The sequence below is a fragment of the Saccostrea cucullata genome, unplaced genomic scaffold (genome assembly GCF_032062105.1).
Source record: "Saccostrea cucullata isolate Sc308-1 unplaced genomic scaffold, CSIRO_AGI_Scuc_v1 ctg17, whole genome shotgun sequence".
NCBI lineage: Eukaryota > Metazoa > Mollusca > Bivalvia > Ostreida > Ostreidae > Saccostrea > Saccostrea cuccullata.
The window spans coordinates 48,460-109,407 of record NW_026932411.1 but is presented as its reverse complement, the minus strand read 5'-3'; the positions used below and the strand labels follow the sequence as shown (position 1 = coordinate 109,407).

Here is a 60,948-nt window from a genome sequence, read left to right as displayed (position 1 = left end):
TAGATAGGGTAACTCAAACTATACCAGGTACTCAAGGGAAAATGTTGAGAAAATGAAAGCTCAATCACATATTTTTTTTTATAATGCTTGTGACGTCGAAGATTGCTGCGCCGTGACTTAATGGTATGTCCTGAAAAATCACTCAAAATTAATACCAATTTACAACATTTTGATATGAAATTTTGAAGACCATATAAGTAAAGATTCTTTTATATTATTTGTGAAATTTTGCCCGATTATGTCGTCAAATATTCTTCTGTGCAACAAGTCCGCGTAATTATGTGTCAGATTAAAAAGTAAAATAGGAGGTGCACAATGGCAATATGTAATAAAGATTCTGTGAAAGTTTCATTCAGTTACACTCGGTGGTATACGAGGAGTTTGCGCATAAGAGATGTGTACTCCAAAGCGTAACAGACAGACGGACGTCAGACAGCTGGACTTACAGACGGACGGACATACCGATTACTATATACCCTCCCGCTTTTCAAGCGGGGGGTATAAAAACCAATAATAATTTCAGTACAGACTATTACAATTCCAATGGGTACCAGTTGCGCCCCGTTATAAGTAGACGTATTTTTGCATTCATATAAATTAGAATTTGTCCAAAATCTTATATATGAAAAACACTTGCTATGGCCTTCAACTGGACATTTAGATATGTCGACAACGTAATATCATTTAATAATGGTTATGTCAATTCTTATGTCGACACGATATATTCCGAAGGGCTTGAGATACACAGAGTCGGACATATCTGTTTCATATTTGGATATTTTACTTAAATGACTTTAATGGTAATCTAACAACCAAGCTTTATGATTAACGAGATAACTTTTACTTTTCAATCGTCAACTACACTTACCTATGCAGCAAGTACATGTAACCTGCATACGGAGGATATTCAAGTATTTCATAGAAGAATTATAAATGTTACAATGATATCAAGTACATGTCATTTAACGTATCGCATGTGAGTGCAAGCTAGATCATGCATATGCAAGATGATAATGTTATGTTGTCTAATTGATGAGAATGAAATAAAAAAGATATCATTGTTACTGTATTTCAAATTTGTTGGTTATTTTACGCATTGCGCGCGAATGTGCATGCATGTACTTGCATTTTATTACAGTGTATGATAGCTGCATTATGTAGAAATTCATTATACCTATTCATATTCTAAAATTCATCCTGTTTTATTCAGAACCAAGAAAGTTATAGGCATTTAAAGTTTAAGTCAATCAGATTGCAGCTCACGTACATGCGCGTGCTTTCATGTTAATTCTTATATATTATGCTTTAGAACATTGTATTGTATGTCTCTGTTTAAATTTTCAAAGTATTTTGTTAGAATAGAATAAAAGAATTTTGTTTCAGTCAATTAGAGTGAAACATATATTGAGATAACGAAAATTATGCAAGATCAAACGTCCATAAAACAATACAAAGTAGGAACAGAGCAAACACGGCAAAGCGAACATGCATCCGCAGGGGTTCATGATATTTTGAACATGTCTCATGTCTACACTACTAATATATCGCTCTTCAATGAGTCTCATAGCATTTCATAAAATAAAATGACGGCTAAATCATTTTTATTGGCCATTTTATGTGCACAAAATGACCTAGATTCCACAAATCAACATAACATGCCTACTGACGATAAGATGATTTCGCCTTAATCGGATAAGTAGTTTACGAGTTCACTCGCGTACAAAATGTACTTAGGAAGAAGAAGGTTGATTGATTGATTGTAGATTGTTTCATCTCCCAGTCGAGAATTTTAACCCATTTAGAGACATCCTCATATATCGGTGATGATGTCAATTTTTTATCTTTACTCAGCACTCAGGTCAGTGAAACACGGAACCACTGTTTTTAAGGCCTCATCAGAAGGACCTGCAACATTAACTTCAAAGTGAAATCACTTCAATATGCCGAGCGCATGGCGTATTTACTTTTAGTGACCTTAAGATCCGAGACACAGTGCCGAAGTAGGTGTTGAGATGATGCAGATCACTCAATGCTTAATGACCCAGAGGATGAAATTAAGTTCTATGGTCGATACATGACCTTCTCAGCAAATAAAATTTATCATTGAGTCAAATGCTGACTGACGTTTTTCATACTAATTGTTAGTCCATTATTTATACTCTGAATTGATGTGAAATTTTCAGCAACCAATGTCTGTTTTAGAGACACGTGAGCAGGTGGATTTCAATGAAAAAAAAATGATATAATGGACATAAAAAATGGGTACCGTCCTTGGCGACAGAGACTTGCAACAACCAATGTACTGTTTGCCAAAATTCAACAAATTATCACTGATGATATTTGATTAATTTAAAGACACATAGTAAAGTGGATAGGCATCATTTTGTGGGTAGTTTACACTCTTTTAAAGAAAAAATTGACAGTAAAAATGCTTTGTGCTCAATGGTCACCCTATGTTTTGAAAATTGAGTGAAAACGACAGCGTGTGAGAATATCGAGACAATTATTTTAAAAAATCAAAAATTGTAGTTATTCAGGTATGTCTGAAATTCAAACAGATAGTGAAACTTGAATCCATTGCTTTAAACCCTCAAACCAATTTACAATAAGATGCACTTATCAAAAATAGCCGAGATATGAGAAGAGCAAAGAATTGCAAAAGTATAAAAACAGTTCTATATGGCATTTTCTTAAATATTAGTGCATGGACTTTTTCTTCGAATTCTTATTCGAGGAAGCAGTTCAATATCTGGAGAATTCTAGAAAGCAAATTTTTGCCAAAAAAAAAAAAAGAAGAAAAAAAAAGAAAATCGAAAGGTTTCTGAATGGAAGGAACCAGAATCAGGAATCCACAACATTAAATTTCTTCATGATCCCACACTCTATGAAGAGTAAAGGGATTTTTGGGGAGAAACAGAAAATTAATGTTTTGTCACACCACGATAATTGCAAGATCTTTCAACTTTGATTGTTTCATTTTCCAAACTTGAAAAAAAACACCTTTCAAAAAGAAAAATCAAGTCCAGGAAATCATAAGATCTGCCATATTCTATTATACAAAGGGCCATACTAAAAAATGTGCTCTAAAACAATCAGAAATTGGACAAAAATGTCACAGACATGTGTTTTTAAAAATAAATTTCAAACAGTCTTAGCTTAGTGTAGTGATCTTGCATACTTTTAAAGTTAATTTCTTTGCAAGGACAATAGGAAAAATCATAGGATTTTTGTAATTAAGATCTTCTCCTCAGAACTTTTCGATTGTGAAAAAAATCAAATACTTAGACATTTATTATTATTCGTAGGGTTGTCCGATAAAATCGTGGACAAGTTGTCTCGCGTGAATAATAATCATCACTGCGTTCCGAAATTCACTAATACCTAATTTCTGAGTAAACATAGCAAATTTGAGATAGATATATGCATAAATAAACAAATTATGAGATTTTATATTATTTATTGTATCGCCTTACGGCGCACGGATGATTACGTCAAAGTGTCTAAAAGTGTCACGTTTTTTCTTTCCGCTAAAAATAAAGTTGGATAAGTCCCACTTAAATTAAGTATTTCATTGATGAACATACTTTAGTCTCCACACACAGTTTGAGGAACCTATCTGGCACAAACGTGCGATCTTCTGACGATTTATTGGTAAGTTACGGACATTATTCCCACCATCGCTCAACTAATAGAAAATCAGTGACAGCATCATTTATAGCCGTTTGTCCGTATGTTTTGTACTACCTGAGGACTCCATCCAGACAGTTTTCATTAAGAAAACTCCCATTTCATTTCTATACTTAAGATCTGGTGATTTTTTGGGGATTCTTTTCTTCAATATCCATTTGAAGTTTCTTACGGCGTTATCATACCATCTAAATCAATGCTAACTGCTCTCCATTGCGCCGTAGCGTCATCAAACGTCATCATTTTTCGTGTGTTGTGTTCGCCACTTCTCATTTCAAACGTCCATGAAACTGCCAAAAATTAATCAAATGCCTTATAATATTTAATTAAACGGCAAAATAAATTGTGGAAACGAATAAGTATAAATTTTACCCAAATCTTATCTATTTAAATGTTTTATTTCAGATCAATACTCATGTACTCTCTAATAAAATCTTCGTTTTGTGACCGTGCTCCATAGGACCGTACCCTGGGCAAATTCAAGCATAATAAAATCTTTATTTTTGTCTATATTTTATCCGAAAAGAAACATTCACTGAAAATTTCAGCTTACTGCGTCCATTATTTTTCGAGAGAAACGCTTTGTCCACGATTTTTACCGGACAACCCTCGTATACCGTATGCTGCATTATGTATTGAACGGCACTCATATAGTCTTTAGTTAAGGTGATATACCCAATGCTTTTAACTTGATTTTCTATTAGGACATGACACATTTAAATCAAATATTTTTATTCAGAACAATTTACAGCACAATGATTATAAGACTACAGTGCATTAAATAGAAAAATGTTAATCAGATTCCTTATATTTTGGACAACCATTCGTACTCCCAATTACGCAAGATGTGCTTTGCATGGTTACGTGCCGCACTCCTAAAGACGCTTCTCTTGTGGCGATGATTTGGAATAATCTGTATGCTGTATGGAGCTACTGCAAATCTCGACCAAGTATTGCACGTGGTACCAGACCAGGTTTCAATTTTTCTTTGAAGCGAGGCTTTTATAGTTTCTTTCTTGAGATTTTCTGTTATATGAAACTGTACCTCTTGCACGTTAGTGTTGTGAACCAAAAGGACCTGCAAATATAACCAAATGAATGACTTATTAACCTTCAAAAAAAAGAAAAGGCACTTGTATAAATGTACTAATTTTGATTAGGCCGAGATAAAAAGTAATTCTAACCTTAAGGACATGTCGAAGATTTGACAAATCTTTCGAAGAATCTAGGAATACACGAACAACCCCACTAGCCCTGATTGCCATTTCCTGTGATATGATTTCCAACAGGGGAGATGGATTATCTTCAGGAGTAAAAAGTCTTTCCTCTACACTACGTGAAGGGTCGGGTCGAAATGTTGCAGTTAAAAGCGGCACTTTTAAATGTTGAAAAATAAAAAAAAAATAGGCATGTTAATATAAATGTATCAATTTCATTATAACATCTTTCATTTTAAAGTATAAGGTTATTCAATTTAAAAAAAACTAAGACATAACCAGTCTTACTCAAAAGGGAATAAATCTGTATATTTTCAACACATATAAATCCAAAATGACAGGCTAGTGAATGAACTGTTGATTCGTGGTTTCCAGTATTAAAAAATGTCGCTCTGTTGTACAGACTTTGGAATGGTCTGGAGGCTCTTTTAATATATTTATTAACCATGACAGAACATCTTCGAACTTTTTTGTCCCAGGTAGACCCTAAAAATTTTAAAGAAACATATAAATGCGTGGTTCAATTATAAATACTAGTACCTATATATTTTAAAAAATTATATTGGCTGTCAATTAAGTTTTTAAAAAAATGCTTGTTATAATAAATTTCATCTGTAAATACTTGTACCAGAATCCAAACATCCACCACAGGTGTCAACAATGCATGCATTTATTTCTGAAATTATCTCAGATCTAGGCAGGTTTTGAGACCCTGCTGCAGATGACAACCGTTCTTGGAGTAAATCAGCTTGTTCTTTCCTGTACTGAAGAGTCTTTGAACAGAATTCCAGATCTGTGGTGCTTTTGCATTGTCTATAATGATATTTTTGGAAGCAAGTGATAGTATTTCTATATATTTTTAAAAACAAAAATAAACGTTTATTTAATGAGGATTTTAGGTAAACAAAATATTGACTCACTCTTTTTGGCCTAGCTGGAAAACTAGGTAGGAAAGTCCTTGGTCAATTCGAGTTTGACAAGCTCTACTTTTATTCAGAGGAACTATGACAGGACCTCCTAAAATTATATTACCCCTGGTTATTCTTTGTAATACGTCCATAGTCAAAGTACATATCTATAATAAAGAATTAAATGCAGAGGACATACATGTACATACCTTTCAATGCTGTTCTCACACGTGGTAGCAAATTCAAATAGATTGACTTCCCGCCGTTATTCCACAAATCGATGTAGAGTTCTTCATTTCCATATTTCATTGGATGAAAGTCTAAATAAAGCCTGTCTTTATGACACCCTAAACCTATTGTTCTTTGCTGGGGTCTTGAAATAGGGGGACACATTCTCATTATAGCAATTCCTATTTTTATGAGATCTATCTCTGCCCCTCTCTTAGACGCAATTTCTACACTTTGCCCAACATGGAAACGAAACCTTTCATGAATGGGCCTCATATCGATATTTTCTAAATTGACTGATCTTGCTCGATAACCTGATAGAACTTCTATTTTTTCACCGAATTCATCTGAAGCTAGTTCTAAGCACTCTACAATTGAGGGATCAATTCGTAAAAACCTGTACCCGGGGCATCTGAAATCAGATATTGCATATCGCAAAGAGAGCTTTGAATTTTCATTTTGCCCATCAATTAAAAGGGGTATTCTTGATTCATTAGCAAAAAGAGAGGGAAGTATGTATTCCCGTTCAAAGTCTGTATTTCGATTGTTTACACCAGTAAAAATTAAACCGCTCGGATACATTATAATTTGAGAAATAAATTGTTCTTGAGGTTTCACAAAAACTTCCAAAAAGGTATCATTCATGTGTGTGACGAAATCAAAACCAGCGCATATTGCTAAACCGGCCAACTTGGCGTATGATATTGAAGACGGTTCTTCCATTTGAATCATTAAAGCCCTGTAAGAAAAGCACACTTTATCAATTCAAATTAAATCTTTACTGAAACATTTTTTTCTTGAAAATTATGCAAGCTGTACTTTTCAAATTTGTTATTTCTAACCTCCCCTCTCTATATAAGGACGATTCTTCAATCGAATTTCTGTTCTTCTCATTTTCCTCTTCAAAGGCTTTAAGAACTCTGATGTCTGTAAAATACAAATTATATTTGAAATAAATTTGTTTCTTTTGCCCGGAAAACATTTTTCGGAAAACGTTTCCATTTGAAAACCTATATGCAATGTTTACTTGATGAATGATGCCGAACCAAAACTGTAAGTTTTCGAAGCCTTAAAGCAGCTCTAGGTGTCATGAGTCTATTTGAACATATGTTCCACGAGTTCCTTGTTGATATTGAACTGCAGTTTGAACAAGGTCTAAGAGGGCTTCCACACCACATAGAGGCAGGATCCTCTGGGGCAAACTTAATATCGTCAAATGTGTACTGATAAAGCCTGCATAATGAAGAATTTTAATGATCAAAATCGCAACATATCTTTCAGAGTAACAATCACAAAATTTAAAAAATGATTATTAAACATAATTTACTAATATATACCTATCATAAATAGTATTATAAAATCTGGAAACCCTTGAAAATGAATTGCCACAAACTATTCTTTCCGATGTCTGTGATGGGTATGTCTGTCCAATGCCAAGAGTTGATGGACGAATTGTGGCGCAGGACGATGGGCTTATTTGTAAAGCTGAAAAACATTAGACACACGATATTAAATTTGGTTAAATCTTGTTTTACTTTCATTACTGAGGTATAGTTTTATATTTTCCAAAAAGGAAAGAAAATGAACAGACCTTTTACACTAATGATTTCATCAAATGATTCTTTTCCATCTTCTTGGTTTTCATTTCGATGATAATCACCATGTGTAACGGCAACTTCTACTTCATTTGTGCTATTTATAAAGTTAACATATTCAAAGCCAGAACATACGGCTAACTGGGACAACTTTTGGAGAATGTTTACATCGGACTCTTTCAGAACATCTGTTTTGATCGGCTGTGAAATAGAAAGCACAGCGCCTCTCCCTTCGTAGAATAGAGAACTTTCCCCATGTTTACCTAATGGATACCTTGAGCTTATCTCCTGGAAACCTTCTTCTACGATCAACTTTCCTGACAGAAAAAAAAAATTCTAAGATCAATATTTCGTCGAAAGATAACATCAATAAATGTGAAGAATCTTAATAAATAGGACTCATTGTGCAAATAAACGTTAAAAGCGATACATTTTTGTCTTTTACTCCTTCCTTTATTTACACTCAATAGTATTTTTAACTCAGCTTAAAATGCCATTTTGCATTGAAAATTATCAAAAATTTAATCAGGATTAAATATGACAAACAAAACCCTAGCGTTTTATATAGAACATTAAAATTCCTTATGAATCTGCATATATTTGTAACATACGTGTGGGAAACTCAACACGGATCAATTCCACAAGGGTCGCAAGTGCTGTGGCCATTTTAGCAGAAGCGTATCTTTTTGAGCAAAAAACATTTTGATGTTCATCATTACAGTTAGTGCAAGATGTCTTTGTTTCTCCACACCAATCTTCCCTAGTAAAATTGTCTGGGGCAAAATAAATACTGTCTCCCAGCAGGACGTTAAGCCTAATGACAAAAAAGTTATATATTGAACGCCATTATTCATCATTGATTGAAATATTATTTGAAAAGTTGAGTTTTTGCACTTGTATGTATTATCTATCACCACACGTTTTTCTACATATTTCGTTTAACAAAAGATCATTCAAGAGATGATCTTGCCTAATTGTCATTCATCTTCTTTTTTAAACTAGTAAAATACATGCGTTAACCAAACGACTTTCTCTTTTTTATCAAGTATCATTAAGTAGACATATTTTAAAAATTTTTTGACAAAAAGAATTTATATTACTTTTTAAAAGACGATTGCTGGGCTGAGATCTTGTGAACCATTTTCCCGCATACTTCCTCTGCTGATTTAGGCGGACCAAGATTGAAAGGGGAACCACACTTTGCTGCACACCGTTCACTTATGACTTTTTGTAACATTACCATGTGTCGATGGAATTTGCTTGCTATCAAGACGTCCCTAAATTAATCACGAAATGGCATGTTTGAAACTCTTATTGAATGAAACATTATTGATTAGATTGTATATGAAAAAAGAACTTGAACTATTTACCATATATTAAGTCCGAATGCATGAACATTAAACATTGCTCTTGCTATTTGAAATTCTCCATCAACAATAATTCTACTTCTGTAACAACGTGAAAATGTCGAAGAATTTGATTCTATTTTCACGGTCGGTTTTATTCTGAAAAGAAAATGGATTGGAAGAAAATGTCTACAATTGAATTTTTGCCTTATGAATGGATCTTATTACAGACAAAAATATGAAAACAAGTACGTTATTATAGCAGGAGGCGATAAGATGGCAGATACGTCTTTTCCTGACCATAAAACTGAAGCGTTAAAAACAACCTACAAAATGAATATTTACAAAATTATTATAAAAGGGAAATGCAATGAATTCCCTTAAGCTGGCATCAAAGAAATTCAACATTTTAATCCAATTGGTAGACATACTGTTTGAAATATAGATGCCGTGATATTTGCGTTCCCATTGGTCTCAACATTTAGAGTTCCAGAGTCAATATTCCAGTTATACGTGGTGGCATCGCCTTGTGATGGCTTTCCTTCAGATAGACTATTAGCTGTATCAAAAATTCAAAAATCTTTTACAAAAGTAGAACTGTTATAAAAGTATATCAAACTCTAAGGTCAAGATCAAAAAAATAAAAGAATGTTGGCAGCCAAGGAAATTCATACGAAAGCAGAAAGCTCTAGTGCAAATCACTCAATGATAAGATTTTGTGGACAAATAGATAGTTACAGAAATTCAGAGAGATAAACCATACCCCATCAAATCTCCAATTACACGAACATAAAACATATAGCACATCATACAAGGTATTATAAATCAAACCTGTCGTTTATATTTTGATTAACGCATATGGGAATTTCAAAATTTGAAACAAAGACAACAAATTGTTTTGGATAGAAGAAAAATAAGCATTATTTATCGCAATGATAAATTCATTTGATGATTAAAAATCTTTCCATAAAATATTGAGAAAAAAATCGCTACTTACACAGTGTATATTGTCCATGTGCTTGAAAGCTCGTGTTAACAACGGAATACTGAGATACGGCACCATGGATTTTGGCGAAGACAACATTGTTAGAGGTGACTACCAGCTGGACTGGAGGTAATTTTGGCGCCTTTGCCAAAGTGATATTAATGAGTTCATGTTTGGGTGTATTCCACAACACACGAGAACCGCTTATGGTGGCTTCTTTGAAAAATCGCATTCGGAAGTCTGCGTTCAATTTTAGAACCGAGTCTAACTAAAAACAACATATTTTTATTTCAATTTCACGACAATATTTATATATAAGGGAAGGCATTGAAATAAATACTAGGACATCTTTATGAGTATAGTAATTATATATATTATATATTTAATTTCTACAAACAGTGTCACTTGTAATTATATATATGTCATTCTTTTAATCATATCATATTTTGCATTATCGTAGAAATAACTTACCTGGGAGACGTAATGCTTAAGCACTGGTTTATTATCGACTTTGTATATGAGCAGGTCACTAAAAATACACAGTAAAAGGGGAGCTCTTTAAGAGAGGCTAGAGAACCATGCTTACATTATCTGAGGTAAAATGTAATTCAAAATGAAGTATTTACATGTAATAGAGTAGTGTACTTACAACACATAATTAATTTGGGTAACACTGTAGCATGATAGACAGTCCCAAGTAAAAGTCTTATCCAGAGTGTCTGTTAGGTTTGTATAATTATTATTATCTGTCATGTCCCACTTGATTAAATTCTTCAGACCTGTGTATCGATGCAAAGTAATATTTGACTTTTCGCTGTCCGTCTCATTGTCAAGATTGTAGTGGACTTTCAGGGAAACATTTGCGTGCCAGTCGACGTTGTTTAGGAGATCTGTTAACATATTGGAAAGGTATCTCTTCTGGCGTTTTTTGTTATCCACGTGTGTTGTGTATTGAAGATGTATTTTGGCTTCTTCCAGTATGTCCAGTGGACTACAAAATAAGCAGATTAGAGAAAATCAAAGTGGAAGAGTCAAGGATTTTTTTTCCCCATATTATGAATTTTCTGATTTTTTTTTTAAATTATTTCAAAATGAATAAATTTGCTTATTTCTCACCTCACTGTTTTAGTTAAAATGTCCATACGCGTGTTTGTGGGATGAAATATCTTCCTAACTTTTGCATAAATTCCATTTTCAGATGGTCTTTCCTGTCCTAATGAACAGTTCCATTTGCTGCCTCCTAGTAGAATCTGTCTTTCTTTCCACTGAGGTTTATTATGATTTTCTTTAAAAGCAATCATTATCAATCCATGCCGACACAGAATTCTCTGTTTAAAGAAAAATCTAATGGAAAAGTGGCAAATTTTTAATGATTAATAGAGGCATGAAGCATAAAAAACAAAATCCAATCACAACTGCAATATAACAAACGCCAATGTTTATCGTCAAAAAAAATAGTGTTATTAATTGTTGAGTTAATTCAGAGAATAACTGCCTTCTCATTTATTATAGCAATAACAGAACAGTTTCATTAGAATAGATGTGTAATCATAATAAAATTAACATCGGGATCGATGTCACATATTCTTTTAATGGTGGATGATCCGTCTTGAAATGTCACTGTTTTAAAAGAATTATATAACATTTCTCAAGGGAAACAAATATGAAAATGAGCACTATATCCTCAAAAGTTCCAAGAAGAATTAAGCGTCAAAGGATGGTGTACAAAACATGTAATTTTTTTTCTGTTCTCTTATATACGTCCTTGGGAGGCTTTTTGTTACTAAAAACCTTGATATTTATATCACTGCTTGAAACGTGGGAGGGTATATAGTGATTGGGATGTAATCACCTTTTATACCACTGACTGAATTTGATAAATATTTCATAGAATCTTGGGTACATATTGCCATTGTGCACTGTTATTTTACTTTTTTAATTTGACACATATTTCGAGTTTCCCATAGCAAACTATTAACATTGCCATTCTTTCTATAATATTGAAGGGTACCCATCTCCGTAACTCTCCCCTTTTGATGATACTTTCACAGATTATTATATAATGTCATTATGTACTTCCTCTTTTCCTTCTTGATTTGATATGCCACTTATTTCGGGTCTCCCAGAGCATGGATTTTGCCACTATAATCATATGGGAGGCGGGGTAACATTTTTTAAATCAGTGCCCACAGTACCTCATGTTATACTTATTGTAAATTACGCGTATACTAGTAATTCATACAAGTTATTATATATGCGGTTATTGTTTCTATGATATTAGAAATAGTTCATGCTTTAAACTAAATGGCTTTTACGACATTTGTATCCGTGTCATATTTCTTATTTCACATCCACTTGCTACTGTTCTTCATTCACGAAAACTCGTGTTTACATCGAGTTATGAACCAATCACACTTTAAATAAATAAATAGGGAATAAAATATATTCTTATGAAACTTTCTTAAAGCTTACCTTGATAGAATTTGTTTCGTCTACGTCGATTATTTCTGCAAATCGACCACGGCTGTTAAGTATCAGTAATTCTCCATTTTCATGTTCGTATTTCACTTCGTGGTTAAAAGATCTGCAATGATAATTATCAATGCAAAGAACAATTACGAAAAAAAATAACGGAAACATAGCCTTTTCACTTTTGTTTAGGGAAATGTAAGATATTTTCAACACGTTTCTTGTCTATAAAATTTCAACATTTAGGGGCGGAGCGAATGAATTGCCCACCTTCTAAAATTGACATTACTTGTAAACCTTATCAATATCGATTTTCTCATGTTCGTATATTTTTAAGCTATACCGGTATACCTTTTAGAAAGATAGTTTAAAAGAATATTGCATTCAATTTTGTTGTCTTCACAATTTTTCAATAATATAATTTCTTTAAAAATCTTTCATATTCCAGAAATTGTATATGTGTTAGAATAATTTTTAAAATACATATCAGAATTCAATTTTATCAGCATTAAAATTTATCATTCGTGTTCATATTTGTTTCAATTGTATTTTCTTTCGTATTAAAATAAGAAATATATTATTAAATGAAAACTTTTAGGGGAAAATAAGGTTTATCTGTTCTTTACAGTCTCAGGATAACCTCGTCTTTTGAGGTCATTATAGAAAGACATTTTTCCAAGAAGGTAATTACATTAACAATCTAAAGATTGTTTGAAGAATTAAAATAACGTACTAAAATTAAACCTATGTATATAATCAAATCCATAAAATTTAGATAAAGATGATTTATTTCATTGACAATGGTTTTTATACATTTTTTTTTTGGAAAATGTATATTTTAAAAGTAAAACCTTTTTGTTCATTACAGGTAAATGTTCCTTTTTAAAAATCAACCTTATCAGTTAAATCTTGGCATTGGAAGGGTATATAAAATCTATTCTCACCTGATTTAATCAGTTTCTCGTTAAATGGCCCACGATGTGGCTCGTTCTCGTCGTGTGGGCGTGCAGCTCTACAGCAGCTTTGTCGGTTGTCTGCAATGATAAACCCATCTGTAGCCCGCTACCTTGGTCCCCTTGGGGTGCTTGTAGTCGAACCTGTGGTGTGGGATCACAAATAAGACGGCGCGAAGTATGCGACAAACTAAATTGGACTAATAAAGAGAGAGAAACCAAATGTGGAAAACTGGTGATGAAACAATATAAAAGATGCACCGGAAAATGTAATAACAAAGCAGACTTTCTTCATGGTAAATGCGTTTGTGAAAATGGAAAACCTTCAGCTTGCTGTGAAATTGGTAAATAATTCGAAATTATATTAATTGTATGTGTTTATGTATTTTGATATATCATAAGAAAACAATAGTTTTTTTTTTTCAAAATTATCATTAATTGTAAGGACCCGTGTGTGCGTTATAAGTAAGATGCAGAGAATTGAGAATGTAATTTAAATTAAAAAATAATTTTAAAATTATAATTTAAGCTGATTGCAATTATTCAAGCAATGATTCATTATTTTTTAAAAGATATTTAAATAATAGAATGCTTACTTTGGTTGTTAGTGTGGGAATTAATGCGTATAAGCGGGTTATGTTATTTTTTCTGCAACAGCATTTGAAGTAAAATTGAATATGTTAAATATTGTATTATAGATGAATATGCCATTGTATGTATAACTGATGGAGCAGACATTTCTCAAGAAATCTATGCATTTGACTTGCTTACTGTATTCATGCACTGAATAATGGCAATGGTTTTCCTAAAAAATGAAAGAAAATATTATCAGTGGATGAAAAAAATATTCAGTGGATGTGAATTATATATAGTTTTAAAACTGCAACAGTTTGAAAACAAATTGAGTAACGCACGTCAACGCATTATGAAAATTTTGCACAAAGTTGCAGTTATGAGACTATATCTTTCAAAAATAATTATTCATTGCTTATATTTGCATTTTTAAACTCTCTTCCTTTACTGCAAATGTGATTTATATTTCAAAATCCATGTATTCTCCCTTCGTGTATGGTATTGCTATTGGAAGAGCTCATAAAACAGTAGCTTATAGTCAATGAGAGCATGATTTTTCTTATTCCGTCAAAATAAAACGCATGTTTTAACTTTTTGATCCCTTTCCATGTTATATTGTTTTGAATGTCATAGATTTCTGGATACTACACACAAAATATATGTGAAATGGAAATATGTATACTTCAGCATTGAATCATTATTTATCGAAAGATAGTCCTATAACTGCGACGGCGTGTGCAAATAAATTGCATAAGGTGCGTTAGTGCTTTATGAAAATTTGTTTGCACTCATCGCTAACACTGCAGTTATGACAGTATATCTTTCAATAAGAAAAATTATTCAATTTTCATATCTATTTTTTTTTAATTCTTTGTTATGATACGATTCAATTTTTAAAAACCCTGTTTTATCCTTCTGTGAAGTAACAATAAATGTAAATTCGGAAATCGTATAGTTAAATGCGGATAAGGTCACTTCAGGACATGAGATATTGACGTTTGAAATATTTTAGGTTTTGATAAATGTTATAAATGAGAAATGGGTCTTTTAGAAAAAAATGGAGATATAATTGTTTAATATCAGGATTTCGATACTTTTCTTTTTAAAAATTAGAGATTTTAGGGGGAAGGGGGGGGGGGGTAAAAAGTGAACGACTTAAAGCATCGCTTTTTTCTTAAGAAAAGGGGGGGCAATTTGATTTTTCAAAACAATGAAAGTTCTTCCTCTCTCATACGTTTTACTGTACTCAAAAATTTGTAGTTTTGATCTCTTTAAAGTTAACTCATTCTTTGAAATTTTCAACGCCATACCAGTTATGTAAATACATATACATGCATATTAATGGAAAAGCATATAGCCATCGAAACCGGGCGAAGGCAATAGTAAATCAATTCATAAGTTTTTCTATAGATAGATAAATAAAAAACTAATGCTTTCGATTACTAAGATTTGAATTCAGAATTTATGGGTTTTTTTTTTTTTTTTTACATATTTTTTGAAAAGTGCCTTAAGTGGCTCCATGGTAAAATATATTGATGTAAACTATTAATGCACTTTTTTTTCAAAGTGCATTGATATTGTCCCAATTTTAACGCACTTTGAAATATTTTTTTTAAAGTTCGTTGCCACAAAGCAGCCATTTGATATTATGAAACTGAGGACAAATACGACTGAAAATAAAGGGAAATCTCACTAAAATAGTGATATTCCATTATTATAGAGAAATTAACATTTCTATCCAACCTGTTAGCTGTTGACTTACGGAATCTGTCCCCTAGCAGTACAGGAAAAGCTTGCTAGTCCGCTCCTTTCAAGGCAAGTTTAGAAAAAAAAAACTTGCTTTCAAACTGGAATTCACGCGACGCCGCCCTTCACTAAAGGGAAGTGAGAAAATTATTTATCTGTATTTGTAAGACTCATTATTAAACAAAAAGAAGGGATATACATGTATTAACGAAGAAGAAGAAAAGTTTCCATAGAGTCTGGCATATCTTTTCCGTACGAATGTAAGCTCTTTCACGATAAAAATATTTAGCTCAACGTTCAAATTAAACGAAATATTGAGTTACATCAAAGGACAAATAAGTTGCCCTTGAAGAAAATGACAACCACTCCACCCTCAACTCCTGGCTTTCACAAGTTAGTGCCCCTACCATCATACCTATGACCACTAGAAAGGGTTTCTTATATTATCAATTCAGGTTTAAATGTCAAAGTAAACCGTAAACTGCACAACTCAATACTTCTCGTTAAAGGGACATGGACACAGCATATGCTGAAAATTTTCATTTTTTGTGATTACTGATCTAATGTTTTTCAAATGATCATCAACAATTTGTACTTCATTTGTCCAGACACAAGACAGATTTCGAACTCTAAACCTTTGTTATGTAAAAAGACCCATGTCATGTTTTTGTTGATATAGGTTAAATATTCTAAAATGCAGATTTTTTTCAGTAAAGATATTATATATATATATATATATATATATATATATATATATATATATATATATATATATATATATATATATATATATAAAGCACTAAAAATGACCAACGACACGAACAATAGAAATTGTCAAATTTTCGGGACGCCCTGTCCCTTCCTCAGGACAAAGAAAAAAGTTAAAAAGTCATAAGAACAAAGGAAAAAGAGAAACAAAAACAACTAGCACTACTACTAAACTACTAAACACTAGATATTTACATACTTAATTACATGATGAATTGGAAATTTTTAAGAACACTAATAAAGAAAGAAATCCGGACCGCTATGAAATGCGTCCGGTCTATCGAGTATACTCGGGTGAAGTGCGATTTACATAATTGAACGAATTAATTATGCTAATTAATAACGACAATCAGTAAATCGTACATTGTTTCATTCTCTCAAAATGGCGTAACTTTACTTAATAAAGAATAATCGAAGAAAAATAATATAGCAGGGATATTTAAACATATGAATTATGATCAATTATAAATTTTGAAATATTTAAGGACTTATATTCCGGGAAAAAATAATTAACAAAGGTGTAAGCAATACATAGTTATGAGAGTTGCTCGAGAGTTGGTGACGCAAATTAACTGTAGAGTTTACACTAAATTGAGAGAATAATCTTGTTTAGTATCATCAGGAATTGGGTCTAGTTTACGTTCATTCTGGTGAAGTCATTCAGTTTGTTAATACCATTAGGGCGGAATGACTTCAATCTGTGCATCCAGAACTTTTCTTTGCTTTTTTTCTGAGCATCTGTCCATCTTGGGTTATGGTCAATCACCACTACTGTCATGTCCTCCCATTTGTGACCCTCAAGGTTGAAATGTTCCCCAACGGGTTCATTGAGTTTTTTGGTCCTAATGGTCGAACGGTGGTTATTGACTCTCCTGCGGAGATCTCCTGTTTCACCAATATACTGTTTGGAGCAAACTTTGCAACTGATGAGATAAATGCAGTTGTCAGTATGACAGGACAAATTCCCTAGTATTTTGTAGCTGCGGCCTGTAACAGGGCTGTTAAAACTGTCTGTGTCAGTGCTGTGCTTACAAAGAAGACATCTTCTGTCAGAGCAAGTTTTAAAGCCCCCGTTAGGTAATGGGTTGTCCAGTCTGGTTCTTACTACCATGTCCTTTAGGTTCCTTGGGCGTCTGTATGCAGCCAATGGGGGTTCCTTAAAGACCTCTGTCATTCGTTTGTTTGAATGGAGAATTGGTAGGTTCTTTTGAAGGATACCGCTAAGGTTCTTAAGGACGGGATGGTATGTGGTTACCAAACGTATTCCTAGATACTACATCTACCCTGATTGATGGTGAAATCGAATTCAGTCTCCACACCAAACCCACAGACTCCCACCTATATCTTATGCCCTCTAGCTGTCATCCCCCACACACTTTTAAGGGAGTGCCTAAGGGTCTAGCCACCAGAATTCGGCGCATCTGTTCGTCCCCTGCCTTATATCAGGAGCAAAGTGGTCTTCTTAAGTCCCACTTATGCAAAAGAGGCTACAATGCCCGCACCGTACAAACAGCTATTGATGAGATGGCGGGACATGACAGGCAAAACCTATTACGCTACAAGGAGAAAGACAATAGCGGCAGGGTCCCTCTGGTAACCACATACCATCCCGTCCTTAAGAACCTTAGCGGTATCCTTCAAAAGAACCTACCAATTCTCCATTCAAACAAACGAATGGCAGAGGTCTTTAAGGAACCCCCATTGGCTGCATACAGACGCCCAAGGAACCTAAAGGACATGGTAGTAAGAACCAGACTGGACAACCCATTACCTAACGGGGGCTTTAAAACTTGCTCTGACAGAAGATGTCTTCTTTGTAAGCACAGCACTGACACAGACAGTTTTAACAGCCCTGTTACAGGCCGCAGCTACAAAATACTAGGGAATTTGTCCTGTCATACTGACAACTGCATTTATCTCATCAGTTGCAAAGTTTGCTCCAAACAGTATATTGGTGAAACAGGAGATCTCCGCAGGAGAGTCAATAACCACCGTTCGACCATTAGGACCAAAAAACTCAATGAACCCGTTGGGGAACATTTCAACCTTGAGGGTCACAAATGGGAGGACATGACAGTAGTGGTGATTGACCATAACCCAAGATGGACAGATGCTCAGAGAAAAAGCAAAGAAAAGTTCTGGATGCACAGATTGAAGTCATTCCGCCCTAATGGTATTAACAAACTGAATGACTTCACCAGAATGAACGTAAACTAGACCCAATTCCTGATGATACTAAACAAGATTATTCTCTCAATTTAGTGTAGACTCTACAGTTAATTTGCGTCACCAACTCTCGAGCAACTCTCATAACTATGTATTGCTTACACCTTTGTTAATTATTTTTTCCCGGTAATATAAGTCCTTAAATATTTCAAAATTTTTAATTGATCATAATTCATATGTTTAAATATCCCTGCTATATTATTTTTCTTCGATTATTCTTTATTAAGTAAAGTTACGCCATTTTGAGAGAATGAAACAATGTACGATTTACTGATTGTCGTTATTAATTAGCATAATTAATTCGTTCAATTATGTAAATCGCACTTCACCCGAGTATACCCGATAGACTGGACGCATTTCATAGCGGTCCGGATTTCTTTCTTTATTAGTGTTCTTAAAAATTTCCAATTCATCATGTAATTAAGTATGTAAATATCTAGTGTTTAGTAGTTTAGTAGTAGTGCTAGTTGCTTTTGTTTCTCTTTTTCCTTTGTTCTTATGACTTTTTAACTTTTTTCTTTGTCCTGAGGAAGGGACAGGGCGTCCCGAAAATTTGACAATTTCTATTGTTCGTGTCGTTGGTCATTTTTAGTGCTTTATATAAATTTCCATCCGTGACCTTGTATCTACTTGGTAGATCCGACATTTAAGATATACAGTGTTGTTGGTTTTTTTGTGCTTTATATATATATATATATATATATATATATATATATATATATATATATATATATATATATATATATATATATATAAAAAATTTCAAAACAAAATGAAGAATCGGTACAGTTTTTGGTATATTTAAAAGTAAAAATCCAAAAATATCACAAAACATTTACTGCAAGCGCTTTCGCCATGTTCGGCTCTTCAGGCAGTTATACAAATGTCAGGTAGGTTACCTGGTAACGTCAAAAGCATAAAGTTCATTGTGACGTCATAATAGATGTAGGTAGCGTTAAGTTGGCGTAATTGTTAATGTACTAACTTTCACACATTATACAAATGAAATTTCAAAATATAAAATATACAGTTACTGTATCATTTGCGATTAAGTTTGGGTTTAAAGAGGTTGATAAAATAGTTTGGGTTTAAAGAGGTTGATAAAATAGTTTGGGTTTAAAGAGGTTGATAAAATAGTTTGGGTTTAAAGAGGTTGATAAAATAGTGTTCTGAACATTTCGCAAAATGTGGCAAAGGAATATTTAAGATTTTCCCTTTTTATAAACTTCCAAATGAAAACGAAAATTTACGTTTGGCAAAAGAAGACTATTTTATCAACCTCTTTAAACCCAAACTTAATCGCAAATGATACTGTATATTTTATATTTTGAAATTTCATTTGTATAATGTGTGAAAGTTAGTACATTAACAATTACGCCAACTTAACGCTACCTACATCTATTATGACGTCACAATGAACTTTATGCTTTTGACGTTACCAGGTACCCTACCTGACATTTGTATAACTGCCTGAAGAGCCGAACATGGCGAAAGCGCTTGCAGTAAGTGTTTTGTGATATTTTTGGATTTTTACTTTTAAATATATATATATATATATATATATATATATATATATATATATATATATATATATATATATATATAGGATCTCACATGATTTGTAGTTGGATATTATTTTTATCTTTATCCAACTCGTTGTGTGTTTTTTTCCCTTGCCTGCGAGGGGATAAAAACACACAACGAGTTGGATAAAAATCATATCCAACTACAAATCATGTGAGATTCTTTTTATCCCATGTTTTTACACCACAAATTATGTTTAACACTGTTTTTAAATAGGACTCCACTTCATTTTACTTCATCACTCTAACGCAATACCCATTGTGACGTCACAACTGTGTGATACGAAAACGATATCACATGAGCTATATCAACGGGATAAAGGGTAAAACATGGGATAAATATATATATATATATATATATATATATATATAATGATAAAAACGTGATTACTGTAATTTTGCAATCGTCAACTTACAACCTGCATACCTGCATAATCTCTTTTGATTCAATACGAAAGAGCGAAAGGGTCTACTGAACGTATGATCAATTTCCAAAACGAGCTTAGTTACTGACAAATAAATATATTGCGATAGCGAGCAGTATTCAAGCTCAAAAGTGCATTAAACATTATAAAATCGAAGCAGAGCAAAGACGGACCTACAAAACATCACCTGCCGACCTGTCACACCCACCGTGTGCTCCTCGTCATATTTAAATCGGGAAATAACGGAAAATTCCGTCGACAATTCAGTGTATATGATAATGTCCTTACAATAATATTAGGATGAAAACCTCAGCAAGCATTTGACTTACTGAATAATTGCTTTCTCTGACAAGGTCATGGTATCGACCAAAGAACTTTGGAAATGATTATTTTAAACAAGATTGCTGATATTTTTGTTTTCGCAAGTTGTTCGTCAATAATTTACCCCGTTTTTAGAAATTGTACATAAGTAAAGCATTCTCTCGCCACTCGAATCCACTGTGACATATGAACCCCGTAAGCAGGTGATGAAGGTTTATTGCCTTGAATAATGGAAATTGTCGATTGGAAAATTAAAATCATTTTTATCATAAAGCTTGGTAGTTATATTACTATTAACACAATTTTAAAGTAAAATATTTAAATATCAAATAGATGCATCAGACTATGTGATATCTTTAATTTCAAGCTCCCCGGGATATATCGTATCGACATAAGAAAGCAAATAACCATTGTTAGTTGTCCATAGACATCGTCGATATACTGTATACAGGGAAATTTTCGCCCCCGTTTTATTTTCGCCCCTTTCGCCTTTCCCTCATTTGGGCTAATTTAAAACGGGACAAATTCAAAGAATACAATATAATTTCTTAAACAAAACTATGACTGGGCGAATTTAAAACGGGGCAAAAATGTTTGCAAGTGTGAAAGGGCGAAAATAAGATGGGGCAAAAATATCCCTGTATACAGTATCGAATTGTCAAGTTGAGGGCCACTGCAACTGTTCTTTCCACGTATAAAACGTTGTACATATTATGCTACGTATGAATAGTTTTACAAAAAGGTCTGCTAATGACGGGGTGCTATTGGTTCCCATGGACATTTCAACAAACAAGTTAATGAGAAAAGAATATCCACAATCTTGTTTAATGATACTCTAGTGTCGCGTAGTACCTTTAAGTTTGGGAATAAAGATTTTATCCTCAAAACAGACATGAAATGTGAATCTAAAAACGTAATTTATGACATACACGATAGCAATCATATGACATTACACTTGACTTTCTCTTATGGTTGAATCTTTTATGAATTAAAAACAGTCTATGTGACCATTTTTCATCGCAAAGTTTCATTGTGAGAATCTGGAAAACAAGGGCTATTCAAGACACTAAACTAGAGTGAGATAAAACGTAAAGAATCCCAAAGAAATATTCATTGAAATAAGTGAAATTAACAGCATCCAAAGACTGTTTTATAAACACATGAGAAGGCTGATTTCAGTGAACAGAAATTATATAATGGGCATCAGAAATGGGTACCGTTCTTGGCGACAAGGATTTACAACAACCAAAGTACTGTTTGCCAAAAGTCAACAAATTATCACCGTTGATGTTAAGTTGACCTTAAGACGAAAGGCAAATTTGATAGGCATCATTTTGGGGGTAGTTAACACTGTTTTAAAGAAACATTTGACAGTAAACTAGCTTAGTACTCAATTAGCACCTTTTGATTTGAAAAATGAGTGAAAACGACAGCGTGTAAGAATATCTAAACAATTATTTTAAAAAACAGGAATTATTGTTTTCCACCTTTGTCTGAAATTTAAAAAGATAATGAAACTTGAATCAATTCCTTTAGACCCTCAAAACAAATTTAAAGTAAGATGCACAAGACAAAATTAGCAATGGTCTGAGAAGAGCAAAGAATTGGAAGAACACAAAGACAATTTCATACTCCATTTTCTTAAATATTAGTGGTTTTGTTTTTTCAATTTTTTATTAGGGGAAGTTCAATTTTAGGAGGAGTCTAGAAAGCAATTTTTTTTACTCTTTGACTTGTTTCATTTTCCAAACTTGAATAAACACCTCTCAGAAAGAAAAAAAAACAAGTCCACGAAATCATAAAATCTGCCATTTTCCAGTATACGAAGAGCCATACTCAAAAATATTTTCCAAACAAAAACCAATCAAAAATTGGATAGAAATGATACGGACATGTGTTTTAATTGAAATGCGTATATTAAAGTAAAATCATAACCACTTAATCATTGAAAAGCTTTTTTTGTTTCTTCCCGAGCAACGAGGACATTATTTATTGAACAGCCCTCGAATTACATGTAGAGGATGTGGACATTTCCGTATTGGGGAAACTGGAATCACAATATGCGCACTTGTCCGCAAACACTCAAAACACATTAACCAGCCTGAATACAAAAAAAAAATAAATTGTAAGCGGACATCTTAATATTTGTGGTCCATGGCCAAGTTTCTGTTTTTCCATTTACCATCTTTATACAGACAATCTAAACAGTACAAAAACGAGAAAAGGAGAAATACTTTATAAAACTATTAAGAACGTCACTAAATACAGTTTACTTTAGACACTATCATATTTATTGAATAAGGTAGACGTCATTATATTTTTTTATGCCCCCGTAAACGAAGTTTCGTGGGTATATAGCTTTTGTCGTGTCCGTCTGTCTGTCTGTCTCTCTGTCTCTCTCTCTGTCTCTCTGTTTGTCTGTTTGTCCGCGAAAACTTTTACCTTGCCCATAACTTTTGATTTAGTGGAGCTATGACTTTCATATTTCATATGTTTATTCCTTGTGACAAGACCTTTCTTTGGGTGCCACCAAATTTGACCTTTTGACCTTGGAGTTTGACCCACTTTTACATGAAAATTTTAAAAATTTTACTTTGGCCATATCTTTTGAATAGTAGTAGACACCAGGACATTTATTCATCACATATGTAATGTTTGTTAAAAGACCTTTCACTGGATACCAACAACCTTGACCCTTTGACCTTGTAGATTTCCGTACTTGTGAAAAAACTTTAACCTTGGCCATAACTTTTGAACGGTAAGGGATGGGGCTTTTATACTTCATATATGTAATCCTTGTGAGAAGACCCTTCATTAGATACCAAGAACCTTGACCCTTTGAGCTTGACCTTTGTTATTGACATACTTTAAAAAAACGAACCCTGACCATAACTTTTTAAGAGTTAGGGCTAGTGCTTTCATACTTTACATATTTGATCCTTATGACAAGACCTTTCATTTGATAACAATAACTTTGACCCTTTGACCTTGACCTTGGAGTTTGACCTACTTTGTAAGAAATTTAACGTTGACCATAACTTCTGAACGGTTAGAGCTAGGGCTTTCATACTCTACATAAGTATTTTATGTGGCAAGACCTTTCATTTAATACTAATTACATTGACCTTTTGACCTTGACCTTGGAGATTTTTGTACTTATTAAAATACTTTACATGTAACATTACCTTACTTTCAAATTTCACAATTGCTTTCCAGTGAGAATACCCTACTTTTGGTACCAATTAATTAAATTTGCATTTAAGAAAAACTTAATCTTTGCTATGTTGCCGTACGGGGGCATCAGTGTTTTACAAACACATCTTGTTGACCTTACCTTCAGGTACAGTTATTATGTCACAAGTTTAAATTGTTTGAAACGTCTGGAGAAAACAATAGTCTGGTCCTGATTTTTAAAAAGAAGGCTAGAAATAACTTCTAACGGCAAATAATTATTATTTGGTCCAGCATAGTTTTTTAACCTATTTCGAGTATGCTGAATCCGAAAAAATATGCTGGCCTTCATGAAAATGGCGTTAAAAAGGTCAAAATGGCGATTCAAAATGGCGGACATAAAAATTTTCTAATTTTCTCTTAATGTCGTTCAAAATGGAGAAGTAATGAGTGAATATCTAACTGAGTGTAATAAAACTATAAAAGATATAAGAGGATGCTAACATTTTTAGTTTAACTCAAAAAATTTAGTCCTTTCTACGCTTAATTCGAATTTTCTCTGAATTTTTGTCTATTGTTTCTATATTCTTCTTTGTTCAGGATTTTACATTTGCAAATATCCATGCACTGCAGATTTGTATTTTTTCTCTCTACATCTCACTATTCTACAATTGAATGATAGTGCAGCTGTAAGTTAAAAGTCAAAATGGCGATTCAAAATGGCGGATATTCATCTTTTTCTTCAAATTATTTATTTCTTAATGTCGTTTACATAGGAGAATGATTTGTGAAAATCTTACTGGGCATAGTTCAACTATATAAAATGAAAATAGAACACTAATTTGATCATTTTTAATCGGAAAATTTAGTCGTTTAAATTTGAAATGTGTTAATTAGCTCAAAATGGCAATTCAGATGACGTCTTATACACTCGAATTTCGTGAAATACCCAAAGTGCCTAATTCTGGTTCGTTTTGCAGAAAATAAATTACAGTTTGTTTTTTTTTTTTAGTCATTAATAATGTTCAAATATGCAATGAAAGTTGGATGATATTTTTGTTAATGACTTAGGATTTTTATAACACGGATTTTTGTTTAATTCTATTGTTTAGATAAATTTTTGACGACAATTCCAAAGAAATTTTACCTATTGCCTGTCTCACCATGATTCTTTATATAAAAAGTTAATAATATCATACAATAATTGCCGTTTTGAGGACAATATGAAAATTAAGCTACCCCAAGAGCAGTATTCCCCGAGCATTAAGGCGAGTGAACATTCAGTTGTTGGAAATTCTTGATCTATTTTTAGTCCAGTGTAGAAAAAAATAAATGTTTATGTTTATGTGGAAGGTCTGGTGCAACATAACTTAGTATGATTTTTAAAATGATTGACCACGACCAATTAGAGGGCTAGTAATTGTTACATCATGTAAATCTGAATATATTATAAAATCCATAAAAAAACATATTTATTAAGAATTATCAGTATAAACCATAAATTTTCTTGATTTTCCAGCTCTGATTCTGTGTCCCTACATTTGCATTTTGTTATTCTCATTCAAAAATTCAACTGCATTCTCAAATATTTCATGCTGTGAACGGATAATTTTGTATTGAACTGTGTATATGAATTTAAAAATTTTGAAATTTACAAAATCTGAAAGTAGAAAATGTTTGTGTTCAATCCCTCTCAATTCTTGAAGTGTTCAACAAAAATGTTGTCAATAGAAGTGTTGACTAGATCGAAATCAAGAATGGCTTAGGCCTATTGGTACGTAAGCTTGTAAGTGATAGGAATCACGAGGAATCTGCAGGCGCTCTTAAATTGCATAATTTTAATATGCACATAATGTGATTCCAGATGATAAAGTCTGAGAGTTTTCTTGCTAAAAGAATGACCTTTCTACCCTAAAAGACAACACATCTATACGAGGTCACAAAATAAAGAGCTACATGTCTTGAATATCAGAGATTTTTTTATACCCCCGCTTGAAAAGCGGGAGGATATAGAGTAATAGATATGTCCATCCGTCCGTCTGTTGCGCTTTGGAGTACCCATCTCTTATCCGCAACTCCTCTCATACCACTAAATGAAATTTGATGAAACTTTCACAGAATCTTTATTACATATTATCATTGTGACCTCCTGTTTTACTTTTTGATCCGACACTTATTTTGGGTTTCCCACAACAAAACATGGACACTCCCATTATATTCATATGGGAGGCGGGGGGTATGATTTAGTGAGCTCATCGCTCACAGTACCTCTACTTCATTTTGCATAAGGTTTTGGAAAACAAAATAGACTTTAAACATTTGAACATAAATGTGTTGCTCCTTGAGTGTTGGTTGATTGATTGTATATTGTTTATCGCCGAGTCGGCAATTTTTCAGCCGTGTTTCGGCGGACTATCAGTTAAAAAATCGGTTTTTGAAGGATTTTGGTTTCTCTCGCGGCCCCCAGCTGCAGTGAGCTTACTCTTTTTCGAACTCCAGAAAAACGATCTTTTACGTGCCAAGGAGGTTGTCATCCTTGACACAGGGCACCATTTTACTTGAGTGTTGAAAATACCAAAATTCCGAAGACAGACCGAAACATATAGCAAATATTTAAAGCTGGAATAGAAGATGTTAGGAGATTATACCAAGTTCTTATAAGTGCTAAAAAGCTAGAACAAAGTGTTCGATGAAATCGGACAAGAATTTCTTCAGTTATATTTGATGGTGTGCCGAGGGATGTTGAGGTAGATGTGCGAGTTGATAATGACAGCGATTCAGGAGTGATATTAGGTGAACGGGGGCTCAAAGGCTTTGTAACACGGTCAAATACGAAGGGGAAAATTTGGAAAGTCTTAAGTCGAGTTTGTTTTAACTATTTCCAGAAAAAATCAATCTTTTCAAGTATTTTTTGTTTGTTCATAATTAATGGACCAATCAATATACTATACATTCTATATACATAAAAAACAAACTGTAATTTATTTTCTGCTAAACGACTCAGAATAGGCAGTTTCTATGAAATTCGAGTGTACAAGACGTCATTTTGAATCGCCATTTTGAGCTAATTAATACATTTCAAATTTAAACGACTAAATTTTCCGATTTAAAGTGATCAAATTAGTGTTCTATTTTCATTTTATATAGTTGTATTATGCTCAGTAAGATATTCACAAATCCTTTCTCCTATGTAAACGACATTAAGAAATAATTTGAAAAAAAAGATTAATATCCGCCATTTTGAATCGCCATTTTGACTTTTAACTAACAGCTGCACCATCATTCAGTTGTAAAATAGTAAGATGCAGAGGAAAAAAATACAAATTTGCAGTGTATATACATTTGCAAATGTAAAATCCTGAACAAAGAAGAATATAGAACAATAGACAAAAATCAGAGAAAATTCGAATTAAGTGTAGAAACGACTAAATTTTCTGAGTTAAACTAATAATGTTAGCATTCTATTATCATTTTCATACTTGCATTATACTCAGTGAGATTTTCACACATTATATCTCCCTTTTGAACGATATTAAGAGAAAATTAGAAAATATTTACGTCCGCCATTTTGACCTTTTTAACGCCATTTTCATGAAGGCCAGCATATTTTTTCGGATTCAGCATACTCGAAATAGGTTAAAAAACTATGCTGGACCAAATAATAATTATTTGCCGTTAGAAGTATTTTTTCTATAAATCGGACCAGACTACAATGAAAGCGCTTTTAAAAATATTTCCTTCTTATCTGGTCATTTTAAAACCGACTCCAATCACCTGATAAAATTCCTGGCTATTGTTTTACTATGAATGTCTGAATGTATGAATGAACATAATTTCTAAGAAAGAAAGAGAGAAAGAAAGAGAATATTTTAAATCTTAATTTAGATTTTTTAACTCTTACATATAATTTAATTTACAGACATGAGAAAACGTTTTACCTCTAAAGAAAATGCATTGACATTTCTTAAAAGATCATCAAGGGTAAAGAGGAGCCTTTCAGATTCAGATATAAATGAAGAGTGCAGTGAATCTAAAGGATGTTTTAGAGAAGAAGTGGCAGAATATCTATATGCTCACGATTGGGGATACAGTGTTCATGATGTGGTAATGTAGCATTTTTATGTGTTTATTCATTCTGATCACATGCAGGTAAGACAAAGCAATACCGTATAACGGGTATTTTCTGCGGTTGGAAAATTTTGCGATTAAACCCTTTAAAGATAGCAAATTAATATTTGCGTTTTCAATTTCTGCGTTTGCACTATAACGCAAAAATTATTTACGACGTACAGAATAGGATCATCAAACTAAGATGTATCAAATGCCCTAATGATACTCTAAACATTGGAATATTGAATGTCTTACATGATCAGGGCAATTGGAAAAAAATCTGGTAATGATTTACTCTAGAAATGTAAAGGAAAACAAAAAATATATAATCGCCCGCTCCGTTATTTTACTTAACCGCTTGGAAATTTTGTTGATAAAAATTTTAATATTATGATTATCAAATCGCTCGCTCGCCCCGTTTTTTGGGGTCAGTTGTCCGAAAAACAAGAAATTTTATTGGTGTGGCCTAAAACATATTAATTTTATTTTTACATAACACCACTAAATAAAATATGTATTACGTGACGTTAGTGTCATTTCGTCCAGTGTACCTCAACACCGTCATCAGGTTCCACAGCAATATGCCAGATGTATTAAAGAAATTTTCCCCCTAATTACATTTTTCATACTTTTTCTTAATTTTTTAACAACAAAATGTTTTTTTATAAGATTAAAGGCATCATTGTCGGATCTATTATGTTGATACTTCGAAGGCCATGGATGGACATCTATATAAAGCACTGAAAATGACCAAAGACACGAATAATTAAAAAATATCGTTTTAAAAATCATTAACCAGAGCGAAATTCAACACCATTCCTAAACAATACTCAATTTAACAATCATTCTGAGCGAATTGCATAAGCAATACATGACACCTACCCAGTTCCCCTTTTCTCTTTAGGATACAAGCTCATTTGGATATTATATTATATATATTAATATAGTCCATAACGAATCCCGATCGTAATCCCTATTATGAAAAATGAAAAATGCCATAATTCCATCAAAAAACTAGTGAAGGGGAACAAAATTCAAACTTGATCTGTACCTCATCAAGATATACTCACATACCAAAAGTCAGTTCAATATCTGCAAGCATTTAGAAAAAAAAATGGAAAACCAAGTGGAACAGACTGACAGACAGGCAGACGGACGGATGGGCAGACAGACTGACTGACAGACTCAGGGGAAACCTGAAGTCCCTTTCGGTATCATCGGGGACTGAAACCGGAGGGGACTAAATATACGGTGATCACAGACGTGGTACCTGACGTTATCTACGAAAAGGGCATTCTATTACTTTCGAGTGTGTAAACATTATTTGTGTATCTTGTGCACTTTTTATTTTGATACGCATAACTTCATTTTATACTACTTAAATAAAACATATCTACTTGTTTGTTTATCAATACCATATTTTACATAAAACAATTGAATTTTATGTCTGAATGATTAAAATTAAAACAATATATTTGTAAAATTTTGAAAACTTTTTTCAGTGTACCTGGATGGAAAAAAGACTATGTGATCATCATACCTGTGCAGCAGGATATTACTGCATTACGACTAACTCCAATGGTTGTGATAATTTGAACGATTACCACATCGGTTGTCAGGGCTAGTATTTCAAATCATTTTGATTCCCAACTGAAGCCCCGCCAGAAAATGGTCTGGAATATTGTGCTCTACTTTCTTTCTGAATTTCCCTCATAGTTTTTCCCACTTTTTTACTATGCTTTTACATAATGAACTAGTTTTTTGCATCTTTTTTCAAGTAATTTCTTCTACATGGATAAACCAATTTTCATTAGCTCACCTGAGCCGAAGGCTCAGGTGAGCTTTTCTGATCAAAATGTGTCCGTTGTCTGTCGTCATCGTCGTTGTCGTCGTTGTCGTAAACTTTTCACATTTTCATCTTCTTCTCAAAAACCACTACACCTATTTCAACTACACTTGATGCAAAGTATCCATGGGAAAAGGGGATTCAAATTCACGCCCTTATCCAAAGGGAGATAATTATGAATTAGTGAAAATTTGATTAAATCTTCTCAATAACTACTGGGTCAGGAAAGATGAAACTCATGTTTGAAGATATTTTTTAAAATATTTTTCTTAAGAAAAGCAAAGCCATGATTAGTGATATTTATATGGAAGCATCCTCAGGTAGTGTACATTCAAGTTTTTTAAAATAATGACCCCGGGGGTTCGGTGGGACGACAATGGCCGATCAAAGTTTTACACAGTAATATATAGGAAATCTTTAAAAAAAAAATCTTCTTCTCAAGAACCATTGAGACAGGAAAGATGAAACTCGTGTTGAATCATCCTCAGGTACCGTAAATTCAAGTTTGTTCAAATCATGACCCCCGGGGGTACGGTGGTGCCACAATGGCGTGATCAATGTTTTACATAGGAATATATTGGAAAACTCTTTGAAAAACTTCGTAACAGGAAACCATCGTAACAGGAAAGAGGAAACTCATGTTGAATCTTCCTCAGATAGTGTACATCAAGTTTGTTCAAATCATGGCCCCCGGGGGTAGGGTGGGGCCACAATAGCCGATCAAAGTTTTACATAGGAATTTATAGGGAAATTTTTAGAAATCTTCTTCTAAAGTACTGCAAAGCCATGATAAATGATATTTTTATGGAAGCATCCTCAGATACTGTAGATTCTAGTTTGTTTTATCAAAACCCCCAGGGATAGCGGGGAGCCGCAATAAGGGATCCGAGTTTTACATTAAAATATATTTTAAAAATATTTTTCTTAAAAATAGCAAAGCCATGATTAGTGATATTTTTATGGAAGCATCCTCAGGTAGTGTAGAATTAAATTTGTTCAAATTATAATTTTACCTCCAAGTGTAGGGAAGGATCTCAAAGGTGGAACAAAGTTTTACACAGGAGAATAAAGGGGAAAAATCTCAATAACAGAAAAGCTACTCAATAACAGAAAAGCTATGTTATTAAAGTCATATTGACATGTAATCATCCTTATGTATTGAAGATTCAAATTTGTTCAAATCATGAATACCCTTTGGGGTAGGGAGGGAAATGAGGGGGAGTCAAATTCAAATTACTACAAAGTAATACATGTATATACAAACAAAATGTTTGATAAAATCTTTTTCTTAAAAGAGCTTTCTCAAGAAGTTTTATGCAGAATTGATATGCAGGCATTCTCAAGTAGTATTAGAATTAAAGCCCCCCCCCCCCCCAGTGAACTTTTCAATTCTGACCTGATTTGTGCGTTTTCCTAGCCGATGTGCTCAGGTGAGCGATGTGGCCCCTCGGCCTTTGTTCGACGTATTGCTCAAAGAGCAATTGTCGGCACGTCCTAGGTAGGATTTTGACCCCATAGTCGCCAAATAAGAGTTACGTGTATATATATCAGTTTCAGTTCTTTATTCCGTGGGCAGAACATCCCATAAGCATTAAAGTACAACATATATTTATCAATTACATACACAGTAAAATGACATGTTATACACTTATAAACTAAACTTTTCACATTTTCATCTTCTTCTTTAGAACCACTGGGCCAATTTTAACCAAACTTGCCATAACGTATCCTTGGGTAAAGGGGATTCAAGTTTATTCAAAGAACGGGTCACACCCTTTCCAAAGGAGATATACTAGTAATCATGAATTAGTGAAAAATTAAAGGCAACATTCAAAAATTTTCTTCTCAATAACCACAGGGCCAGGAAAGATGCAACTCATGTGGAAGCATCCTCAGGTGATGAAGATTCATGTTTTTTTTTCAAATCATGACCCCTAGGGGTAGGGTGGGGCCACAATGGGTGATAAGAATTTAAAATAGGAATACAAAGGAAAAATCTTTAAAAATCTTCTCAAGAACAGCAAAGCCATAATTGGTCATAGTTATATGGAAGCATTCTCTTTAGATTTGTTAAAAAATTTTGTTAAAATCAAGACCATCGGGGGTAGGGTGGGTAGGATGGGTCCACAATGGGGTATCAAAGTTTAACAAAAGAATACATAGGAAAAAACTTTAAAATTTTTCTTGTCAAGAACAATTGGGCCAGGAAAGATGAAACTCAATTGGAAGCATTCTCTGGTAGTGTAGATTCAAGTTTGTTCAAATCATGACCCCCTGATGGTAAGGATGGGGCCACAATGAGGGATCAAAGTTTAATTCAGGAAAAAAATCCTCTCCTTAAGAATAGCAAAGCTATGATTGATCACAATTATATGGAAGTATTCTCTGGTAGTGTAGATTTAAGTTTGTTCAAATCATATCCACCGGGGGCAGGATGGGGCCACAATGGGGGATCAAAGTTTAACATAGGAATACATAGGAAAAATCTTTCAAAATCTTCTCAAGAAAAGCAAAGCCAGGATTTGTAATTGTAATGTTACATGAAAGCATCCTCAGGTATTGTAGATTCAAGTACAAGTTATCTAGCTAAGTTGCTCAGTTGAGCGATGTTGTACCTTGGCCTCTTGTTATATACATTACTTACTTGTTTGTCAAACACTTATGCCCCATCCTCCGAAATTTGGATTTTTTCTAAGTCCAAAAAGGCGTAACTCTATCAACAATGACACGATTGTACCCAAAACAGAACTTGACCTAGATAGTTATCTGATAAATCTGTATACTAAATTTCATTTCAGTATGTGCAACCTCTGGGAAGAAAATAAACGGAAACTTGCAAATAATTGTAATTTTTCTTAGTCCAAGGGGCATTACTCTGTCAAAAATAGCGCGACCGTACCCAAAACAAAACTTGATCTAGATATTTATCTGATATACCTGTATACTAAATTTTATTTCAGTATTTGCAACCTCTGCAAAGAAAATGAACAGAAACTGCAAATAATTGGAATTTTTCTAAGTCCAAGGGACATAACTCTGTCACAAATGGCGCGACCATACCCAAAACAGAATTTGACCAAGATATTCATCTGATATATCTGTATACCAAATTTCATTTCAGTATGTGCAACGTTTGTGAAGAAAATGAACGGAAACTAAGTGGACCGACAGAGAGCAGCAAAGCAATATGTCCTCCTTTGTTCGAAGGGGGGCATAAAAATAAATCAAGGTTTATGTAAACAATCTATACAAATAAACATCAGTAGTACGACCTTGAAAACTTCAGTCATTAGTCAAACAACATAGATGTTCTCTCCAAACACGAAGAAAGGCAGGAAAGGGAACTAGAGCTGTTTGTTAACATTCGGCGGTTCCATGTAAGCCGCGCTACATATGCATTTTTTCAAGGACCCAGCACATTTTCGTTTTACCCCTCTAAGTGTCTACATAACGAATTCATCCTGCCGGTGGTTCTCCGTAAAACTACAGCATCTAATTTGATGCTTTAATTTATCATTTGCAACAGACAACATAACTGAGAACATAAACAATTTTCATTTTGATGTCACAGTTTTATTTGTTGATGTTTAAAGTAATGTTTTTGATTTCTCATCTACTGAACATCCCGGTGGCTTGAACGGGTTGCAAAACTCTTTGAGTATTTGTTTCTGTCAAAATCTCAAACGATTTCCCTCAGGTACTGAGCGTTGACATAAAAGAAGAAAGGTTTTTTTTCTTCCAATAGTTACGTTACAATACCACTGGTAATCAGTGTCGAAAAAGGTACCACGAGGTCTCTGCCAAAGGCGATTGCACCTACCGTTCAATTTTTAGGTCACCTGAGTCACTCAGGTGACCTATTGCTATCTGTTTTCGTCCGTCGTCGTGCGTCGTGTGTTAACATTTGAACATTTTTAGCTTCTCTGAAACCACTGAACCAATTTCAACCAAATTTGGTATACGGAATCTATGAGTAAAGGTGAAGGGAATTGAGGTATGGGGCCAAAACCACTAAAATTAGTTAAATCTTTAAAAGTCTTCTTTACTTATGGACATCGAGCAATCAAAATGTTGGCATGAATGCAATGAGCATTGAGTCCTTTACCGAAATTTGAAATTCATTGCCCCAGGGTCAGGGGTTCTAGTGCTAGTGCGGGGCTTTATTGATTATATAGTGAAAATGTATTATTTCCTTGAAAATCTTCTTCTCTGCTCCAAGGTATTAAATAAACTAACTACGTACAAAGTTATGATGAACAAGAGTTCCTCTACCAAAATTGTCAATTTTATAGCCGCAGGGTCAGGGGTTCTGGTGTTAGGGTGGGGCTCTATTGATTATATAGTGAAAATGCTTTATTTCTTTGAAAATCTTCTCTGCTCCTATGTATTAAATGATCTAACTAAGTACATAAATATGATGAGCAAGAGTGCCTCTACCAAAATTGTGAAATTCATGGCTCCAGGGTCAGTGGCTCTGTGTAAAGTCGGAGCTCTATTGATTATATAGTGAAAATGCATTAAATCTTTGAAAATCTTCTCTACTCCTAAGTATTAAATAAATTAACTATGTACACATGTACATAGTTAATAAGTTATGATGAGCAAGAATGCCTCTACCAATAATTGTGAATTTCATGGCCCCAGGGTCAGGGGTTCCTGTGTTATAGTGGGGCTCTATAATGATTATATATACATAACATCTTTGAAAAGATGTTCAAAAATGTAATTTTTGATATACATTACATCTTTGAACATCTTTTTCTCTGCTCCTGGGTAATAAACAGATGAACTACTATATAGTTCTGATATGCAAGGGCTCTTCTTTCAGAAATGTGAATTTCAAGACCCCTGTTTCAGGGATACCATGGGGGGTATACTTATATACTGAAAATGAATTGTTTGAAATATGTTCCTTGGTATTAATCAAACATTTTTTATAAGCAAGTGTGCTTTTTTGAAATTGTGCAATATGTGGACCTATGTTCAGGGGTTCATGTGTGATAGGGGCATTTCTGATTATTGCTGAATATTACTGATTAGTTGAAATGCATTTTTGTTCCCCATTCCTGCCTATGGGTATTAAGTAACCAAATTAAGAAATTGCTAAGTGTATAGTTATGATTAGCAATAGTGCCTCTTTGAAAATTGTGAATGCCATAGAATCTAGCTTAAAACATGACCCAAAATCAATCATTTGAATGTTGTTGCATGATGGTCAGGTGACCTATAAGGACCATGGGCCTCTTATTCTATATGCTTCCGAAAAGATTCTACTGGACACATTGAATTTCCTAGAATTTCAGACATATATCCGCCAAGGTTTTCTTTATCTGTTTCTTGGTGATTTTTTGTTAATTCATTCATCTTTTTGGGATCGAATTTATATCCTGTAATTGGGTCCGTTTAAATACAAAACGTGCTTTTAATCACTTTGTGCATATTTTCGTAGCCGCTTCTGAAAAAAATACAAACAAACATCCATCTGAACTTTGTAATCCAACAGGTGTTTTAGCATTTAAGTGCATTGAATTGTATATTTTTCTCAAATCAGCATCTTTTATAACTTGATGATGGTTTACGAATCCCTTAGTTTCCTTCTCTTTTCAGATCAGCCATCACCGCATGAAAATTTAAGTTCGCCTCTCTATAATCTTCATCTTTCACAATATCAAATCTTTTATTAAACGGGGCGATTGTAAATACCTATTCAAAGAATGTCTGATTTATTCAAAGCTCGTTATTTTGTATTTGTCTCCGTCAGCTTTGCACAAGTCGGCATAATAGTGTGACAACCACTCATTTAGACTTACTTTATCGAAGTTGTCGAAGTCAGTTCGTTGTTTTTTTTCTCCACCAAATATTCTGTCAGTGTAAGCGTGGCCCGTTTGTCAACTTTCTCTGTATTTTTAGGTCAACTCAGGTGACCTATTGCTATCCATTTTTGTCCGTCGTCGTCCGTCGTTCGTCGTGCGTCGTGTGTTAACATTTGAACATTTTCAGCTTCTTCTCTGAAACCACTACACGAATTTCAACCAAATTTGGCATATAGAATCTATGGGTAATGGAGAACAAAAATTGTGAATTTCATGGTCCCTGCCCCCCCCCCTTGGGCCTGGGGGTAGGGCAAAAACCACTAAAATTAGTGCAATCTTTTAAATTCTACTTCTTTACTACTGGACATCAAGCAGTCAAACTGTTGGTATGATTGTAATAAGCATTGAGTCCTCTACCAAAATTGTGAAATTCATGGCCCTGGGGTCAGGGGATTCTAGTGCTAGGGCAAGGCAAAATAGGTAATATAGTGAAAATGCATTATTTCTTTGAAATTCTTCTTCTCTGTTTGTGGGCATTAAATAAACTAACCAAATGCATAGTTGAGTTGAAAATGACTGCCTCTTCCACAATTGTGAATTTCATGACCCCAGGGTCAGGGGTAAGTGCTAGGGTGGGTCTATATAGATTATATGTGCATAGTTATGTTGAATAAGGCTGCCTCTTCTTAAATTGTGAACCTAATGGCCCCAGGGTCAGGCGTTCTAGTGGCAAGGCGGGGCTATATAGATTATATAGTGAAAATGCATAAATCCTTTGAAAATATAATCTTCTTTTCTGCACCTGGGTATTAAACCAATTAACTTTGTACATAGTTATGAGGAGGAAGGATGCCTCTATGAGATTTGTGAATTTCAGAGCCCTTGGGTCAGGGCTTCTTGTGTTAGGGCGGGGCTCTAATGTTTATATAGTGAAAATGCATGAATTCTTTGAAAATCTTTTCCTTTGTTCCTGGGCATTATGCCAATGATCTTAGTATATATATTTATGACGAAGAAAGCTGCTTCTTCCAAAAATGGTTAATTACCTGGACACTGGGACCCAGAGGTATTGGGGTGTGGGGGGATACATAATCTGAAAATAACTTAATGCCTTGAAATCTGCAATTTGGTATGAATAAACAACATGATGAAGTAAAATTTATAAAATTTCCAAAATTTTGAAAGATGTGGCCCCAGGTTCGGTGGTTCCTGTGGGATAGGGTGCACAACTGATAAAGTGGAAATGTATTTTCTCTTTGTTACTCTGATCTACCTCTGGGTATTAAGTAATCAAAGTAAGCATGCTGAGTGTTTAGTTATGATAAGCAACGGTGCCTCTTTCAAAATTGTGAATTTCATGGCCTTTGGTTAAAAACTTGAATCAAATTCATTTGTTGGAAAGTTGTTGCATGATACTCAGGTGACCTATAAGGCCTATGGGCCTCTTGTTAGAACTTAGATACGATCCTAACTTTCACACAGGGACGCAAATCATTCTGCATCCATATTTTGTGTTGATGTTGTCGTCTGATGCTTAATGCGGGGTCACGTGCAAACAGTTTATTGATGATGTGTGGTTTAATATAAGATGGGTAGGTCACGTGGAGGGGGCACATTAGCAATGTAAGGTGGGTAGACAGCATAACATCGTTTAATACAGTATTGCTCTCAGCCAATATAATTTCAAAATTTTTATCACAGGCAAAATAAAATTCATTGTCATGCTGCTGCTTGAAACAGGCTCATAAACGGTGGAAATGTGTGCTGCTTTCAACAAATTCATGAATTGGTCTGCTATGCTTGCTTAAAATAAACTCATTTGCTGTGCAAAATGTGCACTGCTTTCAACAAATTACATGTACTTCTTTGTTTGCTAAAATGATTTTAGTAACGTTCGCTGTTTACTATATACATGTACATACATATAAAGTTTAAATATAATTGTAAGGTTAATAACCGTGCGCTGTATACCAGGAACGGCCATTATTCCGCTTATTATATTAGGTACATGTAATATTATACTTCCATGTTGTTTGCTGCTGCTGATTGTTGTTATTGAGGTCCCCATATGCCATGACCAACAATATCAAAATATACGAATAAATAATAAAGATTATAGTATTACTCAACTTATATATTATAGTTTGAGCAAAAAGTTTATTGTAGTATTTGTATAATTTGCTTTAAAGTGAAAAAATTCCTAAATAATTCTATTGTAATTGTACCTGTATTTTGAGATTCCCTTAAAAATACCATTACATGAACGGTAGATTTTCCCCGAACTTAGCATGTAGGATTACGTCAATGTACATGAAAGTTACACTGTATATGGAGTCTCTCGATTTAATCAATTCAACCCTCAAATAAACCATTCCTAGGAATTCGCTCTCTCGGATAATCAATTCGTTCCCTGTGATAACACATTCTTTTTGTAACAGATTATAGCTCACTCTTTCGCTTAAACAATTCTTTCTCAATTCTCTTGAAAGTTGTTATAATTTATTCAAGCACTTAAATAAAGGGAGCGGACCGGGGTTTTATTGTGTGAAGACTACTACACTGTATAGAGAAACTCTTTATTTTTTTACCACAAGAATACTGGTTGTCTAATTTGATATTATTTTCCTTTACAATTATTTCAAGAATCCTCCTGTCCAAGCACGCTTTTCTAGATTTAAGGGTTTTCTTGTAAAAAAAAAAAAACTTAACTTGATAACTAAACTTAATTTTGAATATGTGTATTTTGCAGCTCCATTGATAAAGACAATATTAAAATCTTCGGGTTTGACAATTTTGACAATCTTGATCTCTGTGTACTCTTATATTTTAAACATCGTTCGTGTCCTGATCCTTTTCTTATGCAGTGATATATACATTACAAAACAATTACACATTTCCCTTATATCTGCCCTCCTCGTTTCAAAGCAGGAATTATATTGGCGGACGGAGATGGGTGCTTTTAAAAGTGTGGAAAAAATATTCATATACTTTAACTTCTCTAACTCCCTTTTCTCATCTCTCCCCTCTTTATTGTCCCCCGCTTTCGCGAAAGCGAGGGGACATTAAATCTCATTCGTCTGTCCGTCTAGCTGTCTGTCTGTCTGTCAGTCTGTCCGTCCGTCACAAAAACTTTAACCTTGCCCATAACTTTTGATTCAGAGGAGCTATGACTTTCATATTTCATATGTGTATTCCTTGTGACAAGGCCTTTCTTTGGATACCACCAAATTTAACCTTTTGACCTTGACCTTGGAGTTTGACCCACTTTTACACAAAAATTCCAAACTTTTACTTCGGTCATAACTTTTAAATGGTAGGTACAAGGACTTTCATATTTCACATATGTATTCTTTGTAGCAAGACCTCTTATTGGATACCAACAACTTTGACCTTTTGACCTTGACCTTTCAGATTTCCGTACTTATGAGAAAACTTTAACCTTGACCATAACTTCTGAATGGTAATGGCTAGGGCTTTCATACTTCATGTAAATAATTCTTGTGAGAAGACCTTTCATTGAATACCAAAAACCTTGGCCCTTATGACCTTGACATTTGAGTTTGACCTTCTTTTCAAAAACTTTGACCATGGCCACAACTTTTGAACAGTAGATACCAGGTATTTTATATTTCACATATGTATTCTTTGTGGCAAGACCTTTCATTTGATACCAACAACCTTGACCTTTTGACCTTGACCTTGGAGATTTTTTGTAATTATGAGAAAACTTTTTGACCATTACTTTTGAATGGTAAGGGCTAGGGCTTTCAAACTTCATATATGTAATTCTTTTGAGAAGACTTTTCATTGGATACAAAGAACGTTAACCATTTGACCTTGACCTTGGAGTTCACAGATAATTTCTAAATAGATGACTTATGATAGGGCGTTTATATTTAGACACAAAATAATGACATATCACCCAAAATGACACCGAAAGCGGGGGACCACAATTCTTTGAATTTGCTTGTTCGATATAATAGTACAATATACTCGATAATATAGTCACCGCATGCATCCTGAGGTGACACAAAAGAGCCAAATTGGGCATTGATGAAGATTAAACCGTGGGTAATATCATTTCATGCATGAACAAAATATTAACACATGTTAAATTTAATTTGAATTTCATTAAAATAAAGAGAAGAAAGCACAAATAAAAAATAAAGGACAACTGTATTTCTTTTCAATTGAGATGCTTGTCTCCTTCAGATATAAATGAATGTGCTAGTAGTCCTTGTTTAAATGGCGGTACCTGTAACAATCTGATAAACAAATTTTCCTGCACTTGCCCAGCGGAATATTATGGAACTCAGTGTGAATACGGTAAGATTCAAAATATTTTATTGATGGTATTTATTTTTAATCACTAATGTATATTATTTTACGATTCATTTATTTTCTTAATTCGCTCTCTTTATTTTTTTTTTCTTCAATTTTCACATTTAAAATATCATGAATATCATAAGAAAAACTTCCTGAACTGTATAATTTTTAAAACAACAATTTTTCTATGACACAACACACACTTTTCCATTTTAGCTTGCGTGACACCAGTCAACTGCGCCAGTGTTCGCTGCACAACAAAAGAAAATTACTACTGCACTAAATGTGTCCAGGAAAAATCTTTGGCAAAATATTCTATCTACTTTCATTCTGACAACCATAAGGAATGTTATGGTATGTTGTAAGCTACGTATTGCATTTTAAGCCACCTTTAAGACACACTTGTCAAGACATTTTTTGGTTGCCCTCTTCCGACCGACTGACTAAAAATGGCTCTACTCAAAACTTTTTAATCATATTTATTTATTTGGAATCAGAAGATACTCATGTCTGTGTGGTCCGTTGTATGATCGATGTTCATAACTACCGGTACTCTTATTTCTAGTCATATTTGTTTGAAGATCCTGTCACATTCAAATAACTTTTAATATGCATTTGTGAAAACGTAGCAAATCGATTAAGGGCCGATGTTCTTAATCAATAGTTGATTTTGTTGTAGAATTTCGATCACATATTTTTCAAACTTTTCAACTTCTTTTTCTGTGGAGAGGATGCGAACTAAAAAGTGTTATTTTCGGAAACCGATTTACTTTAATTTACACTTTATCCCAGTGAGCCTGAGATAAAAGAAATCACAGGGTCTAACGAGATATTTTACGAGAAAAAGACAGTAATGGTAATCTAACGACAAATTTTTATGATGACTTTATCTTTTTAATCGTCAACAACTTCCCTTACTAGTGCAGCAATATATCCCTGTCATCTGCATGCAGGATTTATATCTCTCAGTTGATTCGATACGGAAGAGTAATTTCTAAAACGAGATGTTATCGACAAAAAGGTTGGTGAAACAAGAATATGAGCAGTCTCCTTTAAACCTAGATAGCAGGATGTTATAGGACTTTTGTATGATATGATGTGATAATTAGCATAAACGCAGAAAAGCTTAAAACATACTGTCAGACCTTTTAAAGAAGCACCACCCCAGTTATGACATACTTTCAACAGTAATTAACGTTGAATGTCAAACAAACAAACATAGTTACTTACAAACTGAATGTATATGTGCAAGTTATCGGTCTCATTACGCTCGTATCAGATGAAAAAGGCTCGGATATTACAGAAGTAGCCAGGATGTTTTCTACCCATTTTCGTGGTATTGGGCCAACTTACGGCCGATACCATTTTCCCAACATATATTCTCTCTAACTGTAACAATCTTTAATGTTACGCCAACAGTTAGACCAACATTGGCCCAATGTTACAATATCATCAACTATCAATATTTCCTGTTGGACCACCATTAGCCCTATAAAAGTAACCCAACAACGATAATACAACCATAATATTAGATTTGGCTGTTGATGTGCTGCCACCTTGGAAGTCATCATTTTGTTGACTCTGAGTGACGTTTTTCCTTCTCAAAACCTTTTCAAATATAGTTCACTGCAAAATCACTTTAACACAATAAAACATATTAGTGAATATTTACATTCAGTGTATTTTTTTATGTTAAATCCATTAAGGGCCTTTCACAATTGGCGCACGAGCAGAAGCGACAAAATATTCGTGCGATCGAAAAACTTTGATCTGGATCGTAAACTGTTGCTGAAATAATCGCATATAAAAAAGTATTCGTACGAAATTCGCACGATCTAAAGCGACCCTTGTGCATTAAATCTTACGATATATCTTGCATCTATATGCGACTGGTGTGCAATGAAAGCGAGTGTTGTAAGATTATGCGAAAGGATAGCGCTTGTGATCAGGTGATCGGACGATTGAACGTGCACCAATGCGACTTGACGTAAGGCGCTCGTGCAATCATGTGTTTCATGGTACGAATGATCGTGCGAGTGAGAAGGGGAATATATATATACCAACCGTTTCTGACTCTCGTCAGTCGAATGCAAGAGATGTCTGCCAAAAAGATGACAAAAGCTACAGATAAAGCCAAGGTAAACTGTAGAAAGAAGGCCAAGGAGGAGGAGGAGGCCCAGGGCCTGCCGCAGCCCTGTTCATAATCCGCCTGAGCTTTTTGAGGGGGCAGAGCCACCAGACCAGCCAGTTGAGCCTTTAGAACCTGATGGGTCCGTGAGGATGAGGACAGGGTTTACATATACAATGTACTAGTGGCAAAGAATGGGAAATTGAAGCTGATAAATCATGCATAGTAAAACGTTGCAAGATTACACGAGACACGTTGAGCAACAGTCTGATGGTCGCACAACACACGCATATACAGCTGCAATTTATCTTACGACCTTTAAAAATCGTGCATCAGTCTTGCAAGTACACAAAACGTTGTAAGACACTCTTACGAATATTCGTGCGTTGATTTGCGATAAATGTGGATCGCATTTGGTCGCGTCTGAATAGGGTGCATGTCGACTATTTTGAGGAGACTTGATGCGACCACTAAAACGCATGCAACGAATGCGAAACATCTTGCAACGTATGCGAGAGCTCGGCGAGAGCTCGTGCGAAGCTTAAAGTTTCCGATCGCAAAGTGTTGTAAAGTGCTCGTGCGCCAATTGTTAAAGGGCCTTTAGAAATCCACGATGGTCAAATTTCTATAACACACACGTCACAGCGCGTTTGAATACACAGTAGGAACTATTGGCATTTTCAATACTATAAGAACATAAAAATTTACGATTTCATAAAATAAACTATAACCCCGTTAAATTAACGTAAAAATACAACAAATGTTCGTTTATTTTTAAAATTAATATGTCACTTTTTTCCTCGCATGTTCGTTTGCGTTATTTGACATTACAATTACGTCACAAATAGCACTTACGCAGCTATTACGTCTATTAATCACACCAAATTGAAGGGCACTAAATTCAAATTGAAGATTAACGAAATAAACAATTATGGAGAGGGAAAATTAAAGAATGTAAATATAAGCATTGAATTCATATTTTTGGAAGTCGTCGGTCCTATAAAAAAAACACCTGGCCATGCCGACAAATTATCATATCGCACTATTCAATTAGTCGGTACGGCCGGGTAGGTTATAGGACCGACAATATCCAAAAGTATGAATTCAATGATTAAAGGTACTTGGACACAGATTTGAAGTTAATATTTTCTCATTTTTTCTGTATAATATCACGAATTATATATTTTAATAGCATTTCACACAAAAATTAATAAAAAAAATCTTATTTTATTTAAAAATTATAAAAACTTCAAATTTTTTGGCGGGTTTGATTGACATCCTTGCACTTTCACAAATTTTAACTTTATTCTTAAACCTTAGGAAAAGTGGCAATTTTGATGTGTTTTAATGAGAAATATTAAAACTTTTATCAAGAAAAATAATTTTATTCAGAGTAGAAATGTTAGAAAGCAAAACACCTTCACAAGTATCGTCATTCCGAACTAAGAGATGCGTACAGAGTTTAGCAAATCGAACACACTCGTGTTATGTACACAATTTTTGTAAACAGGGCTCGAGTTCTGTTATTGTTTATATTTAGAATTCACCGGGTGCGTTCAATCGTCACAGTCTGCTTACCACAACTGCATGGACTGACAATATATTGTGTGTTTGTTTTGCTTTCGAACGTGTCTACTCTGAATTTTCTGGATTATAGTATTAATATTTTTCATTTATACAAAACGAGATTGCCACTTTTCCTAAGGATTAAGAATAAAATTAAATTTGTGAGAGTGCAAGGATATGTCAATCAAACCCGCCGAAAAATTTGAAATTTCAATATCTTTTAAACGAAATAAGATTTTTAATTAATTTTTGTGTGAAATGCTATTAAATGCATTGCAGCTACATGCTCATGGAAACAGAATTGGTGTTGGCCAGGGGAATGTGATAAAAATCTTGCTAAAAACTGCATTTGCAAAGAAGGCTTTGTTTTGTCAACTACAGATTCGCACAAAGTTTGTCAGTGTAAGTCATATTTTTATTTGCTTAAAAGGTTTGAACATTAATGTAAAATAAAGAATCACAGGGGTAATCTTGACCCCTACTTAAAAGAATTTCAGTAATTTTGCAAGGAACTATGTTTACTTTAATTCAACTTTATATTTTTTTCAACTTGAATTTCTTTTTTTTTAAGTGAATTTATATCCAAGACCTAATTCAACTTTTTATTTTATTTTATTTTATTTTTTTGTCATTGACTTCTTTTTTCAGTGAAGATAAGACCAAACCTACTCACCTGTCGTATGGGGATCCAAAACAGTGGCGGCGAAGTCCGAAATTCATCTTTAGCCGGGCCATGTTTAGATGAGAAATACAACTATACGAAGTTCCTGCCATCGTTTGCCTCCTTCACTTTTGAGTTTCAAATCTCAATACCGAATTCTCCACCAAAGCCATTACATATTTATGAGTCTGCTTTTGGAATTGTAAACACGACCGTAACTTTATTTAAGAATGACACTCTTGGTATGTTTCTGTTATCTTATATAGTGGAAGTGCATTAATTTTTCTTTTCGAAAATCTATTTCTTAACTCTTGAATATTTAGCAGATTAAGAACACGGTTAAGCAATGATGCTCAATACAACTGTTTTACCTTTTGTGTCTGTGTTTTTGTCCATAAAAATTTTTTGTCGTTGTTTTCTCAACATTTACTCATCGTAGATGCTTGAAATTTTAGCACTTTTATTGCCTATGTATGTTATATGATAGGAATCATGTTTGTAGAAATCCGACGTCAAGGCCAAAATAAAATTATAGTTTGTTTGGAATTGCCTCCCGCCTCATTGAAATTGCCCCCTCCTGAAAAAATTTTATTGACCAAAAGTAGGAAGATTTTTTTTTATTTAATCAATTTTTTTTGGCCCAATACATGTATCACATGCACCATACAAAAACAATTAAATATAGTGTCAGATCTATGTAAAATTAGGTTTTTTTGTTGATGGTAGAAAAAAAAAGTCAGAAAATGTATTTACTATTTACTGAGACTTTTATCAAAAATTAAAATTTTTTTCTTCAATTAAAAAAAAAAATTTCCCTCCCTCCCTCCTGTGTCTGAAACCTTTCAGGCGGCAATTCCAAACAAACAATTTTTTAAGGATGGCCCAACTTCCTGTTTCTATCTGCGTCTGATCCTATTAAAATGTATGGTGTGATTATGAGAACGCATGTTCACATCAGAGCAGGGATATTATAAGCAAGCATTAACTCACATACATTTTTTTTCTTTTTATGAGTGATTTTTAAAATATTTTCAATTAAAATTTCAAGGATCTTTTTAGGGGGTTACATTATGCTCTATTAAGTTCAAATAAGGCCCTTGCAATTGGGTCTCTTGCTTTTAAGTGATTCATTTGTAATTTTCAAAATATTTGGCGATATTGTTACAGGAAATACAATTGAACTCAGAGTTTTAGATCCAAAAGAACAGAAGAGTTGTGATAAAAATAATTTCAGTGATATGCATCCATTACAAGAAATTCCAATTACATGTAAGATGACAATCAACACACCTTGGAAATTTTTGGATGGCGAACAGTAAGTGCGGAAAATATCAATTCTTGTGAATATTGAAACAAATACATGTATATAAATACATATTAATAATTAATTGATTTATAAAGTGCTAAATATTTATAAAATAACTCTTTAGCGCTGTACAATAAAACGCAAGTAAAAATAATATAAGAACTATGAATACATTGATAAATTTAGCATATATGTGTTAGAAATTATAACATTAAAATTCTTAAGTGACACATATAAAACAATTACGTCATTAATAAAACTATCAACAGAAGAGCATGAGATTTGTTGCTAAAATTAATGCGACAAGTATATTTACATGTAGGAGCCATTGTGATTTCTTTTTAAACATTTCTTTTCAAAACAGATTTGTATTCGCTCTACTAAACTTGCAAATGATGACGTAAAACGAGAGCGTTGATTTATAATTTTACTAAATTGTACATTGTAAAATGTTTTTAACGAGTTAGTTGATTTATATAAGGAATCACTGTCTAGTTAGTGTACGAGGGCTGTTTAATAAATAATGTCCTCGGTGCTCAGAAAGAAGCAAACGACGCTTTTCAATGATTTAGTCTCCATGATTTTACTCATCTCTTTTAATTCAAACACATGTCCGTAACATTTAAAATCCAATTTCTGATTTTTTTAGAACTCATTTTTGGCTATGACCCTTAGTATACTGGAAAATGGCAGATCCAATTATTTCATGGACTTGTTTTTTCCTTCTGGAAGGTGTTTTTTTTCAAGTTTGGAAATAGAAACAAGTCAAAAGGTCAAAGTTCTGGCAAATATTGTTAATGTGAAAAAAATTAACTTTCTGTTTATTCCCGAAAACTCCTTCACTCTTCAGGGCATGCGGGTTTGGACGCTGTCGCGAAGAAATTCAGTGTAGTGGATTCCTGATTCTGGGCCCTTCCTCTAATAAATCTTTTGATTTTTTTTTTTTGAAAAAAAATTGCTTTCTAGACTCCTCCAGATATTAACCTGTCTCCCCGAATACGAATTTGAACAACAATACCACCAATATTTAATAAAATTGCATATAAATCTATCTTTGTGCTCTTGCATACCTTTGCTCTTGTCAGACCTTCGCCGTTTTTATCAAGTACATCATATGGTAAATTTTGTTTTGAGCAATAGATTCATGTTCCAATATCTGTTTGAATATAAAACAAACGTGGATAACTCTAATTACTGATATTTTAAAATAATTTTTAAGACTTTTGTACACGCTGTCGTTTTCACTCATTTTTCAAAATATAGGATGACCTTTGAATACCAAGCTTTTTGTACTGTCAAATATTTCTTTAAAACAGTGTAAACTACTCCCAATATGATGCCTATCAAATTTGCTATGTGTATTAAAGCCAATCATACAACATCAAATATTATTTATTGTAATTTAGCAAACAGTACATAAGTTGTTATAATTTTTGTTGGCCCGGAGGGTACCCATCTTTGATGCCCATTTAATAATATTTTATCATTGAAATCCACCTGCTCATTTGTCTATAAAACAGACATCGGTTGCTGTAAATGTCACAAATTTCAGTGAATATTTCGTTGGGATTTTTAACAAGTTTTACAGCAGCTTTAATGTATCTTTTATTTTCACCACTCTAGTTTAGTGATTCTTTACCATTCATTTATAATACAGTGTCACGAATAGCCATTGTTTCCCAGCTTCTCACGATGAAACTATGTGATGAAAAGTGGTCACATAAACTGTTATAATAAAAAATTCATTAAAGATTCACTAATGAGAGAAAGTTAAGTTTAATGCCATATGATACCATTATCTGTATTGTATGACATACAGCTCAGGACATTATTTATTGAACAGCCCTCGTAGTATGCCAGGGCATCAACGATAGTTGAAAACATGGAATAATTTGCATAACGGGCGAAAGTTAATGTCATCAAGTTTATCATTAAATGTAATCTTTCGGTTGCCATTAATCTTTTTCAAGTAAAATATCCAAATAAGAAACAGATAAGTCAGACTGTATGGAACATGTATATTTATTTCAAACTCACTGAAATATAGTCTACATATTCTAATGTATCTACTGTATAAAGATGTAAAAATGTCAACTTTAGGCCTTCAGCATTTCTTGGTCCGTTTTATGAAATATTAACCAACTGTTATTCGCGTCGTCTTTTATTTTCGATTCATCAGTTTGAAATCAATCCTCTATTTAAAGCAAAAACGGCTGCACCCATGATGTGGCTTTAAGATTTATGATAAACTACCTTGATGAGAAGCTATAAGCAGAAAGTATAGGCTTTTAAGACCCTTAATCGATGATTTATGTGAACAGTTTCAACATGAACTCCAACGCCCTACAGTGATATCTCACTTCACATAATGGTTACATTCCATTTTATGCAGCCGTTCTTCAGTACATATATCTCCATAAAAGTTGACAAAATTATAGTCAACATAAACCAAGCATCCGACTGCGTTTCGTGTTAATCATACATTTTAATTTTTTGTACATCTACTTTACACTTTTTTCCAAAAAAACTTCTAGCAGACAATCTGTATGAATATGATGTTTTAAAAATTTTTGTACAAAACATTTTCATTGGATTTTTTTTTCTCGAAAAGGTTTTGCATAAACTTTGCTTCTTTTGGTGGAGGTTACATGATAACAAAGGATTTTAACAATAATAAAGCTGGATATCACATTTACCCTTCAACAAAATCCTCTCATATTGTGTGTATGCGGTATGATTCAACGCCACCGAAACATTGCCTTGAAGATATGTCGTGCAAAAACAATGAACATATCCTCTTCGACAATAGAATAACTAGGACATCCGAAATTAAATTAGATATGGCGGGGTGGTTTGATCCATATCCTGTCCACCCTATTCAAGCTTCAGGCATAAAAAGTTTTGAGGTCAATATCCATGATATGCAAGAAGTTGATTCCTCTACATTGGCTATGGATGAAAAATCTTTATTAACTTATAATGTCGATGGAAAACACAGTACAATTCGGCTACCTGAAAGACAACCTGCTCTTTACGGTGTTTCATTGGAAGTGCTGGATGGTGCTGGGAATTTAAAAAAAGCCAGAAGATTTGTGTTATATGACGACTCCTCTAGTCTGCTTGTAGACTCTAACAAGACGTTTTTCCTTACGTCGGGGAGCCCTGTAACGAACTTCACATGGCAAACACATCATGGTGATATTTGTAGCACTTGGAAAGACCGATATTATAATTCCTATAACATCAATTATAATTTACTAAGAAAAATCAATCCTGATTTCTATAAATTTTATAAAGGAATTTATGAACAAATTACAGGACAGTTGCCTGTGAATGGAACGCCAAATTTTAACGGAGTAGTTGGAACCCGTTATCTTGCTTCTTGTGATGGAACAACGATTCAAAACATAACATTGCAAAACTTTTTAAGCCAAAGAACTTGTCAAAAATATAACTTAAAAGATGGACAAACATATGAAATATCCATAATTCCTATCGACATTATTCGAAATTCCTTAAAAGAAACGATTACCGTGCATATCGACGCCAGTGTTCCAGACATTATAGATATTAGCTTGGAAAAAGATAATGTTCGCCAACTCTTTGTTCACAACTCTTCAGATCTTTCCAGAATGAATATAACCTTTGAGGCTTTTGACATTCATAGTGGAATACATTCAATAGAATGGATGCTGGGTACAACAAACGATAACGGAGATTTGGGGAAAGGGGCCATAGCTGTGCATCACCTGAAAACAATGGTAATAAATGATTTCTTTATATTAAATGCTTTAAAATCATTAAAACAGTTTTAACGATATAAGCTATATGAAATAAGTCTGATGTGTCGGGTGTACTCTGATTGCAGTCACCAGATTACACCCGACAGACAGGAAGCCTATTTCATAGCGGTCCGGATTTCTTACTTTACAACTGGTATAAACTTCAAAATGTAACATTTTAACTATTTAGTGTTTAGTGGTTTAGTAGCAGTGTTAGTTGTTATTATTTTTCTCAGTGTTTTGTCTTGTTTAATTGACGTCTTAACTTCTAAACTGTCGTTCCGAAAATTTCACAATTTTTATTGCTCCTGACGTTGGTTCTTTTATTGCTTTCTATACATTTATATATTTCCATCCCTGACCTTGTATCTTGTGATCTTTCAGGAATCTTGTAATGGCTCAAATCATTGTTATTGTCCAAGGATTGGTGTTTGCGAAAAATCGTTGTATTGGGTAAACTTCAACAGCTTGGTGAAGAATAACAAACACAAAGGACACCATAACAGAGAATATTTCTTTGCATTAAAAGTTACAAATGGTGCAAAACTGGTCAGCATATCTAAAGTTGATATCCTTACCGATGATTCTCCACCTGAAAAAGGAGTGGTCGAGGAAGGACCAAATAACAGCCCAGATATTGATTTTACGTCATCTAAAAGAATACTCGTGCGATGGAGTGACTTCATTGACCATGAGAGTGGTATCAAAAAATATCGCGTTGGCATCAGTAAAACATGTCTATCAAAAGATGAGATGCTCCACAACTATCACAGTAGAATAGAGACACACAAATATTTGTTTGAAACCAAAAATAATCACATCAGTGTCCAAGTTGAAAATCCGGGACAGTATTTTACTTCCGTCATTGCTTATAACTATGCTCTAGAAGCCTCAGATGTATCGTGTTCAGATGGTATTGTATATGATGTTTCTGAACCTCTTGTAAACGACTTGATTTTACGTAATTCCAAATCAGATGAGTTTATAGGATGTTATAATTCTTCAGCTTGGCTAATCTTGAATAATATTACAGCCGTATCATTGCAGTGGACAAATCTTTGTCAGCAAAAATGTAATGAAAGTGGTATGGAATATAGTCTTATAAGGCACTTGCCTCGTGTGTACTTAAATGCATCTGATGACGAATCATACGCAGACGCTCTTTGCCAGAAGCTTAAAGTTTACAATGAGGAGTACTTTACATATATACCTTCCGATGAAATCCATCTGGTGTGGAATGTGACAGACGAAGAATCACAGATTCAAATGATGCAAATTGGATTCTTGTCTACAAAACAAAACTCTCTTGATCCGGATATTATGTCATTTACGCCAACAAAGCGTTTATTAAGTGAGCGAATGCATTCAGGAATAGACCCAGGAATCCCATTCTTTATTGTCTTGAAAGCATCCAATAAAGCCAACCTTGAAACAATTGTAACGCTGGGACCTGTCATTATTGATGACACACCACCTCAGTATAGCGGGGGCGTAAATGTCACTATGGATAACGACTTCGTTTATGTCGTTTGGAATGATAAAACTTTCCTTGAAGAGGAACAAAAAGAGGATGTTTCGAACATTCTCTTCAAAATAGGTAAAACGCAATTTTTTACCTCAATATCAACGTTTGTTTTTATATTCATGTTCAAATCAAATAAACACAAAATATTCTTCTTATATTTTTGCATATATTTCAGGCCATGGTTCAACTTTCTTTACACCGTTGTTACAAGGATATATTACTCATGCTTGTCCAAAGTTCAATAACACGATCACTTGCTTCAAGTATCCAATCCGAAGAATCCAAAGTCTAAATGATGATTATACTTCATTTTACTTTGAGTTGTACATTTACAACATAGTAGGTCATTCTTTAATAATTCGAACAGAGAACTTTATAGTTCCCTCTCGATATCCCCCAACTCCAGGGACGGTTCTGGACAGAAGTGAAGAGTTTTGGCGGTCAAATGATATTGATTTTATAGCAAAAGGAGATATTGTATGCGTCGATTTTCTTGGTTTCAGACACAACGAAAGAGTCTCTCTTGAACTTGCTCTGTCTACGGACAAAAAGTTTGATAACGTTATGAAATTTAGACCGCTTCCTCAAAATAAATGTTTGCACAATGTCACATTGCCTGTTAATGTAAAGATTTATTCACTGATAAGAGCATCGTCTTCAGGAGGAAATACAACTTCGATGTCGGATGGATTTGTTGTTATTGATAAAGCTCAGGTTAAGAGTGCTCTTAGTGTTATTGACGGAGTTCCATGTGGACCTTCTTCAGTTTATTTTCAAGAAAAAATTCCCGCCACAACGAAAAATAATACTATTTCTATCCGTAAACCACTGGCATTGAACCATATTTTTACGTTAAAATTAACTGGCCATCGATTTAGCATGAATGATATTTCCTCCCAAGATACTCTCTGGATAAGCAACAAATCAATTTCAGACACAGAGATTCGAAGGTCCTTTGTTCCACTAGTAAACAATCCGACTTTTATTGTCAATACTAATGGAAATATAACATACAAAAATATAACCTTAGATATTTTGTCCTGTTACGAAAATGCAGATTTTCAAACCGAACCTCAAGTCTATAAAGTGTTTTGGAAAATACAAAAGGAATACGAGAATTTGGTTACACACTTCTTAACAACTATCATGTCATCTTCTCGTGGAGAGGCCTATGCTCTGCCACTGCAAAAAACGAAAACAATGCAAAACATACCTCTGAATGGAATTCAACTCAAGGAGAGCCACGCATATAAGGCTGTAGTGCAAGCATGCTTCGAAAACGTTTGTAGTATTCCTGAAAAGTCAAAAGGATCCATAATTCAGCTCCAAAATCCAACAAGTGGAACGCTCAGCTTGTCACTGGAAGCCGTTCACAATCATCAGTACAACCTGGTTATGTCGTTTGAAAGATTTCTATGCAGTGATTATACAACGGCAAAGATATATTTAGTTTCAATATCAAATAAAAATGGTGAACAGATTGACAATTGGAGAAGAATTCATCTAACAAATTTAAATTCCACATTAATTTCAGTAAGTAAATTACATAAACATGAATCAATTTGATTGATTGATTGATTGTATATTGTTTTACGTCCCTCTTGAGAATTTTTTACTCATATGGAGACGTCACCATATGCCGGTGAAGTGCTTCAAATTTAGACCTATACTCGGCACTCAGGGCCATTGAGCAGTGAGGGTTCTTTATCGTGCCAGCGCCTACCGTGACACGGGACCTACGTTTTTAAGGTCATATCCGAAAGACCCATGACTTTCACTTCTGATGCCGAGCGCTTGGCGAAGGAACAGTCACTACCTATTTTTACGTAGGTTTGACGCGGCGCCGGGATCGAGAATCGAACCCGGGCCTCCCGATCACGAGGCGAACGCTCTACCAAGAGGCTACCGTGACCGGTTGAATCAATTTGACGTCCTAGTATTTAATTATGGGAATTATTGACAACTTCCCAGTTAACATAATGCACTAATCACCTGTAGTATTTAAACACATGTACTCACTTTATTGTCAATCTTTCAAGGTAACTATACTAGATTCTCATTGCTTTCAATTTCAGGCTATAATATATAACATCACTCTTCCGATCTATTTAAAACACTCAGTTTCTGCCTGTGTAAAAGGGGTGTGCCTGTCTGGGAAATCGATCACTACTTGTGAAATTATTGGAACCAAAGAAGATGGCAGAAGTGAGGATACAAATATTGTCTACGAAATAAATGCAGATTCCGATGACATGGCAAATATCCGTTCTTTTGTACATAGCATATATCTTGGGGAGAATATGGCTACATTACATAACAATGAAATTGATATCATTACAAAGAATACAAAGTTATCAGGGGTGCTTACAAATGCATTTGGTCGCGATATCAAATGGTATTTAATGACGGAACCGCGTATACCTAACATGTCTTGTTCCGACGACATTGCATGCCTGCAGACGACTTCTTCCCTCGATGGCGTCGGACAATTTAAACGAATTCTACTTCAAGAGAACAAAAGGTATTTTATATGTGCATATTCAAGCAAAACAATTCTAAGATACGAAAAATTTACCGAAGAAAAAGAGGAAATTGAAGTCTGTGGTAATGGTATGATTGTGGATGATTCCCCTCCCATTCCAGGAGAGGTTAACATTGTTACAGATAATGGGTATTTCGTTAATACGGAAGGCGTGTTTGTGATAACCTGGGAAAATTTTACAGATATGGAACAGAATGCTGAAATTCCCTTTCCGTCAGGCATAGCAAAATATGAATACTGCATTGGTAATATTATTTGACCTCATAATCTTTCTACGAAAAACTTCACAATAATAAATTGGAAAATACACAGATACAGATTCCCTTATTTTGTAGGGACCTATGTTGGTGGAAGAGATGTGATACCCTTTGTTGATGTGGGCATAGTTATGTCTGCAGTCATTACAAACGTAACCATGAATAACAAAGTAACGTACTTTGCCACTGTTAGAGGTAATCCTTTTTTAATTCCTTGTGTCTTTGGAAGAATTTACAGAATTACATTCATACTTTGTTACTAAAATTTTGATACTACATTGCTTTTTTTTAAATATGAAGACATGAATATATTTTGTGGAAGCCAACAGAACAAAGTTGTTATATGATAAGAATTTACTTTTCCGAGCGGAAAACTAATCAAAGATAATTATCAATTGCAGCAACTGATAGAGTCGGTCATCTTGTTCAGAGCTCATCAGCAGGCGTTATGTTTGATAATACACCACCTACTATTGGACAAGTGTTTGCCGGAATAACAGAAATTCACAAGTATATAGCAAGTCACAAGGATATATCAGCTTCATGGTTTGGTTTTGATGACCCTGAAAGTGGCATTAAATCATTTCATGTGGGAATAGGGTCTTCTAACTTTACTGCTGACATCTATCCACTGACAGAAGTTGACGGAAATTTTTGGAAATTAGAGGAATCGCTTGATTCCATTATTGATGGATATGAATATTACATCCATCTACTGGTAATGAAACCGTAGAGAATATTTTTGATAGATTATGCCATCACAATGTTTATCTTGTAATTCACTACATAGAACGCTCATAAAATGTCTTACAATTATACAATCATTTCTTATTACATCAAGTTATTCATTTAGAATAAAATCAATCTTTATCAAATTGGGGATGATAAAAATTTTTTTATTTAAATTTTCTTAAGTGAAAAATAAAGGAGAATGTTTGAGAGATGTATTTTGTAAATTCTTCATTAATCTTTTCAAATTAATTATACAGGTGACAAACAATGCAGGGTTATCAACAACTTCACATTCCCATCCATTTCTAGTTGACAGTAGTCCACCATCTGGAGGTTTTGTGAAAGATGGCGATTCCCAGGTAATCAGTGAAAAGGAATCAGGGATGAAAAACAATTGTAAAAACGTTTGAAGAAAGTATTAACCTTTTTAAATCAAATTCCATTTATAGAATAGTTTGTGGGTTTTTCTAGGTTGAAGTTGATTTCCAGTTAAATACGACTTACATATGTGCAAGCTGGGATGGTTTTCATGACATTCACACAAAACTTTCATACTATGAAGTTGGCCTGGCAATATCAAATCAGGAAGATGAGAATTTTCCATTTACATCTGTTGGACTAAGTAAAAGTAAATCCTTTCACTCTAGAATTTTTTTATTTTCCTGATAATTCATCAATAAGAATTTTGTACCATTTATATCATTAAGGCAAAAATGTTAGAGAAATTTTTTTGTAAAATTTAATAATCTATTACATGTTCTGGACAGAATCATACCTGTAACGTAAGTTGTAACCTGGGGTTTATTACCAGTGATGGAAGAAGAAGAATCAAAGGAATATTTTATTAGAAAATGTTTATATATTTTGATTTTTATATCCAAAGAGAACTGTTGGACGGGTTTATTTGAACCTGGGATGAAGTATTACACTATTGTCAGAGCATGCAATCAGGCAGGTCTGTGCACTAGGAAGTATTCCGATGGCATCGTAGTTGACAGCTCACCTCCGGTACCGGGGCTGATCCATGTCGGTTTAAGTGATAGACATCAGCATTATATAAGTCATAGGTAGGAAGTAGATAATAATTAACAAACAATTTAATATCAGGTACTTATATAGTATTCAATTAATTTTCTTATCCCCCTAATCGTTACCTCTTTCTTTAATTTCTTAAACTGTTCTCTTGTATAACCTCTACGATTATTTTTTTTAATTCAAATAAGACATGTAATCTGCACTTTAATAGGAAATGATGATTTATTTATTTATTTAAAAAAAGAAATGACCGAAACTTTACTCAAGTTTTCGATTAATTAACTTTATCCAATTTACTTTTTATTACAGGAATTCTATTTCGGCACAGTGGATCGGTTTCCAAGATCCACATTCTGATCTCGATCACTTTGAATTCTGTCTCAGTAAGAAAAATTACTCGTGTGATATAACATCATTTGAAAATGTGCTGCTAACGAACCGCATTACAAAATCCGGTGTTAGTTTACCGATTGGAACAAATTTATACGTTATACTGCGTGCATATAACCGAGTTGGGCTGTATACACAACGATTCTCTGAAAAGTTTAGAGTTGATACCTCACCCCCTTTAGAAGTCGAGAAAGCAGGCATTGATAATTCCCAATTTTCATATCGTCATGGCACACAGTACGAACCCTCGATAATAATTGTTCGGTGGAATTTTTCGGAATTAGAAAGTCATATTGAGTCAAATGAAATCATCTTAAAATCACATAGTAGTGGTAGAACTGTTCAGGATCAAATCATATATGGCAATGAAAATAATATGACCATAAAGTTATCCGAGGAAGATAGACTGAGGGATGGTGATGCCTATAGTGTACTTGTATCTTGTTGCAATGCCGCTGGACTTTGCACACAATCAAAGTCTGATTTAGTTTTAGTAGATTCCTCTCCACCCCAAATCGGTGGGTTTAGAAACCCCATGAAGTGGAATAACGTTGGTAATGCTACCTTAATTCAGTTGTTGTGGTATGGATTCACAGATTTTGAAAGTGGGGTAGAACAGTATGGGTTAGCAATAAGTTCTTCATTCACTGGTTCGGAATTATCTGGAGGAATTGTGTACATCAACCATATAGATAAAGAAATCCAAGAATTATCCATAAATTTAACGCAAAAAATCTCGGACAGCGATTCTATAATTTTGTCTGTCTTTGCTATAAACAAAGTGGGGTTGAGAAGCAAAACAGCAAGGGCAACAGTGATTTTATTTTCTGAAACCGTTAATCGCACCAACGGATTTCTTAAAATCCAACGATATCTTTGTCGTTCACATACTTGTAATTTCGATTGCACTTGTTCCGTGTTAGGACAGAAATGTCGATTAAATGGAGATCAGAACGCGTGCATAAAGGCACATAACAACTCTGTGCTAAGATCTGTTTCCTTCGGTCGATTCAATGCGCAAATAGATGTAACGCTGTCGTCTTCTTGTATGTTCTCGTTTTGGACAATATATTCCAAAACATACTTTCAACGCTTTGAGTGGAGTATCGGTGTTCAACACGAAAGTGTTGGCGCGGGTGTATTCAATAAAGACGTCGAAAGTATTTGGAAAGATAATGGAATTTTTAAAAATGTCACGTTCTGTCTTAAAAATGGTCAATCGTTTAAACATGACGAGTACTATGTATTTTATATTCGGGTTTGGTTGTCGGAAAGTGAATATGAAGAAATCATATCAAAACCTGTCCTAGTAGACACAACTCCTCCAGGAATTCGGCGAGGGAAGTCCATGCGGGAATCACGTCAAAGCTGTATTCAGGATGACATCGATTACCTAAATTCAACCCAAGATTTCCTTATATGTTGGAATGGTGTATTTACTGAAAGTGGTGCGAAAATAGAAAAGTACATACTGTCAGGTGGCTCTATTCCTTATGGTAAGTGCATCCAACATAATTAAAAGTCGGTGTTTTTTTGTTTTCTGTAATATGGGCTGTAGTATCAAAATTAATGCTAAACGTCTGAATGTGCATCCTATACAATTTGTTTCATATTTTTCTAATTTTGGTAAAGGATTGCTTTAGAGGTGCAAATTGATTTTAAATAATCAATATCTATAAACATATTCTCTTTTACAGGTAACGACTACATTGATACGATAAATCTTGGTGTATCCACATCTCATTATATTGATGGCAAGACACTGGAGCCTGGGATCAGATACTTTTTTACTGTTACTGCCGTTAACACTCTAGGCATGGAAATCTCTCACGTGTCTGACGGAATTGTAGTTGATCTTGATATTCCTACAGCTGGGGTGCTATACAACACACGATATCACAAAAATAGGGAGTACCAATCAGCAACTAACGAATTAGGCATTTCTTGGCATGGTTTTGATGATATGAACTCTTATATCAGAAATTATAAAATATATTTGTCGGAAAACAATGGAGATGTTGCTTTTACAGAAATTCTTGATGCTGAAATTTCAAATTCCCATATTTTTACTGGGATATCTTTGAAACATAACCATCTTTATCGATTATCTGTAATTGCCTACGACGCTGTTGGTCATTCGGTTGGTCCAATTCATTCCAAATCTATATATATTGACGCTACACCTCCATATGGCTTTGAATGTATACAATACAAAAAAATTCCGTTCGATTTCTCCAAAAAATCGCATTCTGTTTTGTTCGAAGATACACACTTTATTTACTCGGGCGTAGTTAATATCACAAAAAACGACATTTACAAACTATCATTCTCATCTTTCCATCGTATCCCGTCAAGTGCAGTCCACGTTCAAATCGGAAAAGACCGTAAAGAATTACCTCTTCTTACAAATGCAAACGGACAGGTTTCAACTGAATATCTCTTTGTGGCACATCTGTCAGGGCCAGTAAATATCAGTTTGTCAATGACAATGAGTTCTGTGTCTGAAGGACTTTCATTTTCTCTTCATGTATGCAATGAGTCTAGACTTTCGTCTTATCCGTTTAGAATAGCACAGATTTCTCAGACTACTTTGCGATTTTCTATGTTTATCCGAGACTACGAAAGTGGTATCAAGAAAATATTACTTGGCGCTGGTACTACAGATGCAGGGTATCAGATTAGACCACTGCTTCCCTTTCCCACTGGTGTTTATGGCACTGTGCAGATTGACGTTCCGCATAACAGCAGTGTTTACCTTAATGCAATAGTTGAAAATAATGCTGGTTTAAAATCCTTTTTCAAATCAAAACCGCTTGTTATTGATCATACAAAGCCAAACATTTCAGACTTGAAGATTGATATAAAATATAAAGAATACATCACCATAAATGGAACAATTTTGGAAGGAAATATTTCTAATTTATCACTTAATGACACAGATGAAGTGTTGATAAATAAAACTTTTACAACAATGGAGTTAAAATGGATGTCCACCGACGAGGAAAGTGATATTCTTAGTTGTGAATGCGCAGCTGGTGAGTTTCACCTTTTCTTTGATTTCTACCCCGATTTCCAGATATCTTTAAATTTTTTTGAGAAAAAAAAATAAGCAGAGTTTAATTTTCCATAATTAATTTTCAAAAAAAACTATCATTGCTATGAATCACTACCTTCCTTTTCTTTCTAAAAATTCTAGGTAACCTTCCCTTTTCTACAACAACAATCAACTGGAGAGCCAGTGAAACTACTACATCTTGCGTTCTATCAAATCTTGATTTAAAACATGGCACGCGTATTTACGTCAGCGTTCGATGTACGAATGGAGTGGAGCTAAGGAACTCAAAAACACATGGACCAGTGGTCATTTCATACAACCGCCCAGAAAATCTAGCTTCAGAAGTATTCTTTTTACCAAGCAATTATATTTCGATCAAGCATAAAGAATCGGCCTTACCTACGCAATCAAATAAATCACAGATTTGTTTTGGATGGAAGGGGTTTGAAGATGTCTCCGGTGTACTGGAATATGAAACTCAGATAAAGAAGGGACAGTCAATAATTCAAAGATGGAAAAGTGTTGGAGCCAAAACATATACTTCTGTATATATAAACGGCGCTGACGGCGACGTCTACAGAGCTGAAGTAAGGGCGGTAAATGTTGGTGGACTTGCAAGCGAACCCTCTAACAAAACCATCAAGGTAGATGGAAGAGCACCAAAATTATCAGGTAAATAACTTTCTCTCTCTCTCTCTTTATGTAATTTATTATATTGATTTTTGTAAATAAAGACAACTTTTTTAGGTTACAACGTAATTGTGAGGAAAATCTCACGTGAAGAATATATGATTGATTGGAGCAAAGTCTTTGATGAAAGAATTGAAGGATCTATCGCGTTTATTGTGTCCGTCGGCAAAAACAGAGGCTATTCGGATCTGTTGAAACCCACTTATACTTTAAATCATACTATTTCCATTGATACAGACTTCGCTTCTTCAATTTACATCGATATTTTTGGTGTTTCTTCAACGGGAAAATATGCCGCCTACCACAAAATGTATTGGATAAATAAATAGGTATTATCCAAAAACTGGCTGATAATGGTTTATTTTCTTGGTTCAAGAGTATAGTTTTTGATCTTTCCTTCTCTTGTATATGACTATAATGAAGTGTAAATAGTGAAATTAATGTTTCTATACTGTTAGCCACTGCGCAATTGGGAAAAATACGTTATTACATATAAAACCTTTTATGCTGTATACATATACAGTAATAAAAAATTTTCGCAGATTAAATACTTTTTTAAGTATTATAGTATGTACATTAATATTTTGTATTTTCGTATTTCTAAGCTATGTGCATATTGCTATAATACCCTAGTAAAATATCTGCTACTACACATTTGTTTCTTTTATTTATTGTCAAGGAAATTAACCTTAAAAATTGTTAACGTATGCTCAAGGACTAAAGGATTCTTTGTTTTAAGGCGCCACTTTTAGTAGTTTGTTCCTGTACTATTTTATGATACTCGTTTAACCATTATATTACTCATAATTTTCTTCACCAATCAATTAACGATTCAAGACAGCATAACCAAAATATGAATATTGGAATGCATTTTTGGCATTCCAAGGCAACAAAAGGCTGTTTGAGATTATTTGAATTGAAAAAGAAAATCTGATTATACACATAAGTACTCTGGAATTGACATCAACAAGCTGCCGGAGTTT

The 60,948-nt window shown here is 33.9% G+C and overlaps 2 protein-coding genes across 5 annotated transcripts; one reads left to right on the top strand and one right to left on the bottom strand.

Annotated features, from left to right (window-relative positions):
• Positions 1 to 4,433: 4,433 nt before the first annotated feature.
• LOC134235056 (uncharacterized) lies at positions 4,434 to 45,114 on the bottom strand. 4 transcript variants are annotated; one of them, XM_062717140.1, is made up of 23 exons: positions 45,023 to 45,114; positions 44,664 to 44,839; positions 13,380 to 13,532; positions 12,439 to 12,550; positions 11,083 to 11,294; positions 10,616 to 10,957; positions 10,438 to 10,495; positions 9,979 to 10,234; positions 9,413 to 9,540; positions 9,234 to 9,307; positions 9,006 to 9,140; positions 8,736 to 8,912; positions 8,247 to 8,449; positions 7,632 to 7,952; positions 7,378 to 7,525; positions 7,068 to 7,273; positions 6,883 to 6,967; positions 6,022 to 6,779; positions 5,825 to 5,921; positions 5,533 to 5,717; positions 5,193 to 5,390; positions 4,872 to 5,062; positions 4,434 to 4,765 (listed from the first exon to the last, which is right to left on the bottom strand). In XM_062717140.1, exons 5-23 carry the CDS (start codon positions 11,265 to 11,267, stop codon positions 4,493 to 4,495), a joined length of 4,020 nt encoding a protein of 1,339 aa, XP_062573124.1. In that variant the 5' UTR covers positions 11,268 to 11,294; positions 12,439 to 12,550; positions 13,380 to 13,532; positions 44,664 to 44,839; positions 45,023 to 45,114; the 3' UTR covers positions 4,434 to 4,492. The 4 variants fall into 4 exon arrangements, with proteins under 4 accessions (XP_062573124.1, XP_062573123.1, XP_062573121.1 ...); XM_062717139.1 differs by lacking the exon at positions 45,023 to 45,114 and having other exon boundaries at positions 44,664 to 44,968; XM_062717138.1 differs by lacking the exons at positions 44,664 to 44,839; positions 45,023 to 45,114 and having other exon boundaries at positions 4,474 to 4,765; positions 13,380 to 13,723.
• Positions 45,115 to 48,642: 3,528 nt separating this feature from the next.
• Positions 48,643 to 60,607, top strand: LOC134235054 (uncharacterized). Its single transcript, XM_062717136.1, has 13 exons — positions 48,643 to 49,718; positions 50,124 to 51,336; positions 51,440 to 52,797; positions 53,340 to 54,051; positions 54,142 to 54,258; positions 54,465 to 54,781; positions 55,053 to 55,154; positions 55,267 to 55,423; positions 55,679 to 55,862; positions 56,140 to 57,716; positions 57,918 to 59,255; positions 59,417 to 59,947; positions 60,023 to 60,607. Exons 1-13 carry the CDS (start codon positions 48,684 to 48,686, stop codon positions 60,292 to 60,294), a joined length of 8,913 nt encoding a protein of 2,970 aa, XP_062573120.1. The 5' UTR covers positions 48,643 to 48,683; the 3' UTR covers positions 60,295 to 60,607.
• The last annotated feature ends 341 nt before the right edge of the window (positions 60,608 to 60,948 follow it).

What these genes read in the sequence shown, in the direction of transcription:
- LOC134235054 (XM_062717136.1), top strand. Translation starts at nt 48,684, where the DNA reads ATGCGGTATGATTCAACGCCACCGAAACATTGCCTTGAAGATATGTCG. An exon ending in AAAATATGAATACTGCATTG is followed by an intron (nt 54,052 to 54,141) that starts GTAATATTATTT and finishes CTTATTTTGTAG; the next exon opens with GGACCTATGTTGGTGGAAGA. An exon ending in TGAAAGATGGCGATTCCCAG is followed by an intron (nt 55,155 to 55,266) that starts GTAATCAGTGAA and finishes GGGTTTTTCTAG; the next exon opens with GTTGAAGTTGATTTCCAGTT.
- LOC134235056 (XM_062717137.1), bottom strand. Translation starts at nt 12,606, where the DNA reads ATGTTTCCGTTATTTTTTTTCGTAATTGTTCTTTGCATTGATAATTAT. An exon ending in GCATTCGGACTTAATATATG is followed by an intron (nt 8,913 to 9,005) that starts GTAAATAGTTCA and finishes TGATTAATTTAG; the next exon opens with GGACGTCTTGATAGCAAGCA. An exon ending in TTCCAGCTAGGCCAAAAAGA is followed by an intron (nt 5,718 to 5,824) that starts GTGAGTCAATAT and finishes ATATCATTATAG; the next exon opens with ACAATGCAAAAGCACCACAG.